We start from the raw sequence: 72,089 nt of genomic DNA, 5'->3' as shown, positions 1-72,089 counted from the left end.
GTGTAATAACATCGTTTACAAACTGTCTTTTAAAGTATTACAATTTATTGCAAGAGTGATGTGTACTTTAGGTTTTTAATGTGATGACACTGACTATTTGTGTGTACTTCAGGTTTTAATGTGATGACACTGACTATTTGTGTGTACTTCAGGTTTTAATGTGATGACACTGACTATTTGTGTGTACTTCAGGTTTTAATGTGATGACACTGACTATTTGTGTGTACTTCAGGGTTTATCTTGCTGGTTTGGTTGGCTTGCTGCTCATCTTGACTGCTGAAGCTAGAGTTGGGTAAGGAAGGTACACTTCTGCTATTTCCTCTCACATCATAACCACACAACTCAGAAATCATACGCTGTTTATATATTGAATCAACGCTGGCCGTGCGAAATCAAATGCTATTGTTCCTTATTGATTTGTTTTCCACTGACCCCTGTATAGGAACTCCTCTGTCTAGCTTCTGTACCGAGACAAAGGAATGTCTGCTCTACGATCTGGTTTGCAAGAATGATGATTATGAGGGGAGTCAATTGTAAGGCACAAATTAACGGCACATAGCAGCTAAAACTCAGTCAGGAGTTTGTTTCTCCACCTTTTCTTTACACTTTTAGTTTTAGGTCAGGGTAGCAGATACAATACAATAGCATTTTCATCACAATAAAGTTGATCATAATGTTCCATACAATTGTGAAAACAAAAAATATACGTACCTGTATGCGTAAAAACAGGAGCTTCCCCCTACCCAGCTACCAAGCTTCCATCCACCCGACAACCCCAGCCCCAGAAACCAGGATTCCCACCCCTTCCCACCCACCGTGTCTAGAAACCAAAGTTGCTTGTCCACCGCCCCCCTTTACCCACCCTCAACCACTTGGCAGCTCCCGAACCCCCACACCCTCCACCCATGGACTGCCCCTTCCCCCGCACCCACAATGTCAATTGTTTCACCACATTGGGGAATGAACAGCGAAACAGCACAGCAAGTAAGTGAAAGAAATTGGTTTTGATTATGTTTTACTGGTAATGGGGACATACGTAAATGTCAACAAAATACATTTTTGGTCAGTGTGTGTGTGTGTGTGTGTGTGTGTGTGTGTGTGTGTGTGTGTGTGTGTGTGTGTGTGTGTGTGTGTGTGTGTGTGTGTGTGTGTGTGTGTGTGTGTGTGTGTTTCAACTATTTAACTGTACTAGAATGCTTAAAAGGTCGCTAAAATGGTAAATTACGGTTATCGGTATCGTTTTTTTTGGACAAGGAAAATATTGGATATCGGTATCGGCCAAAAATGTAATATCGGTGGATCCCTAATCTCAACACATGTCATGTATTTTTTTAAAGACGGCTGGCTAATGATCTGGATGCCATTGTGATCTCCCTGTGCAGGTGTACTTTACAGACATGTCAGATATGAAAGTGTACGTGAGGAGCTACTGCGGATGGATGATGTCTTTGACAGCCAGCATTAAAACCTCGTAAGGATCCACCGCTTTATTTCAATTTCTGCCTTAAATGACATACCCAAATCTAACTGCTTGTAACTTAGGCCCTGAAGCAAGGATATGCATATTCTTGGTACCATTTGAAAGACTTTGAAGTTTGTGGAAATGTGAAAGGAACGTAGTGGAATATAACACAACAGATCTGGTAAAAGACAATACAAAGAAAAAAATCTACAGTTTTTTTGTATTTCTTTTGTACCATCATCTTTGAAATGCAAGAAAAAGGCCATAATGTATTATTCCAGCCCGGGTGGCAGCTGTGTATGTGCAAAGTTTTAGACCGATCCAATGAACCATTGAATTTCTGTTTAAAAAAAATATAATTACCGCCCAAATGTGCCTAATTTGTTTATTGTTTATTATCAGCATCAGCCACATGTTCTACACATACTGAGACAGAGGGGCGCTGTTTCGCTCGCTCGGATGCTTTAAGTGAGATTGATGCCCGTCTTTCGGTTGGCGGGCTTCTCTGTCAAATATTTCAATATTTTATTTGGATGGGCAAGGAGGTACAGTAAGGCGGGCCAGGCCCCCAAGGCCCGAGCCATAACCCCGGCCCTGGGGTAGCCTACAGGAGCGCCTTTGAGTGTTTGACAATCAGATGAAAACATCATGACTGTTTGTGTTTATGCCACATTAAAAGGCATAAGCGGCGTGTCCATGAGGCTAGGACGAAGCTTTTGAATTGAATTAAATTGCCAAAATTATATAGCCTGATTAGTTTACTCCTGTCTATATATAAATAAATAAAATAATTGAAGTAGGCTACTACACCAGAAAGTATGATTTGGCCATGAAGGATCATAAGCTTTTTTTTAAAAAGCTGTGGATTGATTGTTTTAAATCGCATAGCCTACTATCGGAATGGCCCACAATTTGGGCAGCGCGTGCTGCAAATACCAAATAGAGAGTGTGAATATCCACTGTCTTTGTCATTGGGTCAGTGCCACTTCTGTTTGTTTTTGGACAATCATTTTTAGATGGAAGTCATATTGTATTTGTGTCTCCCCTTTTTGTAGGCCAATTATATGGATCAGACAAAATCGTTTTTATTGATCTGTTTGTCAGTGTCAGCAGAGTAGCCTACCCTGTAATTGTTTGTAGTATTATTTAAAAAATGCGCACGGGCACTTGGGTGTCCAGCAGTGGTAAGAAATTAAATCTACTTTCAGCCCAGATCACGTGACAGCGTCACAGGTACTGTAAAAGATTGAAGGTAGCCTTTTCTCATTAAACTTAGCATTGTTTTTGAAACTGAAAATGTTCTAATAAATAAAACATTGCCTCTTCTCACAGGTAGGCTGCAGTAGATACTTCCCATTCACAAAATGCAATGACGCACGTAATGTATGTCTGCAGGCAATAATTGTGTATGCAAAGATGCATTAACAGTGATATGGCAGGATTGATATAATCCTGATTGAACAGAACTCAATGGGTCTTATTTTAGCTGTACATTTTTTTTTTTTTTACAGTGCATTCGAAAAGTATTCAGACCCCTTGACTTTTTCCAGATTTTGTTACGTTACAGCCTTGTTCTAAATTTATGAAATAGTTTTTTTCCCTCATCAATCTACACACAATACCCCATAATGACAAAGCAAAAACAGGTATTTAGACATTTTTGCAAATGTATAAAAAAAAACAGAAAAATTACATTTACATAGTAAATCAAATAAAATCAAATCAAATGTTATTTGTCACATACACATGGTTAGCAGATGTTAATGCGAGTGTAGCGAAATGCTTGTGCTTCTAGTTCCGACAATGCAGTAATAACCAACAAGTAATCTAACCTAACAATTCCACAACTACTACCTTATACACACAAGTGTAAAGGGATAAAGAATATGTACATTAAGATATATGAATGAGTGATGGTACAGAACGGCATAGGCAAGATGCAGTAGATGGTATAGAGTACAGTATATACATATGAGATGAGTAATGTAGGGTATATAAACATAAAGTGGCATAGTTTAAAGTGGCTAGTGATACATGTATTACATAAAGATGGCAAGATGCAGTAGATGATATAGAGTACAGTATATACATATGAGATGAGTAATGTAGGGTATGTAAACATTATATTAAGTGGCATTGTTTAAAGTGGCTAGTGATACATTTTTACATAATTTCCATCAATTCCCATTATTAAAGTGGCTGGAGTTGAGTCAGTATGTTGGCAGTGGCCACTAAATGTTAGTGGTGGCTGTTTAACAGTCTGATGGCCTTGAGATAGAGGCTGTTTTTCAGTCTCTCGGTCCCTGCTTTGATGCACCTGTACTGACCTCGCCTTCTGGATGATAGCGGGGTGAACAGGCAGTGGCTCGGGTGGTTGTTGTCCTTGATGATCTTTTTGGCCTTCCTGTGACATCGGGTGGTGTAGGTGTCCTGGAGGGCAGGTAGTTTGCCCCCGGTGATGCGTTGTGCAGACCTCACTACCCTCTGGAGAGCCTTACGGTTGTGGGCAGAGCAGTTGCCGTACCAGGCGGTGATACAGCCCAACAGGATGCTCTCGATTGTGCATCTGTAGAAGTTTGTGAGTGCTTTTGGTGACAAGCCGAATTTCTTCAGCCTCCTGAGGTTGAAGAGGCGCTGCTGCGCCTTCTTCACAACGCTGTCTGTGTGGGTGGACCAATTCAGTTTGTCCATGATGTGTACACCGAGGAACTTAAAACTTTCCACCTTCTCCACTACTGTCCCGTCGATGTGGATAGGGGGGTGCTCCCTCTGCTGTTTCCTGAAGTCCACAATCATCTACTTTGTTTTGTTGACGTTGAGTGTGAGGTTATTTTCCTGACACCACACTAGTATTCAGACCCTTTACTCAGTACTTTGTTGAAGCACCTTTGGCAGCGATTACAGCCCCAAGTATTCTTGGGTATGACGCTATAAGCTTGGCACACCTGTATTTGAGGAGTTTCTCCCATTCTTCTCTGCTCTGTCAGGTTGGATGGGGAGCATCGCTGCACAGCTATTTTCAGGTCTCTCCAGAGATGTTCAATTGGGTTCAAGTCCGGGCTTTGGTTGGGCCACTCAAGGACATTCAGAGACTTGTCCCGAAGCCACTCTTGCGTTGTCTTGACTGTGTGCTTAGGGTCGATGTTCTGTTGGAAGGTGAACCTTCACCCCAGACTGAGGTCCAGAGTATTGTGTGTAGATTGATGAGGGATTTTTTTTTAAATAATACTGTTACATAACAAAAATGTGGAAAACGTCAAGGGGTCTGAATACTTTCCGAATGCACTGTTGCTCCATTCTACTGTATTTAATTTTTTCCCTCTTGTTTTATTTGTATTAATATTTTTAATTGCTGCATCATTGGGAAGGCCTCGTAAGCAAGCATTTCACGGTAACACCAATTCTATTTGGCTCATGTGACAAATAAAATTTGATTTGATTCATGTAAAACTGTGAGTGAGTACTTCATGGCTAAAAATGATACATGACCCTGAAGAAAATCCTTTAGGGTCAGCTGGATGATAGAGAGGGCTGGGTTCCCAGGCAGAACTGCAATCTTCTTAAGAGAAGTTCTCCACAGCTGATCAGCCACTGTCTAAGTTGAGGCAAGGTGATAGTTGACGTAAGGTGATAGTTGAGGCAAGGTGATAGTTGAGGCAAGGTGATAGTTGAGGCAAGGTGATAGTTGAGGCAAGGTGATAGTTGAGGCAAGGTGATAGTTGAGGCAAGGTGATAGTTGAGGCAAGGTGATAGATGAGGCAAGGTGATAGTTGAGGCAAGGTGATAGTTGAGGCAAGGTGATAGTTGAGGCAAGGTGATAGTTGAGGCAAGGTGATAGATGAGGCAATGTGATAGATGAGGCAAGGTGATAGATGAGGCAAGGTGATAGTTGAGGCAAGGTGATAGTTGAGGCAAGGTGATAGTTGAGGCAAGGTGATAGATGAGGCAAGGTGATAGATGAGGCAAGGTGATAGTTGAGGCAAGGTGATAGTTGAGGCAAGGTGATAGTTGAGGCAAGGTGATAGATGAGGCAAGGTGATAGATGAGGCAAGGTGATAGTTGAGGCAAGGTGATAGTTGAGGCAAGGTGATAGTTGAGGCAAGGTGATAGATGAGGCAAGGTGATAGATGAGGCAAGGTGATAGTTGAGGCAAGGTGATAGTTGAGGCAAGGTGATAGTTGAGGCAAGGTGATAGATGAGGCAAGGTGATAGATGAGGCAAGGTGATAGTTGAGGCAAGGTGATAGTTGAGGCAAGGTGATAGTTGAGGCAAGGTGATAGATGAGGCAAGGTGATAGATGAGGCAAGGTGATAGATGAGGCAAGGTGATAGTTGAAAAAAGTAGAACCACACTCATGGTCCATCATTTTTATTTTCATTGTATTTTTCTGTAAATAGCCCTATAAATACAGGTAAAAGGGGAAAAATATATCGCCCATTGGCTTTTAAAAATGTGGAAAAGCAGGTTACTCTAGGGATACAGTATGTTCCCCTCTTCCAGTGAGGCTTATGGGCCAATAGAGATGTGGACCAACAGTTCTGGGGCTGGTGGGTCAGGACACAGTCAGCACCCCAGGTGGTGTTTGCATCAGGTGCCAGTCATGCTGAAGTCCTGAGTCCACTGGGGTGGAGGGGGTCCCATTGAGAGGGAGGATCAGTACCACCTGATGATAATGTTATTATATCATGATGCATGATGATGATGCTGTAAATAGTGCATGATGTGCAGCACTTATTCTTTGATGTGGTATGACATGAGCTGACAATAGTTGTGGCTACACCTCTTTCTGACATCATAGCCTATAACAGAATACCCTATTACACCATATAATTAAATATATAATGGTAAGCACATCCTGTCTGTGACCACAACAACCAATAGCGTTGAAGCGTGAGGATCAACTTCTCCACTGTTTTGGTGCCCTGGCTACCACACTGTGAACAGTGTGAAGCGAACCCGTGCACATGCGCCAACACTGTGTGTGACCGTGTGAGAGAAAAGTGTTGCATCTCGCTCATCTCAATATCTGCAGTGCTGTTCGTGGCAACATCATTTAGCTGAGTCCACCTTTTTAAAACATGTCTTAAGACCTCTCAAGACGTGATGGCTGGGTATGTTATACTTTTTTTTTTTCACTGTTTCTGTTTACTCGCCAACTCTTTATGGAATTGTTATGCCAAACTGTAGTGAATTCCCACTCCCAGTGGTGCTGTCCCTCTGTTATCACATCTCAGACCTCACGCTACCCATCCCCGACAGTGCCAGAGTAAAAACAATATAAAAAATCCCAGTGACCTCTGTGACCAGGGCACTGATAGGTTGCTAAGGGGGCGGACACCTGACAGCACTTCTGCCTGCTCAGATCCGAGACTCCTCAGTCTCTCTCCAGGTGGACATGTGTGATGGTGTGCGTGGACAGAAGTGGGTGTGACTATTGTAACTTGTTGTGTACTTAAACTTGTTATTGGTTGTAGTTATTATGGCTAGTTGTCATGATGGTTTTGTTGTAAACATGCTCAGGAAGCATTCTCATATTCATACAGTCCTTGGATATAAGAGCAACGTCAACTTACCAACATTACGACCAGGAATACGACTTTCCCGAAGCGGATCCTCTGTTTGGACCACCACCCAGGACAATGGATCGGATCCCAGTAGGTGACCCAAAACAACGGTGCCGCAGAAGGGACAGACGGAGCAGTCTTCTGGTCAGGCTCTGTAGACGGGCACATCGCTCACCGCTCCCGAGTATACTACTCGCCAATGTTCAGTCTCTTGACAACAAGTTAGACAAAATTCGAGCAAGGGTTGCATGCCAGAGAGACATCAGAGATGTAACATTCTCTGTTTCACGGAAACATGGCTCACTCGGGATACGTTATCAGAGTCGGTACAGCCACCCGGTTTGTTCACGCATCGCGCCGACAGAAACAAACTACTCTCTGGTAAGAAGAAGGGCGGGGGTGTATGCCTTATGATTAATGAGTCGTGGTGTGATCATAACAACATACAGGAACTCAAGTCCTTCTGTTCACCTGACCTAGAATTCCTTACAATCAAATGCCGACCGCATTATCTACCAAGAGAATTCTCTTCGATTATAATCACAGCCGTGTATATCCCCCCCAAGCAGACACCTCAACGGCCCTGAAATAACTTAATTGGACTCTGTGTAAACTGGAAACCACATATTCTGAGGCTGCATTTATTGTAGCTGGGGATTTTAACAAAGCTAATCTGAAAACAAGGCTCCCTAAATTTTATCAGCATATCGAATGCGCGACCCGGGCTGGCAGCATTCTGAATCATTGCTACTCTAACTTCCGCGACACATACAAAGCCCTCCCTCGCCCTCCTTTCGGCAAATCTGACCACGACTCCATTTTGTTGCTCCCAGCCTATAGACAGAAACTAAAACAGGAAACGCCTGTGCTCAGGTCTGTTCAACGCTGGTCCGACCAATCTGATTCCACGCTTCAAGATTGCTTCGATCACGTGGACTGGGATATGTTCTGGATAGCCTCAGAAGGCAACATTGATGTATATGCTGATTCGGTGATCGAGTTTATTAGCAAGTGCATCGTTTATGTTGTACCCACGGTGACTATTAAAACCTTCCCCAACCAGAAACCGTGGATTGATGGCAGCATTCGCGCAAAACTGAAAGCGCGAACCGCTGCTTTTAATCATGGCAAGGCGACCGGAACATGACCGAATACAAACAGTGTACCTATTCTCTCCGCAAGGCAATCAAACAAGCTAAGTGTCAGTATAGAGACAAAGTAGATTCGCAGTTCAACGGCTGAGACACGAGACGTATGTGGCAGGGTCTACAGTCAATCACGGATTACAAAAAGAAAACCATCCCCGTCACGGACAACGACGTCTTGCTCCCAGACAGACTAAACAACTTCTTTGCTCACTTTGAGGACAATAAAGTGCCACTGACACGGCCCGCTACCAAAACCTGCGGGCTCTCCTTCACCACAGCCAACGTGAATAAAACATTTAAACCTGTTAACCCTCGCAAGGCTGCCGGCCCAGACGGCATCCCTAGCCGCGTCCTCAGAGCATGCGCAAACCAGCTGGCTGGTGTGTTTACGGACATATTCAATCAATCCCTATCCCAGTCTGCTGTTCTCACATGCTTCAAGAGGGCTACCATTGTTCCTGTTCCCAAGAAAGCTAAGGGAACTGAGCTAAATGACTATCGCCCCGTAGCACTCACTTCTGTCATCATGAAGTGCTTTGAGAGACTAGTCAACTATCAGATCCACTCCAATTTGCTTACCGCCCCAATAGGTCCACAGACGATGCAATCGCAATCACACTGCACACTACCCTAACCCATCTGGACAAGAGGAATACCTATAAAATAATGCTGTTCATCGATTACAGCTCAGCATTTAACACCATAGTACCCTCCAAACTCATCATTAAGCTCGAGACCCTGGGTCTCGACCCCGCCCTGTGGAACTGGGTCCTGGACTTTCTGACGGGCCGCCCCAGGTGGTGAGGGAATGAAACAACATCTCCACCCCGCTGACCCTCAACACTGGGGCACTATAAGGGTGCGTTCTCAGCCCTCTCCTGTACTCCCTGTTCACCCATGACTGCGTGGCGATGCACGCCTCCAACTCTATCATCAAGTTTGCAGACGACACTACAGTGGTAGGCTTGATTATCAACAATGCCAAGACAGCCTACAGGGAGGAAGTGAGGGCCCTCGGAGTGTGGTGTCAGGAAAATAACCTCACACTCAACGTCAACAAAACAAAGGAGATGATCGTGGACTTCAGGAAACAGCAGAGGGAGCACCCCCTTATCCACATCGAGGGGACAGTAGTGAAGAAGGTGGAAAGTTTTAAGTTCCTCGGTGTACACATCACAGACAAACTGAAACGGTCCACCCACACAGACAGCGTGGTGAAGAAGGCGCAACAGTGCTTCTTCAACCTCAGGAGGATGAAGAAATTTGGCGTGTCACCGAAAACACTCACAAACTTTTACAGATGCACAATTGAGAGCATCCTGTTGGGCTGTATCACCGCCTGGTACGGCAACTGCTCCGCCCACAACCGTAAGGCTCTCCAGAGTGTAGTGAGGTCTGCACAACGCATCACTGGGGGCAAACTACCTGCCCTCCAGGACACCTACACCACCCGATGTCACAGGAAGGCCAAAAAGATCATCAAGGACAACAACCACCCGAGCCACTGCCTGTTCACTATCATCCAGAATGCGAGGTCAGTACAGGTGCATCAAAGCTGGGACCGAGACACTGAAAAACAGCTTATATCTCAAGGCCATCAGACTGTTAAACACCCACCACTAACATTGAGTGGCTGCTGCCAACATACTGACTCAAATCTCTAGCCACTTTAATAATTAAAAATTGGATGTAATAAATGTATCACTAGTCACTTTTAACAATGCCACTTTATATAATGTTTACATACCCTACATTACTCATCTCATAAGTATGTACTGTACTCTATACCATCAACTGCATCTTTCCTATGCCGCACGGCCATCGCTCATCCATATATTTATATGTACATATTCTTATTCATTACTTTAAACTTGTGTGTATAAGGTAGTTGTTGTGAAATTGTTAGATTACTTGTTAGATATTACTGCACGGTCGGAACTAGAAGCACAAGCATTTCGCTACACTCGCATTAACATCTGCTAACCATGTGTATGTGACCAATCAAATTTGATTTGATATACAGTGGGGCAAAAAAGTATTTAGTCAGCCACCAATTGTGCAAGTTCTCCCTCTTAAAAAGATGAGAGAGGCCTGTAATTTTCATCATAGGTACACTTCATCTATGACAGACAAAATGAGATTTTTTTTCTCCAGAAAATCACATTGTAGGATTTTTAATGAATTTATTTGCAAATTATGGTGGAAAATAAGTATTTGGTCAATAACAAAAGTTTATCTCAATACTTTGTTATATACCCTTTGTTGGCAATGACAGAGGTCAAACGTTTTCTGTAAGTCTTCACAAGGTACATGTCCAAAATTACAGGCCTCTCTCATCTTTTTAAGTGGGAGAACTTGCACAATTGGTGGCTGACTAAATACTTTTTTGCCCCACTGTAGATTGCTCTAGTTTGCTATTCACTGTTAAATTCCCCATTACATTGTATTGCTACTGTATCTGTTTGAACAGTATTCATTCATATCGCTCTTTGTACAGAACCACGTCCATCTCATATTTCCTCTGGAAATAAAGATAATTCTTGTGTGTAACTTCGGTGTAATTCCTCTGACCAGCAAAGGTCGCACCGGATTTGTGACTTATTGGCACCACTATGGCAGCCTACAGAGAGTTCACAGTGGATTTGCCCTCCAGACCTCCGCGGAGTAAACGCAGCTTCCGGTTGTAGGTAGTTAGACACACGGCTTCTCCAGGAATTTATGAAGTCCTGCTGCCTGTTTAGGCAGCAACGGTGTAGACTCAAAGCCTCATGCCGTCGGGATGGATTGACAATGATGGAGCAATGGAGTTGGAAAGAACATAAACGGATTTGGGACCAGGCTACAGAATACTGGAATTTGGGGGGGAATATTTACACAGTGTTTGTGCATCTTTCAACTAGAAACTGACAGACCTCAGATTTAGTCCGCAGATTGTCTAACACTGTGTGTGTGTGTGTGCGCGTAACAAATCCACAATAAATATTTTTTCATATTAACAAACATATAGTCCTTCTCTGTAAGATATATGCCTCTCAATAATCAAATACACATAAAAAAAATCATTAAACACCTGTATTTAAGTTAAACACTATTATACTATCGAACAAAAAATAGATTACAACTTAGCATTTGATAAGACTGAATAACATTTATTTTGAAAACATTCGGCAAATGAATCCATTTTAGGAACACTTTCTCCTCTGAGAGAGGAGCAGATAATAAAGTTATCTTTCATTGTTAGGAATGCTTTTGAATCAACCTTTCAAGCCCAGTCCATCTACAATGACGCTGAATTTACCAATTGTCTAGGTACTGCTCTGTTTCAGCTGTCGTAGGCAGCCAAGCTGTTTAGAGCTGTACCCTTGAGTGACATGCATACAGGGACCTTTGGAATGTTTGGATCCTTTTTTTGTACATTTGATTGGTGGATTCAAATAAAGTATTTAAAATGTGTGTGTGTGTGTGTGAGAGAGAGAGAGAGACTGTGTATGACTGTGTGTGTCTTCAGTGCACTCTGCACCTTTCTGTCTAGATTTGACGCACTTTGGGTTTTTTGGAGCAGTGGACCAGGGGTAAGGACTCGGCCTGTAGAATTATGAATCTGGCTTTTCCACCACAATGGCTGTGAGATGCATTAAACTTATGGAGTTGCTTATTTCTGTCTCGTGGTTTGCCTCCCTGCTCCACTCTGCTGATCCTATTCTAGAGACCAATAAGAGGTTCACACTTTGATTAAGATCCATGCTATTATGCAACTGGCAAAAACTGTAATGCACCTTGGAATATTGCTTAAATTTTTTTAAACGCTTTTGTTGGTGGACCCACGCTTTGATATGCAAGTATGTAATACATTAACAGAATAAACGATTTGTATTGAGCTCTAAATTCAGACTCAATATCTGTGACTTCCTGCACTCACACGCACACACACATACAAAGAAACAGACTTGGAGTGGTATAGCTGTCTCATCTGGGCCGCTGGCCATTTGTCTCGTACTTAATTACATTACAGGGCTGCATATTTTACGACACGGCTTGTCAGCTGAAGCTGAAAATTAGGCAAGTGACTTCCCTATCATTATACTGTATTGTAAGATATATTTGTTTGTTTGTTATGGATTCAACAGGTATGTGTGCGTTTTAGTGCGATAACATAGACACAATCCTGTGTGTGAACAATACATGGGATGGAAAAATGTGTTGCACTAGCTGTTGCAGTGTAAAAGGTAACAGTTGTTGACATGGGATGTGTGTGTGAGTGTCTCTGGCCAGGTTCCTGGTCTGCAGCTATCAAGGAGGACAAACTTTCTCCCCAGGCAGGAGAAGAACTCACACTCAGTCTCTCTTCTTTCCTTCTCTCTTCTTTTGTGGGTTTTCTCTGCACTCCGTGGGGTCTGTTAATACTACAGAATTATTCATGCTGTAACCCTTATCAAAGAGAGACTGCAAAAATTAAGAATGCAGGTGTGAATACTCTCTGTACTCTCCCATGTGTATTAACTCTCCCATCTGGTCTGGGACCCAAGGAATACCAAGCACACAATGCTTTGACCTCAGGGTCAAAGAGTTGTTATAATAAAATCACTTGGGAGCATGAACAGCAGGGTGCAGCGTTTTCCTTTTAGTTTTCCATGAATTCACCTACAACTCCAGCACCTACAAAAAGTACCTGGATGTGCATATGTTCAGCTTTTAAACAGAAAAAAAGATCCCCGAAAATGTCCATACGCACAAAAAGCTGATTTCTCTCCATTTTTGTGCACACAGTTGTTGACATCTCTGTTAGTGAGCATTTCTCCTTTGTCAAGATAACCCATCCACCTGACAGGTGTGGCATATCAAGAAGCTGATTAAACAGCATGATCATTACACAGGTGCCCCTTGTGCTAGGGACAATAAAAGGCCACTCTAAAATGTTTTGTCACACAACACAATGCCACAGATGTCTCATGTTTTAAGGGAGTTTGCTATTGGCATGCTGACTGCAGGAATATCCACCAGAGCTGTTGCCAGAAAATGTTGTGTTCATTTCTCTACCATAAGCCGCCTCCAACGTCATTTCAGAGAATTTGGCAGTACGTCCAACAGGCCTCACAACCCAGACCCTGTGTAACCACACCAGCCCAGGACCTCCACATCTGGCTTCTTCACATGCAGGATTGCCTGAGACCAGCCACCCGGACAGGTGATGAAACTGTGAGTTTGTTTGCATAACCAAAGAAGTTCTGCACAAACGGTCAGAAACCGTCTCAGGGACGCTCTTCTACGTGTTCGTCGTCCTCACCAGGGTCTTGACCTGACAGCAGTTCGGCGTCGTAACTGACTTCAGTGAGCAAAGGCTCACCTTCGATGGCCACTTGCACGCTGGAGAAGTGCGCTCTTCATGGATGAATCCTGGTTTCAACTGTACCAGGCAAATGGTAGACAGCGTGTTTGGGATCGTGTGGACAAGCAGTTTGCTGATGTCAACGTTGTGAACAGAGTGCCCCATGGTGGTGGTGAGGTTATGGTATGGACGGGCATAAGATACGGACAACGAACACAGTTGCATTTTATTGATGGCAATTTTCATGCGCAGAGATTTTTATATATTTTTTTGATTTAACCTCTATTTATCTAGGCAAGTCAGTTTAGAACAAATTCTTATTTACAATACCCTGGCGAGATCTGGAGGCCCATGTGCCATTCATCCGCCACCATCACCTCATGTTTCAGCATGATAATGCATGGCCCCATGTCACAAGGATCTGTACACAATTCCTGAAAGCTAAAAATGTCCCCAGTTCTTCCATGGCCTGCATAATAACCAGACATGTCACCCATTGAGCATGTTTGGGATGCTCTGGATCGATGTGTACGACAGCGTGTTCCAGTTCCAGTCAATATCCAGCAACTTCGAACAGCCATTGAAGAGGAGTGGGATAACATTCCACAGGCCACAATCAACAGCCTGATCAATTCTATACGAAGGAGATGTGTCGCACTGCATGAGGCAAATTGTGGTTACACCAGATACTGACTGTTTTTTAAAATCCACGCTCCTTTTTTAAGGTATGTGTGACCAAGAGATGCATATCTATATTCCCAGTCATGTGAAATCCATATATAGGGCCTAATGAATGTATTTCAATTGACCAATTTCCTTATATGAACTGTAACTCAGTACAATCTTTGAAATTGTTGCATATTGCCTTTATATTTTTGTCCAGTGTAAATTGGTCATCACTAGTTACCACATTCACAGTTATAAACAGATAAAATCTGATTTTAAACCTCACCTCACCTCAACCCTAACCTTAACCACACTGCTAACCGTATGACCAACCCTAACCTTCAATTAAGACCAAAAAAATAATTTTGGTTTTCATGAGTTTGTATGATATAACCAATTTGGACTTTGTGACTATGGTAACTAGTGCCACAACCGTATTACATGTGAATATATTTGACTGTGAGTGAGACAATTACTGGACAAATGCAATGGCTTCTTTGGCACAAATGTGATAATGAAAGTGCCTTTTCAGTAATTTTGAAACCGACCCTCTGAGTACTGTGGAAAGCGTGATTCCAGAGCTGAACCCTGTCCCCCTGGTGGGGAGTGACAACTTGGAGCAAGGACATGGAGAAAAGAGCGATACATAAATATGTCAATTTAAAAAAAAAAAGTGCTGTTGCGTAGCGGGCGCGCAAGAGCGTATGAAACGTCATCCTCTCTTGCGGTTGTCAAACTGTGTTTTATGCCGCTGTGTCTCACCGACTACACATATCAAGACTCATAACCTACGTAGACTGTAGTCAATTAACATTCATATCGATAATCGATAACTTTCCAGAACAGATTCCCACTGTGGAGCCAACAAGAGAAGTTATCATCACTTGGCCATATTGAAGTTTCATATTTGCCTCTAGTCGGACAGCTGTCGGATTTGTGTCAGGACTCCCAGTTTATTTGTCTTTCCCACGGTCCACCTACAATCCATCTTGGGTGGCCCGTCAGTCTTGTAGGGCGAAAGTGGAGCGATGAGCGACGCCATGCGCTCGGTTCCGAAGCGCATCTCGTGTCCGTTCCAGGACCCGAACTGCACGTGCATCGTGGAGACGCTCTCCTCCTGGAACGACACGGGGGTCAATGAGTCCCGGATGGCGGACCTGCCATCTGTTACCACCTCTGTAAGTGTTTGACCTGTTTATTATTCGATCCCAGGTTGAAGTAGCCTGATCATTCATGTAGGACCTGCGTTTGGTTTCATTGTGATTGTAAGACTTTGCTATGTTTGTAATGATAACTGATTGCTCTTCCTCATGTCAAAATATGTATTTCAATGACTGATGCAGCTATAATTTCTGAATGACATTGCCTTGTCTTGTTCAGAAATAATAAATTATTCAGATTGACATCCACAACAAAAGTAATAATGTGATAGGCAGATTGCAGAGAATCTGCTCAGCTAAAAAGTTCTCTCTTGACAGCTGTCCTGAAATGCATGAATAACCTTATTCTCTTGGGGCACATCTGAATGATCAAAAATGCTTATTCATTCACCCTGCAATACAGAGTGTTCTGTTCTACAGTGCAGATCTGACTTTAGAGAATGGAAAGTAAGAAAGATGTGCATTACATTTACAGTCATATAGTATGTGCATCAAACATCCACTGTACATCACAGCAACGATTCAGATGGACTCCCTTACTTCAGCCTATTGATTTGGCACCTACTTGCAAATCCTTTATTGATAACCCATTTCAATGCTCCTGGCTTTTGCATTTACTCACTGTTTGTGGGTTAAAATGTATTTATTAAAGAATTAGCAGCAAAGGGGTACCTTTTAAAGGGTAACAAATTGGTTAACGCTCCATTCCGATTGTGCTGTTCAACTGAAGCCACTTTAAGATGCTGGTTATTGGTTATTTGCGACTGAGTGACTACCTTCATCTCTCTCTCTCTCTCTCAATTCAATTCAATTAAATTCAAGGGCTTAATTGGCATGGGAAACATATGTTAACATTGCCAAAGCAGGTGAAGTAGATAATAAACAAAAGTGAAATAAACATAAAAAAGTAACAATAAACATTACACTCACAGAAGTTCCAAAAGAATAAAGACATATCAAATGTCATATTATGTATATATACAGTGTTGTAACGATGTGCAAATAGTTAAAGTACAAAAGGAAAAATAAATACACATAAATATGGGTTGTATTTACAATGGTGTTTGTTCTTTATTGTTTGCCCTTTTCTTGTAGCAACAGGTCACAAATCTTGCTGCTGTGATGGTACACTGTGGTATTTCACCCAGTAGATATGGGAGTTTAACAAAATTCGGTTTGTTTTTGAATTATGTGTGGATCTGTGTAATCTGAGGGAAATATGTGTCTCTAAAATATGGTCATACATTTGGCAGGAGGTTAGGAAGTGCAGCTCAGTTTCCACCTCATTTTGTGGGCAGTGTGCACATAGCCTGTCTTCTCTTGAGAGCCAGGTCTGCCTACGGCGGCCTTTCTCAATAGCAAGGCTATGCTCACTGAATCTGTACATAGTCAAAGCTTTCCTTAAGTCTGGGCCAGTCACAGTGGTCAGGTATTCTGCCACTGTGTACTCTCTCTTTAGGGCCAAATAGCATTCTAGTTTGCTCTGTTTTTTTGTTAGTTCTTTCCAATGTGTCAAGTAAATATATTTTAGTTTTCTCTTGATTTGGTTTGGTTTAATTGTGTTGCTGTCCTGGGGCTCTATGAGGTCTGTTTGTGTTTGTGAACAGAGCCCCAGGACCAGCTTGCTTAGGGGACTCTTCTCCATGCTCATCTCTCTGTAGGTGATGGCTTTGTTATGGAAGGTTTGGGAATCGCTTCCTTTTAGGTGGTTGTAGAATTTAATGGCTCTTTTCTGGATTTTGATCATTAGCGGGTATCGGCCTAATTCTGCTCTGCATGCGTTATTTGGTGTTTTACGGTGTAAAAGGAGGATCTTTTTTGCAGAATTCTGCATGCAGAGCCTCAATTTGGTGTTTGTCCCATTTTGTGAATTCTTGGTTGGTGAGCGGACCCTCTCTCTCTGTCTCTCTCTGTGTGCCTGTCCCTCTGGCTGTGTCTGTCTCTCTCTGTGTGCCTGTCCCTCTGGCTGTGTCTGTCTCTCTCTGTGTGCCTGTCCCTCTGGCTGTGTCTGTCTCTCTCTGTGTGCCTGTCCCTCTGGCTGTGTCTGTCTCGCTCTGCATGTGTGTGTTTATGTCTGTCATACTTATTTTAGTGGTATTTAAGGTACATGTCTAGCTTACATTCTCACCTGTCTTACTAAATGGTCTTACAGAATGTTACCCACAGTGTAAATATTAATGCTGTTTTTTTTAACCAAAGGGACAATGAGGTGCAGAGCCCTTTCAGTGGGTAAATATCACCTGCCACCTTTGATGAAATATCAAGTACATTCTGATGGCATTTCCATGTTGTTAGTCTGTCCCAGTCCCTGAGATGACACAGCTGTGAATGATTGCAATCAGAAAAAGGTTGCCTGAGAATCACAATTAGACTGCACAACTTCCGTCAGAACCGTCCTGTCAGATGGCTGACTCATTTTAGCCGCCCCCTCCAGATTTCCCTCCGACACACAATATTTCATCTGGGTTATTGTTATCTTAGCTCAACATACATAACTCCATAAAATCCACTCTAAATATTATAAAAATGCAGATTCCTGCATTTCCAGATTTTGTTTGTTTGTCTGTTCTTCTGGGGTTTATGGTTTTGATTTTGGGCACACACTCAAACTGCCGCTGTCCCCTTTCCAGAGATATCTCTCCTTGGCATGCACAGGCAGGTGCTGAGTTGCTCGGGCATTACTATACATGATTGGCTTTTGCATAGAAAGTGCACTTCATTGATGTTGTGGAACAATAGCAGGACTCCCTCATCGAAAAACAGGCTTCTGGTAAACAGTTGTGGCAAATCTTTGGCAAATTTTCCGCAAGATCATATTTTCACATGCAAATTTGTTTTGTGGCAAACTGTTGAAGCAAATTTGCTGCGACTTGTGAACTTCTGGCAAACAATTCTGGGAAACTTGTGGCGAACATTGTACTGTTTGCTGCAAATTATATCGGCGTGTTGGTTACTTTGTGTATTAACAACATTGAAATGTCGTATCTATGTAAACCAAATCACATATAACTTTAAATGAACTTGCTTCTCACAAAGAAAAGTAAACTAAACATATTAAAAGTATTAAATATACTAAACAACGTGTATTAAATGTCTTACAAGTAAGATAAAAATGAATCCAATTCAACTTCACATCATCAGCATGCTAATGACGAAAAGAGCAAAGACTTTATTTCATATTTTTATGTAGCTTCAACATTTAACATCAAATCAAAATGTATTGGTCAAAGATTTGCAGATTTTATTGCAGGTGCAGCAATATGCTTATGTTTGTAGCTCCAACAGTGCAGTCATATCTAGAAACAATACAATAACCAATTTATGACCATTTTTATTTTAAAGAAATACCAGAACGAGCAATATCAGAACCAGTAATGTCAGACTCCGGAATATATATATGGTGCCAGCGATGCACATTTGTGTGGGAACCTGAAAGCCTATCACATCTTAGCCTTAGAACGTAGTCTGTGGTAGTCATTCAGTAGGGGATATGTATGAAACATCATTACTCTTTCCATGACATAGACTGACCAGGTGAAAGCTGTGATCCCCCTTATTGATGTAACTTGTTAAATCCACTTCAATCAGTGTAGATTAAGGGGATGAGAAAGGTTAAATAAGGAGGTGTAAGCCTTAAGACAATTGAGACAATGGATTGTGTATATGTGCCATTCAAGAATGGTCCACCACCCAAAACACATCCAGCCAACTTGCCACAACTGTGGGAAACATTGGAGTCAACACGGGCCAGCACGGGCCAGCATCCCAGATTTTTTGGAACCAAAAATCTCAAATTTGGACTCATCAGACCAAAGGACAGATTTCAACTGCTCTAATGTCCATTGCTTGTGTTTCTTGGCCCAAGCAAGTCTTTTTTTCTTATTAGTGTCCTTTAGTAGTGGTTTCTTTGCAGCAATTCGACCATGAAGGCCTGATTCATGCAGTCTCCTCTAAACAGTTCATGTTGAGATGTGTCTGTTACTTGAACTCTGTAGCATTTATTTGGGCTGCAATTTCTGAGGCTGGTAACTCTAATGAACTTATCCTCTGAAGCAGATGTAACTCTGGGTCTTCCTTTTCTGTGGCGGTCCTCATGAGAACCAGTCTCATCATATTGCTTGATGGTTTTTGCGACGGCACTTGAAGAAACTTTAAAAGGTCTTGAAATGTTCCGCATTGACTGACCTTCATGTCTTCAAGTAATGGACTGTCATTTCTCTTTGCTTATTTGAGCTGTTCTTGCCATAATATGGACTTAATATTTACCAAATAGGGCTATCTTTTGTATACCACGACTACCTTGTCACAACACAAGTGATTGGCTCAAACGCATTAAGAAGGAAAGAAATTCCACAAATTAACTTTTAACAAGGCACACCTGTTAATTGAAATGCATTCCAGGTGACGACCTCATGAAGCTGATTGAGAGAATGCCAAGAGTGTGCAAAGCTGTCATCAAGGCAAAGGGTGGCTACTTTGAAGAATCTCAAATATATAATATATTTTGATTTGTTTAACACTTTTTTGGTTACTACATGATTCCATATAAAATTAAATCAAATTTTAGTTGTTACATGCGTCGAATACAACATGTGTAGACCTTACAGTGAAATGCTTACTTACAACCCCTTAACCAACAATGCAGTTTTAAGAAAAATAAGTGTTAAGAAAGTATTTACTAAAATCAACTGAAGTGAAAATAATTAAAGAGCAACAATAAAAAATAATAGCGAGGCTATATACAGGGGGTACCAGTACAGTCAATGTGCAGGGGCACTGGTTAGTCGAGGTAATTGAGGTAATATGTACATGTAGGTAGAGGTAAAGTGACTATACAAAGATAATAAACAGAGAGTAGCAGCAGCGTAAAAATGGGGGTGGGGGTCAATGCAAATTGTACGGGTAGCTATTTGATTAGCTGTTCAGGAGATTTATGGCTTTGGGGTAGAAGCTGTTAAGAAGCCTTTTGGATCTAGACTTGGCGCTTCGGTACCGCTTGCTTGCTATGCGGTAGCTGAGAGAACAGTCTATGACTAGGGTGGCTGGAGTCTTTGGCAATTTTTATGGCCTTCCTCTGACACCGCCTGGTATAGTGGTCCTGGATGGCAGGAAGCTTGGCCCCAGTGATGTACTGGGCCGTACGCACTACCCTCTGTAGTGTCTTGCGGTCGGAGGTTGAGCAGTTGCCATACCAGGCGCTGATGCAACCAGTCAGGATGGTGCAGCTGGATAACTTTTTGAGGATCTGAGGACCCATGCCAAATCTGTTCAGTCTCCTGAGGGGGAATAGGTTTTGTCGTGCCCTCTTCATGACTATCTTGATTCGTTTGGACCATGCTAGTTCGTTGGCGATGTGGACACCAAGTAACTAGAAGCTCTCAACCTGCTCCACTACAGCCCCGTCAATGAGAATGGGGACGTGTTCGGCCCTCCTTTTCCTGTAGTCCACAATCATCTCCTTTGTCTTGATCACGTTGAGGGAGAGGTTGTTATCCTGGCACCACACTGCCAGGTCTCTGACCTCGTCCTTATAGTCTGTCTCGACGTTGTCCGTGATCAGGCCTAACACTGTTGTGTCGTCGACAAACTTAATGATGATGTTGGAGTCATGCCTGGCCATGCAGTCATGAGTGAACAGGGAGTACAGCAAGGGACTGAGCACACACCCCTGAGGGGCCCCTGTGTTGAGGATCAGCGTGGCAGATGTGTTGTTACCTACCCTTACCACCTGGTGGCGGCCTGTCAGGAAGTCCAGGATCCAGTTGAAGAGGGATGTGTTTTGTCCAAAGGTGTCACGCCCTGACCATAGTTTGCTTTGTATGTTTCTATGTTTTGTTTGGTCAGGGTGTGATCTGAGTGGGCATTCTATGTTGTATGTCTAGTTTGTCTATTTCTATATGTTTGGCCTGATATGGTCCTCAATCAGAGGCAGGTGTTAGTCGTTGTCTCTGATTGGGAACCATATTTAGGTAGCCTGTTTTGTGGGTTGTGGGTGATTGTTCCTGTTTCTGTGTCTTTTTGTATGTCACCATACGGGACAGTTGCGTTTTCGTTCGTTTGTCCGTTTATTGTTTTGTTCTTTGTTTTCAAGTTTTCTAATTTAAATGGATAATCATCACGCTGCATTTTGGTCCTCTGATCCTTCTTACTACTCCTCCTCAGATGAGGAGGACGAAGGTCCTTAGCTTAGTGCTGATCTTTGAGGGCACTATGGTGTTGAACACTAAGCTGTAGTCAATGAATAGCATTCTCACGTAGGTGTTCCTTTTGTCCAGGTGGGAAAGGGCAGTGTGGAGTGCAATAGAGATTGCGTCATCTGTGGATCTGTTGGGGCGGTATGCAAATTGGAGTGGGTCTAGGGTTTCTGGGATAATGGTGTTGATATGAGCCTTTCAAAGCACTTCATGGCCATAGACATGAGTGCTACGGGTAAGTAGTCATTTAGGCAGGTTACCTTGGTGTTCTTGGGCACAGGGACTATGGTTGTCTGCTTGAAACATGTTGGTATTACAGACTCGGTCAGGGCCAGTTGGTCAGCGTATGCTCGGCGTACACGTCCTGGTAATCCGTCTGGGCCTGCGACCTCGTGAATTTTGACCTGTTTAAAGGTCTTACTCGCATCGGCTACAGAGAGCGTGATCACACAGTCGTCCATAGTCCCTAGTGCCCCCATCCATGCTTCAGTGTTGCTTGCCTCGAAGCGAGCATAGAAGTAATTTAGCTCGTCTGGTAGGCTTGTGTCACTGGGCAGCTCGTGGCTGTGCTTCCCTTTGTAGTCCGTAATAGTTTGCAAGCCCTGCCACATCCGACGAGCATCGGAGCCCGTGTAGTACGATTCAATCTTAGGCCTGTATTGACGCTTTGCCTGTTTGATGGTTCGTCGGAGGGCATAGCGGGATTTCAAATCAAATCAAATTGTATTGGTCACATACACATGGTTAGCAGATGTTAATGCGAGTGTAGCGAAATGCTTGTGCTTCTAGTTCCGACCGTGCATTAATATCTAACAAGTAATCTAACAATTTCACAACAACTACCTTATACACACAAGTTTCAAGTAATGAATAAGAATATGTATGCCGAACGGCATAGGCAAGATGCAGTAGATGGTATAGAGTACAGTATATACATATAAGATGAGTAATGTAGGGTATGTAAATGTGTTCAATCTTGAATGTGTTCAATCTTGGTTTCATCAGACCAGAGAATCTTCTTTCTCATGATCAGAGTCCTTTAGGTGCCTTTTGGCAAACTCCAAGCCGACTGTCATGTGCCTTTTACTGAGGAGTGGCTTCCGTCTGGCAACTCTACCATAAAGGCCTGATTGGTGGAGTGCTGCAAAGATTGTTGTCTTTCTGGAAGCTTCTCCCATCTCCACAGAGGAACTCTGGAGCAGAGGAACTCTCTCCGTTCTCAGCCTGTCTGCTCCTCCCCCCTCTTCTCCTAGCAGAGCAGGCAGGCCTGTTGCCCTACAGACTCCAGACTCCACACAGACACAGCATGTACACAGGCTGCTTTGGCGCCAGTGCTGTTCTTCCTTCAGACAAGTGGAGCCTATGATTTCTTTATCCAGCCCTGGTTCCAGAGTAAAGCTTGGAAGATCCTCTGGTTTTAGTGTCGAAGTGGGTAATTCAGTCAGCTACCTTGGGTGTGAATTGGATAGGTACTTGACTGGTGAGACTATGGCTCTGAAAGTTTTAACAAAGAAAACCAAAAAATGCAATTTCTACAGTAGCTCGGACCTCAAAATATCTTGATAGTGACACCTAAAGACTCTGGCAGGTGCGCTAGTTCAATGTCACTTTGATTATGGCTGCACATCATGGTTCACCAGCTGGCCCAAACATCAAAATAATAAGCTACATGCCAGCCAAAACAAGCTGGTGAGAATTGTACTTAAACTCCCCCCTCTTACTCATTTTAAGCAGCTAGGCTGGCTCTCTGTAGAGAAAAATGTAATATTAATTAACTCTGTCTGGTCCACAGAATATTTACTGACTCATCCCCCAGGCACATTTTTTTTTAAATCACTAATATTAGAGATGTCCACCAATGCAACACCATGGCCAGAGACTCTGATATTGCCGGTTTTAAATTTAAGATTCTATCTGGTAAGAACACCTTTTCATACTAGCGCTGTGGAGTGGAACAGACTACCACAGCAACTCAAAGATATGCCAACCATAACTTAATGTTTTTACACCATGGAATTTAGGGACCACAATATAAATGTCTCTGACTTTTTTGTGATATCCCTGTCACGTTTTAAAAATGTATGTACTGTGAGTATGTTTGTTTTTTTAACTGGCAAATAAAATCAATCCATCAAAACTTGTTTTCCATTTTCCAACAGATTTTTCTTCTCCCCTGACTGGTCTTCAACGGTTACTGGTCTTGGAACTCATATGATCACCAGAAACGGCTTCTGGTAAACTGTTTGCCACTACTGGCAATACATATCGTTGCCACAGATTCAAATAAAATCTTGAGAGAATTGTTTGCCACAAAAAAACCTATGGCGAACTGTTTGCCACTAGTGGCAATACATATTATTGTGCCTAAGGTTTGTTGCAGATTTACCACTAGAGGAAAAACCTTTGCAAACTTCGGGCAACATTTTTGTAGGACACTATTTAGTTTGCAGCAAATTTGCCACAAACTTAGGGAAGTTTGCTGTAACAAATAATTTTTTTGTAAGGGAACTGTCAGTTTGTGATAAGATGTGCTCATGGGAAATGTACCCATCCCTCTTTATTTCTGAAGGAAATCAGGCACTGAATGCAGGAGGTTGATGATATGTGCAATAAAAAGACATGACATGTATATTAATAGACTGAAATACTATCCTTACACCCCATAGGCACTTGACAGGTCTGATTTTTTGTGGCACTTCTGCATCTGTAGTCAGACATAATGATATCGCCGGAGGCTGGTGAAAAATGGGTTAGTGGCACTCGAGAATCACCGTGTCTATCGTGTCTCATTCATATAAACATGAATAAAAAAATATGAATCCACTAACACTTGTAAAAACAGGCCTTCCAGAGATTAAAACTAGAATCCTTGGTAGCTACAATTTTTTTTTTACTTATTAATTAATGACAGTGGCGACCCACATTTTTATCTAAAAATGTTGCAGGGCTTCCTGTTTTCATGTTATTTTGGCATTGATACATTTCACATATCAGTTTGCAAACAATGTAAAAAAAAATATATGTACCATTGAGTTAATAAAGCCACATACAAACATGGTCTCTTTTTTGTTTTCTTGAGTAAGGCAGCTCCAAAATGCAGGTGTTTCAGCCTACTGTAGCTCAGTGCTTTCTGTGATGGTGGGGCATCCAGCGGAAAATACGGAGCGTGCACCATGATTGGCTCAGTGTTCTTTCACTCATGGGGACACTATGTCACCGCCAAGTCTAAGGGTAGAGCAAAACAATTCCAGCCCCTTGGGTGCTGCCATAGAGTTACATTAGAAGTGCCCATCCAAGAAGGCTCAAGGTCATTGGCCACAGATAAAATTATGTCAAATCACGTTATATCGACAGTAGCTTTGATTGGACTGATCATGTCAACATCATACTTTCAAAATCTTAGCTAGCAGCCATCATCATGAATCAAGTTGGCAGTCTACTGGCAAACCCTTTTTAATCCTTGTCATCCTTTTTAATCCTTGTCATATGAAGAGAAATAATAAAGAGAAATTATAGATAAAATGTAGCGGTGCTCATCAGCCATTAGACATAAACATTACACAACAAGTTGGAAATCGCAAATTTAACAATGAGTGGTTTGGAAGGAATCAGTGGCTAACTGCAAGCACTGCAAAGCAATCACTAGCCTGCTATTCAGTGGAGAGGCTGTGTGGTCCCAAGTCTAGGATTAATGGTGTATTTTCCAATCTTAAAATGATAAACATTCAACATTGGCCATTCTGTCAATGAAGGATGATTTGCTCAAAACAACTGTTAACTCGGAACTGCAAAATCTGACTAGTGAGATCAATACAACTGGTAACTAGGGAAAGAATTTGCTACGACTGGGAAAATACGTTTTGAACGGTCATCCAATTCGGAATTGTAAATCCGGAACTTGGGCCTCTTTCTAGAGCTACAATCTGAAGATCACTGATGTCATCATGAATCGACCTAGTTTTTTTCCGAGTTCCCAGTTGTCTTGAAAACACCATCAATCCAGAGAATGACAGACTTTGATGACAAAGTTTGATGACAAAATTTGCCCACGAAGGACCTTCCTGTTCAAGTGAGCACAGCACAACAAGGTGAGTCCAAAAATATATTGTATGCTGCTGCATAAATTATGTAATATGCCAGGGAGATATGTACTCTATACTGTAGCTAAGAAGGTAATACTAAATGCATGTTGTGTAGTAAGCTGTTAGTAGCCCATGTGCCTCACCCTAATAATACATTTTGCCTATTGTTCTGACTTGGTGGTGCACATGTAGCCTATAACCTGCTTCAGAGAAATGAAATAATCAAATATTCTAAGAGCTTTCATTGTCTGCTTATATGCCCCCTTTATTTATCATACGGTTCTGACTTGGTGTACAGGGAGAACACTGTAAGAAAGGTCCATGTTCTGAATTCTGTCGCTGTAGGCTACATTTCAAATAGTTATATTGACTATGTCCGTCCTAGCTCGCTAATTAATGTCTTAATCGAAATTACGGATTACTTCTTATCCTCTTGTCGTTCCCTTATGGCATAGTTTGTACATCTCCATTGTCAGCAGAAACCACATTTGTTTAAGCAAGTCAGCTATATCAGCTATGTTTTTTTAAGGCAGTAAATGAGGCTGAATGAACTGTTTCACTGCCAGACAAGGCTCCGCTGATAGCCAGGTGTAACAGTGGTAAGGTGTTGGGACTGCTGTTGGGACTCTGCTGTTGAGACAGCTTTGTGTGGGCCCTAACAGTTTGTGGGCACCGTTTGTCACCGTTATAGTGCAATTAATCTATTGTTTAGTGTTGTGTTGTGTTGTGTTGTGTAGTGGCTTTGCTGGCATACATCCCCAGTTTTTTTGCTTTTGCCCAACCAAGATTTACATGCTAAAATCACCACTGATTATTGATATACACTGAGTGTACAAAACATTTAGAAACATTATAACTTTCCATGACATAGACTGACAAGGTGAAAGCTATCGCTTATTGAAGTCACTTGTTAAATCCACTTCAATCAGTGTAGATGAAAAGGAGGAGACAGGGTAAAAAAATATTTTTAAGCCTTGAAACAATTGAGACATGGATTGTGTATGTGTGCCATTTAGATGGTGAATGGGCAAGACAAAAGATTTTAGTGCCTTTGAACGGGATATTGTAGTAGGTGTCAGGCGCACCAGTTTGTGCAACGTTGCTGGGTTTTTCACGCTCACACTTTCCCATGTGTATCAAGAATGGTCCACCACCCAAAGGACATCCAGCCAAATTGACACAACTGTGGAAAGCATTGGAGTCAAAATGGGTCAGCATCCCTGTGAATGTCCATGCCCCCGACAAAACGAGGCTGTTCTGAGGGCAAACATTGACTTTGTTTGTAAACAAAGTCAATGTAAACAAACACTGTATAGCCTCAAAACATGGTTAAAACTATCATTTTGATGTCATAGATGGTCAGACCTTGCATACATAGCTCTCGCTTTGAATTTGAGAGTAATTACAGACCCATCCTTCAGCTTTTTACCAAAATACAGGCGGGGTGACTGCTTTGTTATTGTTTCAATTCAATTCCAGCTTTAATTAAGCCAGTTTAATGCCAACCTCTGGGATGCCATATCCCAATCCTCTTAGTCACCTTGTGTCGAACAGTACTGTATTATAATGACACAGCTGAAGCTGCAGGGTGCGCACGGCCTCCTGAGATTGGCTGATGGTCACTGACCTCCAGATTACTGACATGTGGCCTTTCCTCAAACCTTACTCTCTTAATACTTGATAGCATCTCTATTTTTAAGAGTTGACAGGTAATAACTGTACCAGAGTTGATCACTGGACTGTGAAATGGACTCATTAATGTTCATGATCACTAATGATGAGGAAATCGCTTGGCTGATTGAAGAATATCACTGTGGCTGCTTCTTTGAATCGAAAGCCCTTAATATCTTTCTATATGAGTCTCACGTGCCTTCTTCACACTCTAAATACTCAATTAGTAAATGAATTGATTTTCAAGGTCAAAGTCATGTTTTAATTGTTTTAAACTTTAACCTTTAACCTCTGTTTTAGTAATTAATTTAACCACGACGCAAAACCACACCCAGTTTTGAAAGACGATGATGACATGAGGAGCGCTCCAAATAACGGCCTTAAATCCCCATATCAACAGATCTTCCCACGGAGGAGGCATTGTGACTGGGTTCAGCACATGAGTTAGTCTGATGCTGGGGTGTTGTCTTTACACGCAGGTGATGGATGAGCGTCTCGCCTGTCTGAATCGATTCTCCCCCACTGAGCTGTAGACACACGACAGACAAACAAACACACCCAGCTAACCCAGCCAGAGTCCTTCAGCATGATCGAGAGAAAAATGAGAGAAATTCAGAAAATAATCTCCCCAAGTTTACTGTCAATCGTTATATTATGCTTCGAATTTAGGCTTGGAGAGTGAGAGATAAATTCAGAAAACAGGATAGAAAGTTCACTAGAGTCATGGTTGTCTCATCCTCAGCCATGTGTACCCTGTAATACTATAAACCTGGCAAGCAAAGTCAGGCTCTCACTCACTGAGATTCTTATTTCTACCCCACCATAACCATTTCAAATGGTGGTTTTCCAATTCAAATATCCAGATTAGAAGCTTGGAGGTCCATTGAGAAAATGGATTGTGAAGAACCACAGACACACTGTTTCCACAAAGTATCCTTGTCCTATAATAGATGATAAGCCTGTCAGTCTGTGTGCCGTACATTCTCAGCATGAAAGGTTATGTGTGTTAGCATACACAGTGCTTTTGGAAAGGATTCAGAGCCCTTCACTTTTCCACGTTTTGTTATGTTAAAGCCTTATTCTAAAATTGATGACATATGTTTTCTTCTAATCAATCTACACTCAATACCACATAATGACAAAGTGAAAAATAGGTTTTTAGAATGTTTTACAAATGTATTAAAAATATAAACAGAAATACCTTATTTACATAAGTATTCAGACCATTTGCTATGAGACTTGAAATTGACCTCAGCTGCATCCTGTTTCCATTGATCATCCTTGAGATGTTTATACAAATTCATTGGAGTCTAGCTGTGGTAAATTCAATCGATTGGATATGATTTGGAAAGGCACACACCTGTCTATATAAGGTCCCACAGTTGACAGTACATGTCAGAGCGAAAACCAAGCCATGAGGTTGAAGGACTTGTCCGTAGTGCTCAGAGACAGGATTGTGTCGAGGCACAGATCTGGGGAAGGGTAGCAAAACATTTCTGCAGCATTGATGGTCCCTAAGAACACAGTAGCCTCCATCATTCTTAAATGGAAGAAGTTTGGAACCACCAAGACTCTTTCTAGAGCTGGCTGCCCGGCCAAACTGAGCAATCGTGGGGAGAAGGGCCTTGGTCAGGGAGGTGACCAAGAACCCGATGGTCACTCTGACAGAGCTCCAGAGGTCCTCTGTGGCGATGTGAGGACCTTTGAGAAGGACAACCATCTCTACAGCATTCCACCAATCAGGCCTTTATGGTAGAGTGGCCGTACTAGGAGCACGCTTGTCACCATCCCTACGGTGAAGCATGGGGGTGGCAGCATCATGCTGTGGGGATGATTTTCAGCGGCAGGGACTGGGAGACTAGTCAGGATCGAGGGAAAGATGAACGGAGCAAAGTATAGAGAGATCCTTGATGAAAACCTGCTCCAGAGCGCTCAGGACCTCAGACTTGGGCGAAGGTTTACCTTCCAACAGGACAACGACCCTAAGCACACAGCCAAGACAATGCTGGAGTGGCTTTGGGACAACTCTCTGAATTTCCTTGAGTGGCCCAGCCAGAGCCTGGACTTGAACCCGATCGAACATCTCTGGAGAGTCCTGAAAATAGCTGTGCAGCGACGCTCCTCATCCAACTTGACAGAGTTTGAGAGAATCTGCAGAGAAGAATGGGAGAAACTTCCCAAATACATGAGTGCCAAGCTTGTAGCGTCATACCCAAGATGACTCGAGGCTGTAATCGAATACATAAACCTGTTTTTGCTTTGTCATTATGGGATATTGTGTGTAGATAGATGAGGGGGAAAAAACGATTTAATCAATTTCCCTATCTCAGCAGACTCTGTCATCCTCTGATGTTGGCTCTCTGCCCTCGTATCATATGTGCTCTGTAACTGATCGCAACTCAGCTATATTAGGATTATCAAATAAAGTGTCCCTTAGCGTCTTAACAATGTGCAAACTCATTTGCCTGAAATCCTCAGTGTGCGAAGGGAATATTAGAGCAGCCTGATATGATATCGCTATTCAGTTTGTTATTCTCTCCTTTTCTAATTTGCAAGAGATTTAGCCTCAACAATATGCCGATGGGAGGGTATGTACTGTATGGATTGATCACTGTGTTCCTTTTCACTCGCCTCACGGAAATTGAAGCGTTGTGAAAAAATGCACCCCAGAAGGACAACAATATGCTGAAAATATCAAGCACAGGCTCTTCCAAAAGGAGTAGGAATGTTTCAGATTAGTGAGTTGGATGACTAGCGTACTGTTAGCATGACTGGCCAACACGGCGGTATCTCTTAACAGAGAGTCACAGTCCCAATCTCACAGGCCAGGGAGAGGGCCAGGAAAAAGTGTCCACAGATAACTGAAATAGTGAAGCTCCAGCAGTAGTCTTCCTCCTGTATGTATCTGATTGTCTTGATTTACTTATTTTTATGTGGCTCTTATATTAAGTTGATAAAAATCCTACTAATGCTGTGCGGATTGCATCTCAGTGGGACTGCACCACGGTGGCTGTGTAATAATGGTGTGATAACTGTGTATTAACTGTGGGTTAGACTGTCTAAGGGGATAGGGACACTGTATGTCAGGCAAAAGTCAAAGGGAAAACAATTGCTGCCTTGGTAGATGGATAGAGTAGTGTTTGCAACAGACAATGTATTGTTCTGGAAATAGACAAGACAAACATCTTCTTAACCATCTGTAGCCTACACACAATACTGGGTAAATACGTCATACAGAGGAAATACAACATAGGTGATCTACAGTGTTGACGTTAGAAACTTCTTGACATTCTCTTGGTCATTGCAAAATCTCTCACTTTATTTGCATTGATAATAATTAGGCCTGCAGAAAAACAAGAAGAGAAATGGAATAGAAAATTGTCGCCATACCTCCCACATGATTTTTAGCTGACTACTGTAGCATGACTACTGTAGCATGTCCTCAGACAAATAAAGATATTGCTCCTTTTGGATGTCAGCTTCATATATGAATTCATAGGAGCTCATATTTGTCAAATAAAATCTAATTGTATTGGTCACATTTACGTGTTTAGCAGATGTTATTGCAGGTGTAGCGAAATGCTTGTGTTTCTAGCTCCAACAGTGCAGTAATATCTAACAAGCAACGTCTAACAATTTAACAACAATTACATTTAACATTTTACTACTTTAATATACATAAGTGAATTTGTCCCAATACTTTCTGTCACCTAAAGTGCTTCTAAACGGTTCACCCAATATGGACGAAAATACCCTCAAATGAAAGCTGACAGTGGCACTTTAACCTCAGTCATTGTATCATTTCAAATCTAAAGTGCTGGAGTATAGAGCCAAAACAACCAAAACATTGACACTGTCCCAATACTTTAGAAACTCATGGATGTACTGTAGTAAGCAAGCCACATGTCATATCTGAAGCATGTTCATTAGCCAGAATGTAAAAAAATATTTTGCGATTTCCACTGTGATCCTTTGAACACTTCCCAATCGATATGCTCATTTGAATGGTGTACACTTTTTGTTCGGAAATGCCAGCCCTGGTTTGGGGATAATGACCAGTGCTCTGATCTCTTCGCAACCCATTAGCACCAGATTGTATTGTGCTGTGTATTGGTACCTAATGGTCTAATAGCTGACCTGCATGCATACCAAAATATGGGCAGAGAGATTTTAAAAAAATGTATAGCTCAGAAAGCAAAGCTAGAAACAGGTGCCTTTTCAAAAACCATGTTGGGTATTATCTTCAATGTTTTTTTCAAGCTTGATGTATCATTGCTTATTTGTTATTTGAAAGTGCAAAGCTTTCAAGAGAATGACCTTTTTGTTCATCCACTCTTGTGATCCAGCGCCTTTGATAATATTCGGACTACTACCCACATTGATTTAACCTCATGGCTGGCCCAAACACATTTTTGTTGAATCAGGGTGTCTTCTATAGAAAAAGATTTCAAACAAATGTGCAGCCAGAGACAAAGTTAATATCATAAGAGTCATCTATCACATAGAATAATATGAATGATGGAAACTGTCCCAGCTAAATGAAATAAAAGGAAATAGAGAAATAAAGTGGTTCCCAGATGTGTATTGTTCCAAATATTTCCCTTTTATATTAAGGTACCGCAGGTGATATGTCTGAAGTTGTGCAATTGGATTGTTATTAAGTATCTTATTGGCTGCCCACGTCTCATCCAATACCATGGTCATAATGGGGGAAAAAGTCTTAATACCCCATAGTAATCACTCCAGGTAAAATCATTCCAGTGGACTTCTCCAAGGTATCAATGGATCAAATAGATGGTGTGATAGTGACAGAATAAGATTGACTGCCATAAAAGTTGAGATCTTCAGCTTAACATTGGCCCAGAGAGTTGGACGTGGAACCCATTGTTTTCTTTGAAAGTTGTCAGTTCCCTGGAGAAGCCCAAACTATCCCAGACATACAGTGCCTTCAGAAAGTATTCAGACCCTTTGACTTTTTCCACATTTTGTTACGTTACAGCCTTATTCTATAATTCATTTTTTAAATAATTCCAAATTCCATCAATCTCCACGCAAAACCCCATAATGATAAAGCAGAAACTGTTTTTTTAGACATTGTTCTTAATTTATAAAAAATCTAAACTGAAATATCACATTTACATAAGTATTCAGACCCTTTACTCAGTACTTTGTTGAAGCATTTGGTAGCGACTACAGCATTGAGTCTTCTTGGGTATGACGCTACGAGCCTGGTACATCTGTATCTTGGGAGTTTCTCCCCTTCTTCCTGCAGATCCCCTCGAGCTCTGTCAGGTTGGATGGGGAGTGTTGCAGCACAGCTATTTTCAGGTCTCTCCAGTGATGTTTGATCGGATTCAGGTCCGGGATCTGGCTGGGCCACTCAAGGACATGCAGAGATTTGTTCCAAAGCCACTCCTACGTTGTCTTGGCTGTGTGCTTAGGGTTGTTGTCCTGTTGGAAGTTGTACCTTCGCCCGAGTCTGAGGTGCTGAACTCTCTGGAGCAGTTTTTCATTAAGGATCTTTCTGTACTTTGCTCTGTTCATCTTTGCCTCAATTCTTACTAGCCTCCCAGTCCCTGCTGCTGAAAATCATCCCTACAGCATGATGCTGCCACCCCCATGCTTCACCATAGGGATGGTGCCAGGTTTCCTCCAGACGTGACGCTAGGCATTCAGGCCAAAGAGTTCAATCTTGGTTTCATCAGACCAGAGAATCTTGTTTCTTATGGTCTGAGAGTCTTTAGGTGGCTTTTGGTAAACTCCAAGTGGGCTGTCATGTGCCTTTTACTGAGGAGTAGCTTCTGTCTGGCCACTCTACCATGAATGCCTGATTGGTGAAGTGCTACAGAGATGGATGTCCTTCTGGAAGGTTCTCCTATTTCCACAGAGGAACTCTAGAGCTCTGTCAGAGTGACCATGGGGTTCTTGGTCACCTCCCCGACCAAGGCCCTTCCTCCCCGATTGCTCAGTTTGGCCGGGCAGCCAGCTCTAGGAAGAGTCTTGGTGGTTCCAAACTTTTTCCATTTAAGAATGATGGAGGCCAACTTGTTCTTAGGGACCTTCAATGCTGCAGAAATGTTTTGGTACCCTTCCCCAGATCTGTGCCTCGGCACAATCCTGTCTCGGAGCTCTACGGAAAAATGGCTTGGTTATTGCTCTGACATGCACTGTCAACTGTGGGTCCTTATATAGACAGGTGTGTGCCGTTCCAAATCATGTCCAATCAATTGAATTTATCACAGGTGGACTCAAATTGTAGAAATGTCTCAAGGATGATCAATGGAAACAGGATGCGCCTGAACTAAATTTCGAGTTTCATAGCAATGGGTCTGAATACTTATGTAAATAAGGTATTTATGTTTTTGTTTTTTAATACATTTGCAAACATTTCTAAAAACCTTTATTCGCTTTGTCATTATTGGGAATTGTGTGTAGATTTCTGAGGATGTTGTTTAATTTAATCCACTTTAGAATAAGGCTGTAACGTAACAAAATGTGGAAAAAGTAATGGAGTCTGAATACTTTCCAAAGGCACTAGACTAGACTAGAACAGTCCTCACCAACATTTTCCTAGTCGAGATCACTGTCAGAGTCAAAATGCAAGCTGAACGAAGGTAATTGAGGTAACTGAACTAAATGACTATTGCCCCGTAGCACTTACTTCTGTCATCATAAAGTGGTTTGAGAGGCTATTTAAGGATCATGTCACCTCCACCTTAACCAACACCCACTACAATTTGCATACCACCCCAGCAGATCCACCAATGATGCAATCGCCATCGCACTGCACACTGCCCTATCCCATCTGGACAACAGGAATACTGACACTACATGACCAAAAGTACATGGACACCTGCTCGTCGAACATCTCATTCTAAAATCATGGCATTAATATGGAGTTGGTCCCCGTTTGCTGCTAAACTGTAACAGCCTCCACTCTTCTGGGAAGGCTTTCCACTAGATGTTGGAACATTGCTGCGGCGACTTGCTTCCATTCAGCCACAAGATCATTAGTGAGGTCGGGCACTGATGTTGGGCGATTAGGCCTGGCTCGCAGTCAGCATTCCTATTCATCCCAAAGGTGTTCGATGGGGTTGAGGTTAGGGCTCTGTGCAGGCCAGTCAAGTTCTTCCACACCGATCTCGAGAAACTATTTCTATATGGACCTCGCTTTGTGCACGGGGAATTGTCATGCTGGAAGGGCCTTCCCCAAACTGTTGCCACAAAGTTGGAAGCACAATCGTCTAGAATGTCATTGTATGCTGTAGCGTTAAGATTTCCCTTCACTGGAACTAAGGGGCCTAGCCCGAACCATAAAAAAACAGCCTCAGACCATTATTCCTCCTCCACCAAACTTTACAGTTGGCACTATGCATTGGGGCAGGTAGCATTCTCTTGGCATCCGCCGAACCCAGATTCGTCCATCGGACTGCCAGATGGTGAAGCGTGATTCATCACTCCAGAGAACGTGTTTCCACTGCTCCAAACGCTTGGCATTGCACATGGTGATCTTAGGCTTGTGTGCAGCTGCTTCACCATGGAAACTCATTTCATGAAGCTCCCAACGAACAGTTCTTGTGCTGACGTTGCTTCCATAGGCAGTTTGGAACTCGGTAGTGAGTGTTACAACTGAGGACAAAGATTTTTACTCGCTACACGCTTCAGCACTCGGCAGTCCTGTTCTGTGAGCTTGTGTGGCCCACCACTTCGCGGCTGAGCCGCTGTTGCTCCTAGAGGTTTCCACTTCACAAAAACAACACTTACAGTTGACCGGGGAAGCTATAACAGGGCAGAAACTGAAATGACTTGTTGGAAAGGTGACATCCTATGACAGTGCCACGTTGAAAGTCACTGAGCTCTTCAGTAATGTCATTCTACTGCCAATGTTTGTCTACGGAGATTGCATGGCTTTTATACACCTCTCAGCAACGGGTCTGGCTGAAATAGCCGAATCCACAAATTTGAAGGAGTGTCAAAATACTATTGTATATATAGTGTGCATATACAGTACCAGTCAAAAGTTTGGACACATACACTCATTTCAAGGGGTTTTCTTTATTTTAAAAATGTTCTACATTGTAGAATAATAGTGAATGAAATAACAAATATGGAATCATGTTGTAACCAAAAAGTGTTAAATAAAATATATTTTAGATTCTTCAAAGTAGTCACTCTTTGGCTTGATGACACTCTTGGCATGCTCTCACCCAGCTTCACCTGGAATGCTTTTCCAATGGTCTTGAGGACATCCCACATATGCTGAGCACTTGTTGGCTGCTTTTCCTTCACTCTGCGGTCCAACTAATGCCAAACCATCTCAATTGGGTTGAGGTCAGGTGATTGTGGAGGTCAGGTCATCTGATGCAGCACTCCATCACTCTCCTTCTTGGTCAAATAGCCCTTACACAGCCTGGAGGTGTGTTGGGTCATTGTCCTGTTGAAAAACAAATGATAGTCCCACTAAGCGCAAACCAGATGGGATGGCGTATCGCTGCAGAATACTGAGGTAGCCATGCTGGTTAAGTGTGCCTTGAAATCTAAATAAATCACAGACCGTGTCACCAGCAAAGCACCGCCACACCATCACACCTCCTTCTCCTTCATGCTTCACGTGGGAACCACACATGCAGAGAGCATCGTTTATCTACTCTGCGTCTCACAAAGACACTGCGGTTGGAACCAAAAACCTCAAATTTGGACTCATCAGGCCAAAGGACAGATTTCCACCAGTCTAATCACGCAGTTGATGTTGAGATGTGTCTGTTACATGAACTCTGAAGCATTTATTTAGGCTGCAATTTCTGAGTCTGGTATCTCTAATGAACTTATCCTCTGTAGCAAAGGTAACTCTGGGTCTTCCTTTCCTGTGGCGATCCTCATGAGAGACAGTTTCATCATAGCGCTTGATAGTTTTTCCGACTGCACTTGAAGAAACTTCCAAAGTTCTTGAAATGTTTTGGATGACTGAACTTCATGTCTTAAAGTAATGATGGACTGTCGTTTCTCTTTGCTTATTTGAGCTGTTCTTGCCATAATATGGACTTGGTCTTTTACCAAATAGGGCTATCTTCTGTATACCACCCCTTCTACTACTGATTGGCTCAAACGCATTTGAGTCGGAACTAGAAGCACAAGCATTTCGCTACACTCGCATTAACATCTGCTAACCATGTGTATGTGACAAATACATTTTGATTTGATGTGATTTGTGTGTCCCCCTTCATCTACACTGATTGAATTGGACATCAATATGGGATCATAGCTTTCAGCTGGATTCCCCTGGTCAGTCTGTCATGGTCATCTAGGTGAGAGTCATTCACGGCAGGCCTTTTTAGATCACTGGGAAAGAAGAGAACCTATTTTCAGATGTCTAGTGGAGATTGTTCCTATTGAGTCTTGTTAGCTCCCAGAGATACTGCTGTACGTGATCTTGAGGTGCACAGGCAACCCAGGTTCAATGTCTGTGTTCGGTAACTATTGTGTAGGGTCTCCTACAGCTCAGTAAGTCCTCTATGTGAAAAGTTCCGACTTTGAGAATCCCTAAGTCACGCCTTACAACCTTTGTCCGGTAAATTGTAGAAAAGATGTCCACGGGACCCATAATGGCCGTAGAATGATATCTGACAGACAAGGTGAGGTGGAACAATTAAAACAGATCTCAGATAATAGCTTCTTGACAAGGGCTTTTGGGTGATCTTAGAAGTTTGAACATGTATTTTCTCTCTGCTCTTATTGAGGAAGTTGGGATTTTACCCTATGAGAAAAATATATATAGAAAAATGTAAATCATTAACTCATTCCACAACAATCCAACGATGAAAAGGGGATGCTGAGAACTGGCGCCAAAAGCCCATAGGACACAGTCATAAGCCGCTGTTACCAACTTGATCAATTTACTGGGAGCAAAGGTACAACTGTGAAACAGATGAAACTGACATTTCTCTTCCCACCATGTTTCATTTTCATGCACATTATATATATATATATATATATAACATTCAGGAGATGATCCCATTTCATTACAATTCACAGGATGGATGCATTCATATTCACATCATAATAAGAGGGAGAGTTTCTTTCAGTTTTTTTTATCTAGACGATGGCCCTAGTGCAAGCTAGGTTTCCGCTCTTGCCATTTTAAATTAGCGGTTAACTTCGTTTTGGGCAGTCAGTGACATTAATTCATCAACTAGGCTTCAGGGGAAAATAAAAACCAGCAGGACTGTGACTAGACTACTGGATTTAGACCATATGATGCTGTTTTCAACCTTTTCCTTTCTCTAACAGGCTGGAAACAGATAGAAAGATGAAGTGATTATCCAACCTTAAAGCACTAAGCACACGAACTCTGCTAATAATCATCTGGAGTCGCACATTTAAATGAACTTCTCTGAGCTTCAATATGAATGAAGACCCATTTGCATCCAAAGGCTTGAAGCCAGTTTCCCCATTAACTCACACCGGTTAAAATCAACACACAAACATCAGACTTTGTTTTTGAATCACTCTCCATCTGTCATATTGTTCTGGAGTCTCTCCGGAATGTATTTAATGAAGAGAGCATTTGTTTGAGTTAGTAACTCGGGGCACGCAGGGCCAATTCCCTGCTCGACTGCTCTGAAGCCGCCGCAGGAGAACACAAATCAACAGGGATAAGCGTCCCCACCAACAAAGGCGTGATGGAATAAATAAGACCAGGCGAAATCTCCCTCTGTCATTTAAAATCTCAGTAATTTCAGACTGAGTGGAATGTACATATGGTTGTCTCACACTACCCCTGCTACAACTCAACTCTCCGTGAAGCAAAATAGGTATGGACTCTAGGTGCGAGAAAGGATGACAAAAGGCAGAATTGACCGCTTACTAGGATTTATTTCCTTACACGGTAATATGGGGAAAAGGGGCTGGACAGAATCAAAGCAAAGAAAGTAAATATCAAAGCTCCCCCTCCTATCTAACCTGCCTACCCACTACTTACCTAACTTAACACGACCTGGTGCCCTAACCAAAATACAAGGGGGTGGTCCGCCCAGGTCTTACCTAGTGTGCCTAGACAGTGAATATACTACGGGTATATGTATGCCCGCGGGCCTCTTACCTAAGTACTCCCTAGGTGCCTTCCCCTTCCCCCCTGGGAACAAATGAAACAGAATATTAAACAATCCACTTCACAACAAAACTGAGAAAACTAACTCAGGCCACTAAAGAAGCTCTGACAAAGCACAAACACAGAACATACCAAAGCTGCTGCTGCTACCAACAACAACTAACATAATACATATTTACAATCAACATGCTATACCACTCAGCCATCAACCGTCTCTCTCAGCAATGATCTAAGCCTGCCTATCTCTCTCTCTGAACAGAACACTGGCTTTTATAGCTTCAGGTGGCAATGGTAATTAGAGACAGCTGTATCTTGACGAGGGGGCGGGGTCAGCTCTCCAATTATCAATTGGGGCCGATCAATCAGCTGCCTGGGGAGAACTTCAGGAAGCCATCTCCTGAAACACACACACTCAAATACAAACTACAACACAGAAACTGGGGAACGTAACACTACCTCACTCTAACATAGTCTAACAGAGATAGCTAAAGCAGGTTTAGTGAAGGTAAGAACATGGTGAAATACAATGATGGGGAGGAAGAGGAGGAGAAGGCGGAGAAGTAGGAGAATGAGCAGATGGAGGACAATTATGAGGAGGAAATGGAGAAGGTAAAAGAAGTGGAAGAAAAAGAAGTGGACAATTGTGAGGAAGCTGAGGAGGAAAAAGGAGAGGGCAATTATGAGGACAATGATGGTGATAATGGCACCCACTCTCACTGCACCCACACAAATACACCCAGACAAATAGTCCAAGGCCAATATCTCTGTAGACAAAGACCTTGAATTCCTCTGATAACTTCAAAAAAAAAACAGACCTGTCTGTGATGCATCCCCTAGATGGAAGTGTTTGACAGCACTAGGAGGATGGTGTGAATGGGCTTAGACTAAAGCACACACTACAGAACAAACAGGAAGAAGAGTCAAAGGTGCTACATCATACAGACAGGGTGAATAATGGAAAAGATATGTCCTGGACAGAATACCAGCATATCATATGTCAGGGGTGTTAAGGGAGATACAGTGCCTTCGGAAAGTATTCAGACCCCTTGACTTTTTCCACATTTTGTTACGTTACAGCCTTATTCTAAAATTGATTAAATAAAAAAATAACTCTAGAAAGAGACCCGAGTTCCCGATTTACAATTCCGAGTTGGATGACCATTCAAAACGTATTTTCCCAGTCGGAGTTTGTTTTTGAGTTCCCAGTTGTCTTGAACTCACTGAAGTCAAATTTCGCAGTTCCGAGTTAACAGTTGTTTTGAGCACGGCACAAATCATGCTTCATTGACATCATGGCCAATGTTGAATGTTTATAATTTTAAGCTTGGAAAAGAGACCCTTAATCTCAGACTTGGGACCACACAGCCTCTCCACTGAATAGCAGGCTAGTGATTGCTTTGCAATACTTGCAGTTAGACACCGGTTCCTTCCAAACCATTCATTGTTAAATTTGCGATTTCCAACTTGTTGTTTAATGTTTATGTCCAATGGCCGATGAGCCCCGATACGTTTTTTCTATAATTTCTCTTCGTTATTTCTCTTCATATGACAAGGATAAAAAAGGATTTGCTAGTAGATTGTCGACTTGATTCATGATGATAACTGCTAGCTAAGATTTTGAAAGTAAGATGTTGACATGATCAGTCCAATCAAAGCTACTGTCGATATAACGTGACGTAATTTTATCTGTGGCCAATGACCTTGAGCCTTCTTGGATGAGCACTTCTAATGTAACTCTATGGCAGCACCCACGGGGCTTGAATTTCCAAGCTCTACTCTTAGACATGGCGGTGACGTAGTGTCCCCATGTGTTACAAAACACTGAGCCAATCATGGAGCAACTAGAGAACAGTACCAACCCCTATGCTCTGTATTTTTCTCTGGCTGCCCCACCACCACAGAGGTCACTGAGCTAGGCTGAAACACCTGCTTTTTGGAGCTGCCTTACTCAAGAAAACGGCTTTATTAACTCAATTATATATATATTTTTTACATTATTTGCAAAATGATATGTGAAGTGTATTAATGCCAAATAACATGCTATTTAAGAAACAATGTTGGGCTCAAAACAGGTGGGGCTCTTCCCCACCTGCCCTGAATGACAGATCGTCGCTGTGCTGTGGGGATGTTTTTCAGCGGCAGGGACTGGGAGCCTAGTCAGGATCGAGGCAAAGATGAACGGAGCAAAGTACAGAGAGATCCTTGATAAAACCTGCTCCTGAGTGCTCAGCATCTCAGACTGGGGCAAAGGTTCACCTTCCAACAGGACAACGAATGTCCTTGAGTGGCCCAGCCAGAGCCCAGACTTGAACCCAATCGAACATCTCTGGAGAGACCTGACAATAGCTGTGCAGTGACGCTCCCCATCCAACCTGACAGAGCTTGAGAGGATCTGCAGAGAAGAATAGGAGAAACTCCCCAAATAAAGGTGTGCCAAGCTCGTAGCGTCGTACCCAAGATGACTCGAGGCTGTAACTGCTGCCAAAGGTGCTTCAACAAAGGATTGAGTAAAGGGTCTGAATACTTATGCAAATATGATATTTTAGTTTTTGTTTGTAAGAAATTACACCATTTTTGAAAAACCTGTTTTTCCTTTGTCATTATGGGGTATTGTGTGTAGATTGATGATGGATTTGTTTTTTAATCAATTTTTGAATAACGCTGTAACCTAACTACATTTGTAAAAAGTCAAGGGGTCTGAATAGTTCCCAAAGGCACTGTAGGCTACAATATGCCCTATTGTTATGTGTATTAGCATATTTTTGTAATTTATGTTTCCAATGTGATGGTGTTTAACCCTTTTCTGACTTTCATTTATCTGCATGTCCAGCACTTGTTTTTCCCCATGTTCTTTTCAGGACAACCATTTCTACAAGTTAAACATCAAACTGTTTGACATAAACAGTTGCATTCATGAGTTTTATTGACAAATGTCGATAAAAAAATAAGGTCAGCGAAAGTAAAAACATTATATGAATGCTGTAAGTACAGAAATTGTTTGCTCAGTGGGAAATTCATATCCAACTAGTCGGTGACAACAGTGTGGAGTTTGGCGTCTGTGACAGCAACTATGTGAGTTTATTTCAGTAGGATAGACACTTGTTGTGTGCAACCGATTACACTAGGGTATAGGGTAGGCTTTTACGATCATTTAATGATGATTTGAGTCCCACCAAAAAATTTGCCAGCCCTGCCATCAACAGATTTTTGCCTACGCCACTGGTCATTGGTCCCTGTGTTTTCTCAGAGACAGTCACCAGCGGAGTATTGATTGCTTATATTGAGCCCCCCGTTTATTATGGTGTGTTGAATACCCATGCTTGTATCATAACAAACCAATGTGTACATTATGTTCATTGAAATAATAATTATAGAGAAAAGATACAATTAGTTTAACAGAACAGTTGATCACTTTATGTCCAATCAACCAGCTCATGAACTTGATCATTGAATCAGCGAAACATGAACTTAATGAATTGATCCTATGAAAAAGATTGGCTTGATTCATAACTTGATATCGAATCCCAGAGCTGACAAGGTAAAAATCTGTCGTTCTGCCCCTGAACAAGGCAGTGAACGCACTGTTCCCCGGTAGGGCCGTCATTGTAAATAAGAATTTGTTCTTAACTGACGTGCCTAGTTAAATAAAGGTTAAAGAAATAACATTTTAAAAAATATCCTCCATGTGGCTTCTGATGGTCTTTCGGTAAAATTAACGTTTAAGTAGACTCATGCAAATCTCAAATGAGGATTCTGGTCTCAGTCCAGTCATGTGTTGAATGTGTACAGCTTCCCCCCAGTTGTTTGGCCCCCTGGGATCACATTTCCTGGGTACATCCTATCCTAATGACTATCAAATAGGCTCATGCAAGTGTGCAGGCCAGCATTTTACAATTGCTCTATCCTGCATAAGGATTCCGGGGGCAGGTTTCAAGAACAAAAATAAGAAACTAAATCCTTGTTTTAAAATAATTCAAACCAGAGGGGAAACAAGTTTACTGGTTAGATTATTTTTGAAAAGCCAACATGAATCAAAGGGTTAAGAATTAGAATGAGACAGGATGCATTGCTTGATCCTTCACAAAGGACTTGATTTAAAAAACAATTATTTGTGAAAGATACTTTTGCAACATGTCAGTTTGAAGAGAGATTTGTAACATATTGCACAAATTGGATTCTTAACATATCACACGAATTGCAAAATTCATATATCATACAAATTGCTAAATTCGTAACATATCACAGGAAATGGATGACTAAAAGAGGGACGGTTTTGGCTCGTGAGCACCACTTTCAAAACTCCTGGCTGAAATTATATAAAAAGTTTGAGGGTGTGTCTTTGTGCTGATAAGAGTTTGTGGATTGGAATGATGACCGAAGTTGTTCTGTAATTATTCAGGTCTAAAGAGTTGCCATATTTATGAGTAGGTTTCCCTCCTGCACATTTCCATATAGACAGCCTTTCCCCAATGGACAGTAATAACTGTATTGCAATACTGTACAGTAATTTGCAAACATTGCTGAGAAATATATGTCTGCCTATTACTTACAACCTACCAGAATTTTAGGGTATGCTATGAATTTCTCTTCCTACATTAACAAGTGGATACGGTTAATTAATCACAATTTAGTAATGCCAACTGAGGCTGTTGCACAGGTTCCTGTTTAAATGCAGTTATTTTGGTTTACCTGTAGGTGGCCATGGTGCACGAGGCCCCTCGTCACCCCTTCCCCACTGCGGATGTACCTGACCACGCCCATTACACTATAGGGGCCGTCATCCTGGCTATCGGCATCACCGGCATGGTGGGCAACTTCCTGGTTATCTATGCCTTCAGCAGGTAAGGGACAGTTGCTCCCTATGGTAGTGTAACTCTCTCTCTCTCCACCTTAGAAGAGCAGGTAATCTGATCAGTTAAAATGTGATTGGAGTTTCTTGCAGCAAGAATATGTACAGTTAATGCTGAGGTTTATCTCGTCTCACTATCCCTCCACCTGTCACACGTGGCTCTGTAGTCTCAGTTGTTAATCAGTGTGTCTCAGTTGATGAGCATCGTGAGTGGAGAGATCAGGCTGTTCATCCTCCCTCCTGAGCCCAAACATGATGTACTGTAACTAGCGTCCATGCCGTGCTTCACTTTCAATGCTTTGTGAGGTGCCATTTCTCTCCCACTATGATGACTCATTCTGAAAATAGACAGGCATACACACACACACACAATCATATGCAGATATAAGTGGTACGTGTTGGACAAATTGATGGCACAAGCTCTATCCATAGCTAAATAGTTGTCGACAATAATAAATCCTTCACCATAAAAAGAGGGGAACTACTGTACCCAATTACAGAACAATAACCATTTGATTACACTGAGCTACCATTTGAGGGAATGTTACAGAATTATGGTGGTGTTTAAGTGTGTGTATCAAATTGAATCCCTGTGCTGTATGTGTTGTGTTCAACAGGAGTAGGTCACTGAGGACTCCAGCCAACATGTTCATCATTAACCTGGCCATCACTGACTTCATGATGTGCCTCACACAGGCACCCATCTTCTTCACCACCTCCATGCACAGGAGATGGATCTTCGGAGAGAAAGGTACTCAACACCCATCTCCGAACACGTCTGAGGCCAATATTTTCCACTCAGACCACCCCGATTTTTGTTTATGAGCATGGAAGATAGTTTTTGTCTCATTGAATTACAGACCTTTTGACATCATGAGGAATTATATTGAACCTACTCCATTTTTATAAGTCATAGCGATCTTCAGATCATATATCCCTAACAACCCCAACCCCACCTACCCTCCTACCTTATTGTTGTCGTCCAAATTAACTGGAGAAAAAAAAGAAACTGGAAATTGTGTTCAAGTGTATTTCCTGTGTCCTGGTGGGCAGCACTCATATACAACTCAATACCTGAAATTTAGGTGATTACAGATGGCTCAATCTTGATATTGTAAATCATTGTGCCAAATCTGCTTCTTTATTGATATATTCAAGAGTATTAATATCTTTATCTATTTTTGCTCAGTTGAAATAGCCAGAACTGGAGCTGTACTGTCTATTCCCAGTTCTGCCAATGGTAAACCCAATTTACTCCAGTAAGTTAAGGTGTCAAATCTTCCCTGGCATCACCCACCATTGAGGGTGTGTAACAGCCTTAGGCTACTGCCATACCACGCTAACACAAGGTATTACCCCAGGCAAGACATCACCCCTGGAGTGTGTGATTTGTATTAACACAGCTATGGAGTGGTCTATCATGACATATATACAAACAGAATGTTGCACAATATCTATATTTTGCGAGACATTGAGGTTTTGATTGAGGTACAGTACCAGTCAAAAGTTTGGACACACCTACTCATTCAAGGGTTTTCCTATATTTTTTACTATTTTCTACATTGTAGAATAATAGTGAAGACATCAAAAACGATGAAATAACACACATGGAATCATGTAGTAACCAAAAAAGTGTTAACAAATCAAAATATATTTTAGATTTTAGATTCTTCAAAGTAGCCACCCTTTGCCTTGATGACAGCTTTGCACACTCTTGGCATTCTCTCAACCAGCTTCATGAGGAATGCTTTTCCAACAGTCTTAAAGGAGTTTGCACATTAGCTGAGCACTTGTTGGCTGCTTTTCCTTCACTCTGCGGTCCAACTCATCCCAAACCTTCTCAATTGGGTTTAGGTCGGGTGATTTTGGAGGCCAGGTCATCTGATGGAGCACTCCATCACTCTCCTTCTTGGTCAAATAGTCCTTACACAGCCTGGAGGTGTGTTGGGTCATTGTTCTGTTGAAAAACAAATTATAGTCACACTAAGTGCAAACCAGATGGGACGGCGTATCTCTGCAGAATGCTGTGGTAGCAATGCTGGTTAAGTGTGCCTTGAATTCTAAATAATCAGACAGAGTCACCAGCAAAGCTCCCCTACACATCATACCTCCTCCTCCATGCTTCACGGTGGGAACCACACATGCAGAGATCAGCCATTTACCTACTCTGCGTCTCACAAAGACACTGCGGTTGGAACCAAAAACCAAAAATTTGGTCTCATCAGACCAAAGGACAGATTTCCACCGGTCTAATGTCCATTGCTTGTGTTTCTTGGCCCAAGCAAGTCTCTTTTTCTTAGTGTCCTTTAGTAGGGGTTGCGTTGCAACAATTTGACCATGAAGGCCCGATTCACACAGTCTCCTCTGAACAGTTTACATTGAGATGTGTCTGTTGAACTCTGAAGCATTTATTTGGGCTGCAATTTCTGAGGCTGATAACTCTAATGAACATATCCTCTGCAGCAGAGGTAACTCCGGGTCTTCCTTTCCTGTGGCGGTCCTCATGAGAGCCAGTTTCATCATAGCACTTGATGGTTTTTGCGACTGCACTTGAAGAAACTTTCAAAGTTCTTGAAATGTTCCGAAATGATTGACCAAGGCAAAGGGTGGCTACTTTGAAGCATCTCAAATATAACTGTCACGATCGTTAGAATAACTGGACCAAAGCGCAGCGTGATCTGGGTTCCACATCTTTTTATTTCTCGGTGAAAGTCACAGCAAAACAAAAACAATACATCTCAAAACGAAACGTGAAGCTAACAATAGTGCTAATAGGCAACTATCCATAGTCAAGATCCCACAAAGCACAAAGGGGAAATGGCTGCCTAAATATGATCCCCAATCAGAGACAACGACAAACAGCTGCCTCTGATTGGGAACCATACCTGGCCAACATAGAAACATAATCCCCTAGATGACCCACCTTAGTCACACCCCGACCTAACCAACATAGAGAATAAAAAGCTCTCTATGGTCAGGGCGTGCCAATAACATACATTTTGATTTGTTTCACACTTTTTTTGGTTACTACATGATTCCATATGTGTTATTTAAAAGTTTTGATGTCTTCACCATTATTCTACAATTTAGAAAATAATACAAATAAAGAAAAACCCTAGAATGAGTACTGTAGGTGTGTCCAAACTTTGGACTGGTACGGTATATGTTCCGGTCCCTGCAGAGTGCAGGTGGATGGGTGTCACATCAGGGTGAGTGTTGGGTGTGAATCTGAGATGGGGTCAGTCAGTATTACCTCCTGCTAGGCCCACTCTCTCTGCAGGCTGGCCCTCTGTTTGACCTGGTTCTCTGCTGATCATTATCCAGGCTATGGAGTGACTATCACCCACAGGGGGCATTACAACACACCAATCGACATATCTCTTTCTCTCTCTCTCTTTCACCCTCTCTTTCTTGCTCACCCTTTCTGTTTCCTTCTGGGGTTTTTAATACTTTTCTCTCAGTAATTAACAGTACTCTGACTCTCTATCATTCTATGTTTCTTTCCTATTCCCACCTTTTATCTCAGTAGTTAACTGTACTCTCTCCGTCTCTGTGTCTTCTAGGCTGTGAGCTGTATGCATTCTGCGGGGCTCTATTTGGGATCTGCTCTATGATCACTCTGATGGTGATAGCAGTGGACCGCTACTTTGTGATCACGCGTCCGTTGGCCTCCATTGGGGTGCTCTCCAAGAAACGAGCCCTGCTCGTCCTCATGGCTGCCTGGGCCTACTCACTGGGGTGGAGCCTGCCCCCTTTCTTCGGCTGGAGTAAGTCCACACATACATGATCATCACACACGCGTGCAAGCGCACATACACACATACACACATTTTGGATGAGATTTAGTATGCCAGGGCTGTATACACTGTACGGAAGAGTCGTGGTTGTGTCAGTATATGCATGTGTTAGAAAGAGCTCAAAAGACAGCAAGATAGAAAGACAGCGAGACAAGTGCTCCCTCTGGCTCTGTGTTCTCTCTTTGAACTCCAGTTAGCAGTAGCTTAGTTTAGGAATGAGGATTTAGGCATTGGATCAGGTGTTCTGAGCTGCCAGAGATCTTTCAGTGATAAGGAATTAAATTAAACTAGTGGGCGAACTGGTTGGAATGGGCCCCTCATAAGCCTCACATGGGCCTTACAGTATACTGTCCTCAGAATTACTCACACCCCATCATTGTGTGTATCTCTGGCAAATAACAAATGTATCCAGCCCGATTCTGTCCAGCACGTTAATGGGTGATATGCTGGAAAGGACCTTGGGGTGACACTAACTCAGACAATGTGGAGGGTGGAGGGGGTTTGGGGAGAGGGATAGGAGATCATGGACTGGCTACCCCTTGCAGCAGTCTGGGGCTGGGCTCTGCATGCAGGCGTGCCACCCCAGACATGGTTCCGCAACACGCATGTCCTATCTGAAAACACGAAGGGCGTCTGTCTCCTTAAACCCATCTGACGTCCCCATCTTTGCCCCGTCTCCGCAGATTACCACATAATTTCACGCCCTCTGGGGAAAAAACATTAATAACATGAAAGCAAAACAAAACTGCGCCGTTATACACTTTGAGGCTTTGATCGTCCAGAGCATTTAGTTCATCAGGAGTGCTCCCCTGATCCAAGCTTTGGTTTTCTTGTGTCTTCCTATTGATGCGAATGTTCTTAGCTTTCCCTGACTGCTTGTTTTACCATAGCAGGGCTTCAATGGATGATGCATGACAAACAACTTGTAGATTACTTTGAAGTGGTGTTGAAGAAAGAGCATTGTCTCTCTCCTTATATTTTCCCCTTTTCCCTTTCTCTATCCCCTCTCCCTCCCTCCTTCCCTCCTTTCCCTATCCCCTTGTCTCTCCTTCCCTTTTCCTCTCCCCTCTCCCTTACCCCTCTCCCTCCCTCCTTTCTCTATCCCCTTGTCTCTTCTTTCCCTTTCCTCTCCCTTACCCCTCTCCCTCCCTCCTTTCCTCCTTTCTCTATCCCCTTGTCTCTCCTTCCCCTTTCCTCTCCCCTCTCCCTCACTCCTTTCTCTATCCCCTTGTCTCTCCTTCCCCTTTCCTCTCCCCTCTCCCTTACCCCCCTACCCCTCTCCCTCCCTCCTTTCTCTATCCCCTTGTCTCTCCTTTCCCTCCCTCCCTACCCCTCTTCCTCCCTCCCCAAGGTGCCTATGTTCCAGAGGGTCTGTTGACCTCCTGTACATGGGACTATGTGACCTTTACCCCGTCAGTGCGTGCCTACACCATGCTGCTCTTCACCTTTGTCTTCTTCATCCCCCTGATCGTCATCATGTACTGCTACTTCTTCATCTTCAGAGCCATACGTACAACGAACAAGTGAGTGGATTTGATACCAGAGAGCTGGTCTAGAGATGTCACTGGAAGTGTCAAATCAAGTTACTGCATTGGATTCTCTGAAGCATTTCTAATTTCTCGCATTGAAAAAAAAAAACTGTGTGTGTGTGTGTCATAGGGCTGTAACCATGATCAACGGCACTGGGAGTACCAGAGACTCCATTAGGAGTTTCAATCGGCTGAAGAATGAGTGGAAGATGGCTAAGATCGCTCTTATTGTCATCCTCCTCTACGTCATCTCTTGGTCCCCCTACTCCGCTGTTGCCCTGACCGCATTTGCAGGGTGAGTGGTTTTGATATACTATACTACCCTATATAGACACAATACACACCCACTTCTAAAAGCATTGCCGCAGACACAACATTCATACCTTGACCATTCAGGTACAATATATATTGTGTAATTCTACCTTCAAGCCTAACAGCCTTCTCTCTCTGCCCTTTTCATGTGCCCTGTAGGTATACAGATTTTCTGACCCCCTACATGAACTCAGTGCCTGCTGTGATCGCCAAGGCTTCAGCCATTCACAACCCCATCATCTATGCCATCACCCACCCCAAGTACAGGTACTGTAGTCTTGCTGCCATCCCAAGTACAGGTACTGTAGTCTTGCTGCCACCCCAAGTACAGGTACTGTAGTCTTGCTGCCACACCAAGTACAGGTACTGTAGTCTTGCTGCCACCCCAAGTACAGGTACTGTAGTCTTGCTGCCACACCAAGTACAGGTACTGTAGTCTTGCTGCCACCCCAAGTACAGGGGGTGGCCACAAAATAAAATGGTTTCTATTGTTGCATTATGGGTCAAATCTGCTTACGCAACCCAACCCCATTTGGAAATTCCGCTAAGCAACAAAGTCAAAGGGCTATTCTGTTGTTGTTTTTAATTTCACTAATCTGATACTAGCCAAGTGAACCATTCCATTCCATCTTATAAGAATCGATCAAATCTGAGAGACAGGAAGGGTATAGCCCCTGTCAGCTAGCGATCAGACTAATGTTGTCACGATACCAGAATGTTTACTTTGATACCGATACCAGGTTTAGTATCACGGTACTCAATACTAAAACAATACCACAGCAAAAAAAGAGGAGAGGACACATTTTATTTAATCTGTTCTTAGTTGCAAACAATTCTTACATCAGGAGATCACTTTTGAGGTCTGGGAAAAATCTAAGAAATGTTGATATTTGGGTGTAGTTACCCTTTAATTCAAAGTGCTCATGCACCTAGTTAGCACTGTTGTTTGGTTAGCGGTGATTCTGTTGCGTACGAGTTGGGAGTTTGCAGAATAAATGCACACGGGATTGCAACAAATAATCATAATTCTGCCCAGGAGGCATACTGTACAGTAGGTTACTTTGTACTTTGTACTTGGCTAGAATCTGCAGTTGAAACAATAACAAAACGTTCACCCGCCTTCCCACTGGACACAGACGTCATTTAAACATCTAGTTTTGATTTACATTTGGTTGAGTTGTCAACTCACGTGAAATCAATGTGAAAAACTGTCCCCATGTCATTGGATTTACTGTAGGTTAAAAGTTGGTTTGAAGAAAATGGTCACTTCCCTTACTTTAATGACTTTTTGCAAATCCAATCAGTTTCCCACGTTGATTCAAAGGCATCACATATGTTTTGGTTGAAATGACGTGGAAACAACGTTGATTCAATCAGATTTTGTTTTGGTAAAAAGCTGTGGGATGGGCCTGGAGAAATGTAACTCTCAAATTCAGACAGAACTATGGATGCAAGGACTGAACATCCATGGTATCAAAATTATAGTTGTAATCATGTTTTGTGGCTAAACAGTGTTTGCTTACATTTTGGGTATATAACATTAGTGAGGCCTTAGTGAGGCCTTTTAAAAACCATTCAAATTTTTTGCTTACTTCAGTTTTTTTCCCAAATTCCATTTTCTCAGTTTTGTTTTCCAGGTTTCGATTTCCCCCATTTTTTCAGGTTTTCCCCAATTATTTTCAAACTTTTTTAGTAGAAAAACAACAACATTTGACTCTGTGTTCACAACAATGCTTGAACCACATCGGGGATTACTTTTGAGGTCTGTGAAAAATCTACGAAACTTACAATGCCAGTCAAAAGTTTGGACGTACCTACTCATTCAACAGTTTTTCTTTACTTGTATTATTTTCTACATTGTAGAATAATGGTGAAGACATCAACACTATGAAATAACAAATATGGAATCATATAGTTACCAAAAAAGTGTTAAAATAATCCAAATATATTTTAGATTCTTTCAAGTAGCCACCCTTTGCCTTGATGATAGCTTTGCACACTCTTGGCATTCTCTCGACCAACTTCATGAGGAATGCTTTTCCAACAGTCTTGAAGGAGTTCCCACATATGCTGAGCACTTGTTGGCTGCTTTTCCTTCACTCTGCGGTCCAACTCATCCCAAACCATCTCAATTGGGTTGAGGTCGGGTGATTGTGGAGGCCAGGTCATCTGATGGAGCACTCCATCACTCTCCTTCTTGGTCAAATAGCCCTTACACAGCCTGGAGGTGTTTTGGGTCATTGTCCTGTTGAAAAACAAATGATAGTCCCACTAAGCGCAAACCAGATAGGATGGCGTATCCCTGCAGAATGCTGTGGTAGCCATGCTGGTTAAGTGTGCCTTGAATTCTAAATAAATCACTGAGTGTCACCAGCAAAGTACCCCCACACCATCATACCTCCTCCTCCATGCTTCACGGTGGGAACCACACATGCAGAGATCTTCTGTTTATCTACTCTGCGTCTCTCAAAGACACGGTGGTTGGAATCACAAATCTCAAATTTGGACTCTTCAGACCAAAGGACAGATTTCCACTGGTCTAATGTCCATTGCTTGTGTTTCTTGGCCCAAGCAAGTCTCTTCTTCTTAGTGGTGTCCTTTAGTAGTGGTTTCTTTGCAGCAATTCGACCATGAAGGCCTGATTCATGCAGTCTCCTCTGAACAGTTGATGTTGAGATGTGTCTGTTACTTGAACTCTGTGAAGCATGTATTTGGGCTGCAATCTGAGGTGCAGTTAACACTAATTAACTTATCCTCTGCAGCAGAGGTAACTCTGGGTCTTTCTTTCATCATAGCGCTTCGTGGTTTTTGCGACTGCACTTGAAGAAACTTCCGGATTGACTGACCTTCATATCTTAAACTAATGATGGACTGTCGTTTCTCTTTGCTTATTTGAGCTGTCCGTGTCATAATATGGACTTGGTCTTTTACCAAATAGGGCTATCTTCTGTATACCAACCCTACCTTGTCACAACACAACTGATTGGTTCAAACGCATTAAGAATAAATAAATTCTACAAATTAACTTTTAACAAGGCACACCTGTTAATTGAAATGCCTTCCAGGTGACTACCTTATGAAACTGGTTGAGAGAATGAAGGAAAAGCAGCCAACAAGTGCTCAGCATGTGTGGGAACTCCTTCAAGACTGTTGAAAAAAGATTCCAGGTGAAGCTGACTGAGAGAATTCAAAGAGTGTGAAAAGCTGTCATCAAGGCAACGGGTGGCTACTGTACTTTGAAGAATCTAAAATATATTTTGATTTGTTCAACACTTTTCTGCCAGCTCAGGCTACACTATTCACATTCCTGTGTAATCAAATAAAAATGCCCCGAATACAACAGGTATTCCTTACCGTGAAATGCTTACTTACAAGCCCTTAAACAATGGTGAAGTTAAAAAAATTAAGTTAAGAAGGGGCTTGATTACAACCTGTTACAATGGTGCCAACGTCGTCCCCCAGGCTATTGCACACACAACACATAGAAGCCTGGGATATCAACTATCCAAAGTTGGCCTACAGTAGGTGGGAGTGACCATAGAATTCTAAAGGAGTGACCTTACGGAGTAAAGAATTTGTCATCGTCACTAGTTAACACAGTAAAAAAGTCCTAATTATGGCAAAAATTTGACTTTAAAGCTAACCCTAACTAATGAAGGCCAAGTTTGATGCATTGGTCCACCAGGCCTTTAGCACATTTGGGCGGAAGTGTCTTGGAACGAGATTAGGTGTAATGTGACTACCATGACTTCACTTTAGAGCGTATTCCAATCCTTCTACCCAACATGTCACCCTTTATAAAGCACGTTTAGATCATATTCGACATAGTGGGTGTCGTGGACATTCTTACACAGGGATACTCGAAGTCAATCTTAAATTAATCATCCTTTATTTGTCAGCACGCTGGAAAGGTTCCAACCAACTCACTGCACCAATATACACATGTCAATCAGGAGCTCTGCCAAGGCAGACCCAGCAGTTGTCTTATATAACTTATATTTGCATGATTTACTGTAATAAATTATTAATTACCGTTTTAATCATTACCGACCAATACTGGTTCGTAACATGTCACAGACCAATACCCCACGAGGCTTCTCCTCTCTAACCTGAGACCTTGAAACTGAGATATCTTTTGTTCTCGTTCTCAAAACAAGGTCCAGGTGTACTGCCAAATTGCAGCTACTGATAGTGAGGATTCGCTCAGTCAGCCACTTGCATGAACACAGACATTGGTTTATAGAACAGCACATGAATAGAACACAGAAATTAGTTATCAGAAAAGCACAAAATGGGTTATGTCACATTTGACATTGGTGGTTATGTCACACAGTTATGGCACATTTATGAACCCTTTTTAAAGCATGACATACGGTTATAGATACTTATGTAGTGCTTATGAAGGCATTATGAAGGCTTGATGAGGCCTTTATAAGCTGAACGTCATTTAAATCAGAACCATAAACTTCATACATTTTCGAATAAATTCAATCCATTAAGTTGATTTCAAAATCTGAGACACATTTGGTAGAAGATCCGAAAGTAACAAATTATAATACTGGACCATTTTTTCATGTTCTAGTATTTAAAAACGACCATTGTTTTCATTCACCGTGCAACTCTAGATCAGACTAAACGTTCCTCTCTACAATCACTCATTAACCTGGATGTTAATACAACTGGACATTATTTTATTCTCACCACACAGGAAGGATGCCAAGGGTTAATAAACTGTATAGGGCACCTAGATTGTTTCTTCTGACATGATACATCAGGCCAAGTCCCTGCCATGTTCTGTCCCATCAGACTGCCTATGGTGTAGCCTTGTACTGTATGGTACTTTGCCTTTCTGTCTTATGCTAGAGGAAATATATCAGTTAGCTTCTGGACCTACATCTCCTAAATTTGCCCCCTGCACTCTCGGTCTTCAGGATGGCCATAGCCAAGTACATCCCATGCCTGGGGTTTTTGCTGTGTGTACGTAGACGCGACCTGCGATCCACCAACAGCAGCTTCGTGTCCACCCGACGATCCACTGTCACCAGCCAGACCTCCGACATCGGCGACCGCTTACACCGCACCAGCACTGTCAAGTCCCGCCTCTCTTCCGCCTCCGACAGCGAATCGGTATAAATAAATATGTCCTGATATAAAATCATGAGATGGGTGTGTGTGTGTGTGTGTGTGCCTGCGTGCATGTGCATGTACCTGTGTGTGTCTGTCTGACGTTTATGTAATGGTTCCATCCCCCCAGGGCTGGACAGATACGGAGGCTGACCTCTCCAGTATGGGCTCCTGGCCGGCTAGCCGCCAGGTGTCCTGTGATATCAGTAAGAACACAGCCGAGCTCCCACACTTCAAGCCCTCCAGCTCCAAGTCCAAGATGAAGAGCCACGACTCTGGCATCTTTGAGAAGGTAACTAACACATCCAGGCAAGGTCAGGTCAAGCCTGCTCCCTGTCCTCTTTCACATGTGTGACAATGTACCAAATGTGTGGAGGATATTTTGGGCTCTAGAGGCAGAACAGTGTGAATGCGTGTCTAACACAGTAGACACAGTAGACAAGGTCAATAAGTAAGCCAATTTAGGGTTTAAAAAAAAATCCCACTTGCACTTATGTGCTCATCTCCCAACATCAATACACATTAATGCCACCAATGGTACCTAACATTCAGTGCCTCTACTTGAGAAGCACCTAATCAAACAGTAACACACTTGCTGTACTGTAATGCAACAAGATTCGTAGGAGAATTAGGCAAGAACTAAGTACATATTTCCATCATAAAGGATTCTTCTGTGTAGTCCGCCACAAATCTATTAAACCAACTTTTGGCCTGGAAAGCACCCCTGGATTTGTGTCAGCCAATCACATGGCTCCTAAATTAATCTGGCACATTGTTACAGACAGGATGGTAAGATGAATCCACAGCAGAGGGGTCACTCCAGGGAGGAAGCTTTAGGAGGGCTTTGCTGTACCATAGACGTCTAATCCAATTTTGACATTTTTGAAACGTGTTCATCTTTACGGCGTCTTTCAGTGTTACTATTTAAAATGTGATGTCACCTGCTAAAGCAATGTTTTATTAACTGATTTATTAACTGCCCCCATGAGAACACAAGCTAGCTCTATGGAGCATAGTACTTGTAGAGGCAATCTGTATCGAAGGATAAGAATCTATTTTTAAAATGTATGAGCAATCGTATAGGGGTCAGCAGACATATTTCTGTAAAGCGGATATATAGAGATAGCTGATGGGTGTTATCAGGGTTCATTACAAATAAAAATTGTCTTTTCAATGTGTCTTAAATCTCTTTACAACATATTGTGATACAATTATAATCTTTATTGAGAGGTTAGATTTCACAGTTAATTAAATGTCCCCCTTTGCACTCTAAAAAGAAAAGGTTCCTGGAGTATCCTTTAGGGGTTCTTTAAATGGAAACTGTGGGGGAACCCCTATTAGCTCTTCAAAGAACCCTTGAAAAAAGGTTATTTGAGGAACCTTGTGGGGGAACCCTTATTAGTTCTTCAAAGAACCCTTGAAAAAAGGTTATTTGAGGAACCTTGTGGGGGAACCCCTATAAGTTCTTTGAAAAAAACATTCTCATAGGTTATAATGGTTCCTCTAAGAATCTTTTGGGGCAATTTTTTTTTGCTCCCTGTCCACCCTCCCCCATTATACAAAAATATTTTTATAATAATGACAATAGTGATTTAAATAATTCATTGTTAATTTAGTGGCACCACAAATGTGAATGAACAATTACACAACAATTTACCAAACAAAACACATAAGAAACATTGCAACATTTCTGCAGACATGTCAGAACATAATAAATAATACATTTACTTTGTATAGTGCTTTTCACTCTCATGGTGAAAATATAAAATACAATAAAAACAACATACATTAAAAATGAATTAAGGTAAACTAACAAGATTGTAGATGCTTGATGCGAAATACAGATGGGATTTTTTTGCTTTAGTGTGTGTGTGTGTGTGTGTGTACGTGTGTGTGTGTGTGTGTGTGTGTGTGTACGTGTGTGTGTGTGTGTGTGTGTGTGTGTGTGTGTGTGTGTGTGTGTGTGCGTGTGTACGTGTGTGTGTGTGTGTGTGTGTGTGTGTGTGTGTGTCCAACAACCACTTGCCAAACAACCACTTATTTATGTTAGTAAGTTTGCCATCTTTATGACCAGCCCTGGTAACTTTACCCCAACTTATCTTATACCCAGAACACCGCAACTTAAGAACATAAATGTTTTTCTGACATTTTGGGGAAATTTAACTGAAAATAAAAAAATACGGCCCTAACAGAGCCCCAAGTCCCATAGAGATGTCCTCTAGGGCGTGGATGTTCTCCCCTCAAAGGTCAGCGTGATTTGACTCATGGTGAAATGGATTAATACACATACAATTAACAAAGAACATTACAAATGTTCAGCTGTAGTTTTATATAAGCATGCACACTTATGTTTATGAAGAAACAGATTATTTGTGCATAGACATACCTTGTCACGGACAAGGCCACTCGGGTCCTCATTGAAGCGTTAGGGCAAGAGCAGGATCGCTGCTGGGGTCTCGAGTCCTGGGGAAAAGTAAAGTAAAGCAATGATCTTACTACATTTGCGAGAAAAAAAAAATGTGTGTTACAATTCTATTACAAAAGACATATTTTGTATGTACTATGTACTGTATAGGCTACATTAGAGAAAGGGAAGGAATAAGAGCAATTGCCTCTTCTGTATTGTCCTTCAGGGCCTGTCGAAATAGCAGGATGATGTCCTCACCCATGCCTCGCCTCTCTACCTCTGCTATTATTTTGCCACTAGCCTTGCGGAGTCCTTGAATTATCTTTTTGTCTAATTAACTAATTATATGACTGTTACTTACTTGGTTCAAAAGTGGTGTAGCAGACAGGCCCCCAAGTAGCTCTACATCATGCGTGCCATTAGTCACCTATGACACATACACATATGTACAGGTAAAGGTCTTGATTTTTAAATTATGTTCCCACTTCATTGGATAGTCGCATATACTGTATGGTCCATATATACTCAAACTATTACCTGCAACTTTGTTGACAAGCAAACACTTGCTGGAACTAAGGTTAGGTTTAGGGGTAAGGTTAGCCATAAACCTTGGCTGCCTTTGATGCTGGGCCTGCATTCCCATCAGAACTCATTTTCTGTGTGAACTTAACTGATGATTGCAACCTCTTATTTGCAGACGAGAGGTTGCCTTTCTTTTTTTGAACTTCTTTTTTAATCATCCCATGCCATGAATTGAGATTGAGTTATTAGTAATGATCACACATTACTGTGAAAAGTGTACAAAAATGTAATAAAAATATCACTCACATATCCTTGTCCTGTACAGTCCCTTAGAAATGGGTACTTGGCCACCAATGATATCCAGATGTCGGTATATTGTCTGCTTGTAAGGCACCTTCGAAAAGTGTAAATCAATGTAGTGTTCCATTACAGCGTAACACATCCCATGACTACACACAAATCAAATGAAATCGTATTGGTCACGTACACATATTTAGCAGATGTCATTGCGGGTTTAGTGAAATGTTTGTGTTCCTAGCTCCAACAGTGCAGTAATATCTAAACCAACACACACGCCACACACAGAAACTCACATGATGTGCCAATTTATAAACTTACCAGGTATATGTGCACATGATATCAACTAAAACCTGGATGATTTGTCTCCTCCACTTGGACCAATCAGTGGGAAAGTTGGAACTCTTCACTCTGCTGGTTGAGTTTACACTGCAGGGCTGTGGGGAACTCAGGAAGGGTGAATATTGTGGGCCACAGTTTTGTGTTGGTTGGTGGATGCTGTTTATTGGTTGGTTGTTGGCTGGAAGCAAATTGTGGTGGGTTGGTCTTTTTGGAGTGGTACTGTGATTCCTAAGCATGTGTTCTTTGACTGCTCCCAGCATTGTCTCATCTGGCGTCTTTTGGCATGTGTGCAATGTTTTCGTAGTCACAGATGACATGTGCAATTCTCTTGAAGTACTGATGTTTGGCTTCAAAGCACATACACGCCAGATGGATAAGTGGTCCTTATGCCATCAGCAGTCGGGAGTAATGGTTCGGAAAGTGCATCTTGGGTGTTTGCTTGTTTGGGAAGACTTCTTGAAAAAGCATGAAATTCCATTATTTTCTCTTCCAGGTATGGTGCCCAAGACCTTTTGATAGTAGGTGCCATGATTGTCCCCAATTTATCTCAGTAACAGGCACACTTCCCATGCATCACTGCTGGCTATTTGCCACCCAATCATTAGCATTTCTCAGATGCACTCCCAACCAGATGCCCATTCTTCCTCAGGACGTGCTCGGATAGTGGTGTTTGTCTGGATGATCTGTCGTAGTTGCCATTCGGGAAGTCATCAATCTCGTCATTTAGCGGAGCCACAGTGATTTGTTTCGTCTTCACAAGCTCGTGTAACACCATCCTCAGTAGAGCAGGTATGATGCCCTCAAGGAAGTCATGCATCACATCAAGGGAAATAAATACATAAAGGGTAAAGGTGCATATGTCATCTCAGAGACGTAGCACGGACTTCTGACACCATAGACTCTGGCATTTTCTGGGTTTTCTTGGACTGCCTGCAGGTGGTAGCTGTAATTTGTTGAGTCGCGCATGGTGAGCTCTCGTCCTTGGTTGCTGTGCAAAAGCCGCAGGGCCAGACGGATTACCAGGATGTGTATTCCGAGCATGCGCTGACCAACTGGCAAGTGTCTTCACTGACATTTTCAACCTTTCCCTGTCTGAGTCTGTAATACCAACATGTTTCAAGCAGACCACCATAGTCCCTGTGCCCAAGAACACTAAGGCAACCTGCCTAAATGACTACCGACCCATAGCACTCAACATCTGTAGCCATGACGTGCATTGAAAGGCTGGTCATGGCTCACATCAACACCATCAACACCATTATCCCAGAAACCCTAGACCCACTCCAATTTGCATACCGCCCCAACAGATCCACAGATGATGCAATCTATATTGCACTCCACACTGCCCTTTCACACTTGGACAAAAAAAAAACACCTATGTGAGAATGCTATTCATTGACTACAGCTCAGCGTTCAACACCCTAGTGCCCTCAAAGCTTATCACTAAGCTAAGGACCCTGGGACTAAACACCTCCCTCCGCAACTGGATCCTGGACTTCGACGGGCCGCCCCCAGGTGGTAAAGGTAGGTAACAACGAGTGGCGCAGCGGTCTAAGGCACTGCATCTCAGTGCAAGAGGCGTCACTACAGTCCCTGGTTTGAATCCAGGCTATATCACATCCGGCCGTGATTGGAAGTCCCATAGAGCGGCGCACAATTGGCCCAGCGTCGCCTGGGTTAGGGGAGGGTTTGGCCGATGTAGGCCGTCATTGTAAATAATAATTTGTTCTTAACTGCCTTTCCTCCACTATACTGCTCTGCACAGTCACAGGAACACAATACTTCGCTCTGATCTTCAACATAAACAGGCAGAGGTTTCTCATAAGGCCTCTAACTAAGTCTTCAGTTTTGAAGTCCATTGACTCAATAACATTAGTTGCAGGTGCCCACACGAGATCAGAGTTATCATCATTCACATTTTCCTTAATGTAGTCAGGCACAGGGATTACAGAACCATTAGGCCTATTTGTCAGCAAATTATTGTGTTTTTTGCAGATATGTGTCCTATATGAATCAAAGCATTTGCATGAAAACATGTAACCTCCAAGTCGACATGTTAACAGGAACCCTTGATACAGACCAATGTGGCGAATCCGTTTTATGATTCCCCCAAAATTGCTTGTTGCATATTGGGCAGTCAGCAGGCATTTTGACTGGTGTTGACTGATAGGTAGCCTAGCATTTAAAGCATTCAAATTGTCCAGCAGACAAGGTGAAAAAAGCTGTAATTTGGTCCTTGAGCATAGCAGTTATAACACCCCCACAACAAGAGCTACCTGGTAGTTGGGTTAAAAGCAGAAGTCAAGTTTTGGTTGGACCTAGCATGCAATTGATGATTACATTTTTATTTTTATTTTATGTAAAACGTAAAACCTTGGAAAGGAGAGGTGTAATCCAACTTATTTTGCTGAAGCCACTGGCAGATATCCTCCACTGACCATCCAAATACTTCAGAATTTCTGAAAATAAACAACAGAATCAGGTTTCATGCCGGAGTCCAGTTAGGCTATGCAAAGGCACGACATACCCTGTCTCGGAATACGCATGAAATTACCCAAAGCCAACTCACTAAAGACACTTTGTTGTACCATTTGAATGCCATTTGTATGCTAATAGATTTCAGTTTGTATTGACTGCCATGTAGGTTAAATTCACACTTCAAATGCAGCTGTCCTGCAACATATCCTTACCTTCTTCTTGATCCCAATTGCATTGTGGGGGGGGGGTCATGTTTGCAGTAACAGCAAAAAGTTTGTGAAACCAAGGAAAAAGGCAGTAACTGCCATCACTAACCTCAGTTACTGCTTTTTACCTTGGTTTCACTGAGCTTTGGGCTGCTGGGTCAAAGGTTTACCTTGGTATTATGTATTGTTCTTCACTGATACAAGTATAAAACTATATGACACTGACAGCCACATACAAATAATTATATTAACACAAGTTTTTGTATATAGAAAAAATCGTATTCCAGTGGGTGTTCCATGCAAGAAGGCAGTAACTGCCGTCTAGGGTCAGGTCAGAGGTCAGGGTCAATATGAATAAAAAATAACCTCATGTAAGACAACAGAAACACATATCCAATGATCTGCCTACAAATCATTCGGCCGGACAATAATAAAAAAAACGTCATTTTTCTCAGTTTCAGAGTCGTTACTGCTATTTTGCTTGGTAGGGCAGACTATTGTGTTTTGGATTCTGAAGGGCATGCATATATGAAGAGGTAGTTTAGTCAGTATATTAATAACATTATGCATTTGAATCCCATCTATAGCTACCATCTAAGCTATTAATTTCCCTCCACAAGGGGGAATACATGTAACGTTTCCAAAATGGGATAGTATTGTACATGTAATGTTATGATGGTATTTAATGCTGTAGCAGGCAATATAAAGAGGAATCCCTCCATTGCCAGATTCAGTTCGTCGTGATAGCTAGCTAGTTAAAGTAAACGAAGCTAACTAACGGTGAGCTAGCTAGTTCATTCTCACAAAAGTGAGAACTGCTCTAGATTGGAAACTTACATTAACGAGTGTAAAGCCATGTTGGCTTTTTGGAAACTATATACAATATATGGGGCAGAATATTGTTCAGTAAATAATACAAACCTAGTTCTGTCTAGTTAGGACATAACGTTAACTAACGTTAGCTAGCTAACTACTGTAGCTCATACAACGATCAAACCAGGCTTTCTAACGTGTACGTTAATTAGTCTGAACTAAAGTAGCTAGTTAACGTCATGGAAGCTATTCACAGAAGACCACAATTAATATTATATACGAAGACAATTATTTCGATACATATTCAGAGCCAAACATCAACCCGACTTATCTTTTTAACTGTTGTCCCATTCAGACTTGGCACGAGCGTTTTCAGTTGTAATTGCCAAGTTCCCCAGATGAACCGCTGGGTTTATCAATGAACACCACCTAAGAAGTTCTTTGAATAACCTTTTGGGGCTGTTTTTCATTGCCAAGAACCCTAAGGTTCTTCGAGGATCTTTGAAGTATTCCAGTTGAACCCCTAATTTTTAGAGTGTGGTGTATTTGCCTTTGTTCACTCTGAAAAGCAAATAAACTTTAGCTGGCTTTCATCTGGGTTGGAGCCATAGTATAACATTATTCAGTGGTTTGACCCCCCAAAGCATTAGATAAATGAGAACAGTGGACCTCCTATTGATTCTAGATCAATATTTGGGTCAGATAGGATAGCATGCCTGATAGTCTCTTGACAAATCTACGGTGCTATGGACACCAAGTGCTAATGAGCAGCAGTAGTTCTGGTACTTGGGTTATTTGTAACTGGTTATTTGGATCATAAATATACAGTGCATTCTGAAAGTAATCAGACCCGTTGACTTTATCTACATTTTGTTACGCTACAGCCTTATTCAAAAAGTTATTCAATTGTTGTTATTCCTCATCAATCTACACACAATACCCCATAATGACAAAGCAAAAAAAGAATTTTTAAATTTTTTGCAAATAAATTTAAAATTAAATATCACATTTACATAAGTATTCAGACCCTTGACTCAGTACTTTGCGATTACAGCCTCAAGTCTTCTTGGGTATGATGCTACAAGCTTGGCACACCTGTACTTGAGGAGTTTCTCCCATTCTTCCTGCAGATCATCTCAAGCTCTGTCAGGTTGGATGGGGAGCATCGCTGCACAGCTATTTTCAGGTCTCTCCAGAGATGTTAGATCGGGTTCAAGTCAAGGCACTGGCTGGACCAGTCAAGGACATTCAGAGACTTGTCCCGAAGCCACTCCTGCGTTGTCTTGGCTGTTTGCTTAGGGTCGTTGTCCTGTTGGAAGGTGAACCTTTGCCCCTATCTGAGGTCCTAAGTGCTCTGGAGCAGGTTTTCATCAAGGATCTCTCTGTACTTTGCTCCGTTCATCTCTCTCTCGATCCTGACTAGTCTTCCAGTCCCTGCAGCTGAAAAACATCCCAAAAGCATTATGTTGCCACCACCATGCTTTACCGTAGAAATGGTGCCAGGTTTCCTCCAGATGTCCCTCTCGACATTCAGGCCAAAGAGTTTAATCTTGGTTCCATCAGACCAGAGAATATTGAGTCCTTTATGTGCCTTTTGGCAAACTCCAAGCGGGCTGTCATGTGCCTTTTACTGAGGAGTGGCTTCCGTCTGGCCACTCTACCATAAAGGCCTGATTGGTGGAGTGCTGCACAGATGGTTGTCCTTCTGGAAGGTTCTCTTATCTCCACAGAGGAACTCTGGAGCTCTGTTAGAGTGACCATCGTGTTCTTGGTCACCTCCCTGACAAGGTCCTTCTCCCCCGATTGCTCAGTTTGGCCGGGCGACCAGCTCTAGGAAGAGTCTTGGTGGGTCCAAACTTCTTACATTTAAGAATAGAGGCCACTGTGTTTTTGGGGACCTTCAATGCTGCAGAAATGTTTTGGTACCTTTCCCCAGAACTGTGCCTTGACCCAATCCTGTCTCTGAGCTCTACAGACAATTCCTTCAACCTCATGGCTTGGTTTTTGGTCTGACAAGCACTGTCAACTGTGGAACCTTATATAGACAGTTGTGTGCCTTTCCAAATCATGTCCAATCCATTGGTTCCAATCCAGTTGTAGAAACATCTTAAGGATGATCAATGGGAACAGGATGCACCTGAGATCAATTTTGAGTCTCATAGCAAAGGCTCTGAATACTTATGTAAATAAGGTATCTGTTTTTTATTTTCAATACATTTGCAAGAATTTCTAAAAACCTGTTTTCGCTTTTGTCGTTATGGGGTATTGTGTGTAGATTGATGAAGACTTTTTTATTTAATACATTTTAGTATAAGGCTGTAACGTAAACAAAATGTGGAAAAAGTCAACGGGTCTGAATACTTTCTTAATGCACTGTAGAATTGCTTGAAAATCAGAGACAGCTGTCCATCAACAATTCCAAACCAAATTTACTGAGCTTGAGCAATTTTGACAAAATAATGGATACAGTATATGTTGCCGTAAAAGTTGTGCCAAGTTTGTATAATCTTATTCAAAATGATTCACATTAACTCTGGGGTGTGAAGACATCTTCATTTTTTATAATTTGGAAAATTGTCTAATTAAAATGTTCTTTGAAAATGTGGAGTAGGTTGTATAGGTCTGTAGGGAAAAACATCTAATTGAATCAATTTAATTTAGATTACATTTTAAGCCAGCAAAATGTGAAGACTGTGCAAGGGGTATGTAACCTCACTATGGACTGTAACACTGACTTTTCAAGCCTGATTGTTGATGTCAATATTCGCCCATTCAAGATCAAATATTTTATGAAGGCTTAAAAAGTTATTCGGGCCGCGACCGGGAGGTCCGTGGGGCGACGCACAATTGGCCTAGCGTCGTCCGGGTTAGGGAGGGTTTGGCCGGTAGGGATATCCTTGTCTCATCGCGCACTAGCGACTCCTGTGGCGGGCCGGGCGCAGTGCACGCTGACCAGGTCGCTAGGTGTACTGTGTTTCCTCCGACACATTGGTGCGGCTTGCTTCCGGGTTGGATGTGCGCTGTGTTAAGATGCAGTGCGGCTTGGTTGGGTTGTGTTTCGGAGGACGCATGGCTCTCAACCTTCGTCTCTCCCGAGCCCGTACGGGAGTTGTAGCGATGAGACAAGATAGTAACTACTAACAATTGGATACCACGAAATTGGGGAGAAAAAGGGGGTAAAAAAATGTAATGTTCTTCGGGATCGGTGTTCCTTCCACGGGACGGTTGAGCTAACGTAGGCTAATGCGATTAGCATGAGGTTGTAAGTAACAAGAACATTTCCCAGGACATAGACATATCTAATATTGGCAAAAAGTTTAAGTTATTGTTAATCTAACTGCACTGTCCAATTTACAGTAGCTATTACAGTGAAAGAATGCCATGCTATTGTTTGAAGAGAGTGCACAATTTTTAACATAAAGTTATTAATAAACAAATTAGGCATATTTGGGCAGTCTTGATACAAAATGTTGAACAGAAATGCAATGGTTCATTGGATCAGTCTAAAACTTTGCACAGACACTGCTGCCATCTAGTGGTCAAATGTATATTGCACCTAGGTTGGAATAATACATTATGGCCTTTCTCTTGCATTTCAAAGATGGTACAAAAAAATACAAAAGAACGGTTGGTTTTTTCTTTGTATTATCTTTTACCAGATCTATTGTGTTTTATTCTCCTACATACCTTTCACATTTCCACAAACTTCAAAGTGTTTCCTTTCAAATGGTACCAAGAATATGCATATCCTTGCTTCAGGGACTGAGCTACAGGCAGTTAGATTTGAGTATGTGATTTCAGGCGAAAATTGAAAAAAAAGAGGGCGGATCCTTAAGACCCTTAATTGTTATGCGTCTCCTCTTAATATAAGGAGTGACCAATCCCTACAATTATTAGAACGTCTTTACTTACATGTGACCCAACAAATGTGTTTTGTGTGACTGGAATTGAATTTCACATTGAAATGACTCAGGGTTGTCACTTATTATAATAGCAGGAACCAACCTCTACGTCATGTATTTTGTATCTTCCAGAGCTCTTATGACGTGGACAACATCTCCATGACAGGCGTGGGCCACAGTGACCATGGCTTCCCTCCAGGTGTAAGTACCCATAATTAGTGTCAGTTAATTCCTCTTGTTGCTGTATCGTCTAGTGTGGCTTGCCATTAGCTACCTCCAATAAAAAACAAAGCAGCACTGGTGACCTATTTAACCTTCGCTCAGTCTGAAATATAACACAACATGTTTTCTACCCTCTTGATCCCATCTACGGAATATGGATCCCAGTTTCCCATATGGAGAAGGCTCTATAGCAGGGATCATCAACTAGATTCAGCCGTGGGCAGATTTTTTCTTGAGTGGATGGCCAGGTTCCCGGAATATAATTACAAATAATTTGTAGACTGCAAGAAGCCCAGATATAATAACTGACTAAAAGGTAACAATGTCAAACCTTGCTTACAATTGTGAACGATCACATATATATCTCTCGTTCATGCGTGGAAATAGTTTGGAACAGATTTTCAAAATAAAAATCATTTGGAGCTGAGTTGCTGGTGTTTTAACAGTCTTTTATGTCCAACAATAAAAAATAAAAAATATATTAAAAATCACCCGCGGGACAAATTCGGAGAACCGTTCTCTATGGTCTCTGCCTTAGCCAAATATGACTGATGTGAATGCGTTCCTGTGCAGTCTGGCAGGTATTGGCCATGAGCAGACAGCAGGCATGCAGATGGCACAGAACAAGTGGCCTTGATAAATCACTGCAGTTTAATCTTAATAAATGTCGCAGCGGACTAACAAGGTTTATGAATGAGAGACACAATTAACTGTCCTGCAACATGCCTGGTGGCAGGCTATGCCAACGGGGGAGAAATATTGCCACTTTCCCTTTCATTTGTAGTCAGTGCTGATAATGTCAGGGTAGAAACGGCAGTGGCTGATTATATTGACACTGATCTGTAGAGACAAAGGAAAATAAATCTAATCGTCTAGTTCAGGGATGGGCAACTCCCTTTTGTATGCCCCTCAGATCAATTTCCAAAGACAAAAATATATATATATTATTTTTTTGTGGTTACTCAGTCTGGCCTCAACTTACTGTATAGTAAAATACACAAGGTTTGGTTGTGCATCAGCAGTTTTTCTCTTGTTATGTCAGTCACTGACAGTGACTCAATTGGCCCATGTCAGCTAAAATGTTTTAGATTGGTAAATTAGTCTAGCGCCCTGCCAGGGGTTGGAACCAAAATCATTTCCCAATCGTTTTGTTCTGAACAGAGCCATACATTTTTTTCGTTCCACTGTTCTGACGAGCAAAATAAAGTTCTGAACCTGTTCCAACCCCAAAAAAGTACCGGTTTATATCATTCCTTTTTAAACCTTTGAAATCTATGGAGGAACTTTGAATGTCTTTGAACTTACAAGAGTTGGCTTACAGTTGGACCATAGCTTACGTTAGCTAGCTGGCTAACAAGTTTGTGTGTGCAGAGCGGCACCACAATTAAAAACACATCTTACCTTTTTGTAGTTAATAAATCCAAACCAAATTTTGCTTAGGGCCGCTGGTTCTGACCACATGTGGATATTGATATGGGTATGCAGACCCACAAGCCACCGCGGCCCCCCGATTTTTTTGTGGCCCCCACCGCCATTAAAGTTGACCATCCCAGGTCGAGATAGTCTTGTATTCTTCAAGGACTGTCTTTTAGTGAAAATAAATGTAAAACCATAAATCCGATCTTTGTCTTAAATTGAAATGTTGCATAGCTAGATAATTGGGTGCAAAAATCAATCATTTAGCATTTTATGTTCGCTGTTTCTCATCTCACCTTCTGTTTGACATCGATAGGCAGGCGATTCGTCAGAAGGCACCATAACTAGAGGAATGATTGGCCGGATCCCCAGCATCATCATCACCTCTGAAACCAGCCCCTTCTTACCTGTCCTTAAGGCCAGTTCCCATGGTTCCAGTACTAGGCCAGCCAGTGGCAGTGTAGATGTAGGGTCTGTAACTAAGGGGCCACGGGAGAGTGTCCAGCAGGGGATAACACTTCTCTCTAACAGTGATGGCTCTACACCACCACTCATTTGATCACAACCACCCAGTTTTTATGTACAGTACTTGATTATTTATAGTAAATGCCAGGGTCTGTACTCAACATGCAACTTTTCTAAAAGTCAAGTTAACCCCCATGTGAATGCTGTATGTTCTTTATTAAAACGTTTTTGTTTTGTTGCTTTGTTAATGTGCTAGCAGACAAAGTACAGAATTGCAGTTTGGCATCTACTGTAAGCAAATGGGATAGGTTGTGTTGTCTGCTAAACTTTCACCAGGTCATCTGAGTGAGCTACAATCATACAAGAAGCCCAGCCATTTCAAATCCCTTTCAAACATTTCCCCTAGCTCAGGTCCCCTCCTCTTAGATCTGCAAGAGGAAGATGGCTGAAACAGATGATATAGAACTGTTGTGTGTAGTAATGCATTTGTGACTGAAACAGGCAGCACTGATCTGAGCTGGAGATGGCCATCTGAGTGAGCTACACTATATATACAAAAGTATGTGGACACCCCTTCAAATTAATGGATTCGTCTATTTCAGCCACACCCATTGCTGACAGGCGTATAAAATCAAGGACACAGCCATGCAATTCGATAGGCAAACATTAGCAGTAGAATGGCCTTACAAACTGCCTCTGGAAGCAACGTCAGAACAAGAACTGTCGGGAGCTTCATGAATTGGGTTTCCATGGCCGAGCAGGAGAACAAAAGCCTAAGATCACCATGCTCAATGCCAAGCGTCGGCTGGAGTGGTGTAAAGCTCGCAACCATTGGACTCTGGAGCATTGGAAACACATTCTCTGGAGTGATGAATCACGCTTCACCACCTGGCAGTCCAACGGACGAATCTGGGTTTGGCGAATGCCAGGAGAACACTTCCTACCCAAATGCCTAGGGCCAACTGTAAAGTATGGTGGAGGAGGAATAATAGTCTGGGGCTGTTTTTCATGGTTCGGGCCCCTTAGTTCCAGATAAGGGAAATCTTAACGCTACAGCAAAGAATGATAATTCTGCGCTTCCAATTTTGTGGCAACAGTTTGGGGAAGGCCCTTCCTGTTTCAGCATGACAATGCCCCTGTGCACAAAGCGAGGTCCTTACAGAAATGGTTCGTCAAGATTTGTGTGGAAGAACACTGACCTAAACCCCATCAAACACCTTTGGGATGAATTGGAACGCCGACTGCAAGCCAGGCCTAATCGCCCAACATCAGTGCCCGACCTCACTAATGCTCTTGTGGAGGAATGGAAGCAAGTCCCCGCAGCAATGTTCCAACATCTAGTGGAAAGCCTTCCCAGAAGAGTGGAGGCTGTTATAGCAACAAAAGGGGGACCAACTACATACTAATGCCCATGATTTTGGAATGAGATGTTCAACGAGCAGGGCTCCACATACCTTTGGTCATGTAGAGCATCTTCGCTGGGAGAAATATCAGGCTGTTTGTGGATCAAGTCCTTATTGTGGATCCAGGCTGTAGTCAATTCAGATTCCGTCACACAGCCGTGGGCCTTGAGAAAGAGAGACTTAAATGTAATTGGCCATTAGAATGTGTAAGACGCTGAATTTGGTAGAACCTGCATTGTAATACAGTATTCGGTTGCTGTATTTATGCAGTATAGATTCAATCCGTATTGCAGAAGATTCACGTTATGGCGCGATTGAAATTTAAAGGCAATGTTCCCGCGTTCGGCTCAATCGGAAATTACCTTTACATTTGAACCTGGATCTGGATCGAATCCAGCCCTCTTTCGTTCTTTTAAAAAAATCACAGAACGGTTTTAGCTATTCTAGATGCATCCAGTTTACAGAATAATAAGTGGTTGGTCCATAGGCAGTAGCTTAGTCGGTAAACAAAGACACTGTGTAAACATTGTCTATGGCAGATTTGAATTCCAGCATCAAATCATATTTTATTGGTCACATATTACGAGTGTAGCGAAATGCTTATGCTTCTAGATTCACCAGAGCAGCAATACCTAACAGGTAATATCTAACAATTCCACAACAAAACCTAATACACACAATCTAGTAAAGGAATGGGATGAGAATATATATGGATGAGCAGTGACAGAGCGGCTAAGATGCAATAGATAGTGTAGGATACAGTATATACACATATGAGATGAGTAATGCAAGATAAGTAAACATTCTTAAAGTGGCGTTATTAAAGTGAATAGTGTTCCATTTATTAAAGTGGCCAATGATATCAAGTCTAAGTAGGCAGCCGCCTCTCTGTGCTAGTGATGGCTGTTTAACAATCTGATGGCCTTGAGATAGAAGCTGTTTTTCAATCTCTTGGTCCCAGCTTTGATGCACATGTACTGACCTCGCCTTCTGGATGGAAGCGGGGTGAACAGGCAGTGGCTCGGGTGGTTATTGTCCTTGATTATCTTTTTTTGCCTTCCTGTAACATTGGGTGTTGTAGGTGTTCTGGAGGGCAGGTAGTTTGCCCCCGTGATGCGTTGTGCAGACCGCACTACCCTCTGGAGAGCCCTGTGGTTGTGGGCGGTGCAGTTGCCGTACCAGGCGGTGATACAGCCTGACAGGATTCTCTCAATTGTGCACATGTAAAAGTTAGTGAGGGTTTTCGGTGACAAGCCACATTTCTACAGCCTCCTGAGGTGAATTTCATCAGTTTCCAGTGGCATGTATTCATGGAATAGAAAATTACTTTAATAGAAAATTATTGAAGTAAAAGTGAAAGTCACCCAGTAAAATACTACTTGAGTAAAAGTCTAAAAGTATTTGGTTTTAAATATATTTAAGTATCAAAATTAAATGTAATTAATAAAATGTACTTAATTATCAAAAGTAAAAGTATAAATCATTTCAAATTCCTTATATTAAGCAAACCAGATGTTCTAATTTACAGATAGCCAGGGGCACACTCCAACACTCAGACATAATTTACAAACAAAGCATTTGTGTTTAGTGAATCCGCCAGACAAGGTAGTAGGGATGACCAGGGATGTTCTCTTGATAAGTTTGTTGTACCATTTTCCTTGTCCTGCTAAACATTCCAAATGTAACTTTTGGGTGTCAGGGAAAATGTATGGAGTAAAAAGTACATTATTTTCTTTAGGAATGGAGTGAAGTAAAAGTTGTCAAAAATAAAAAATGGTAAAGTACAGATAACAAAATAAAACTACTTAAGTAGTACTTTAAAGTATTTCTACTAAAGTACTTTACACCACTGCTTAATATACTGAAAATATTTCCACACCAAGATAACCATAAGTATTTATTTTTATGTCCCATGGGGGTCTTTCTGATTGTAATTCACGGGAGAATCAGTATCCGACAATTCATTGTGGAGCTAAATGCTCTAATGGCATCAGGGTTAATGATAACTCCACTCCTGTGAAATCATACAATAATGTTATGTTCTGCCGAAGCTATGTTTTTTTTAAGTACATACTGTATATTTAAGTATTTTTTTTAACAGTTCTGATTCGCTTCTGTATATTTGTGTTGTATTGCTTATATTTTGTGATTCAAGCTTTTGGAAGTAACTATAAAGTGCATTGTACAGTACAGTTCTATGAGGAGTGTTGTAGAATGTGAATTCAATGTTCCCTGTGTTTGTATGGGTGGCAAAAAGGAACATTATTGTTGATTGTACCTCAGCTGTTATATAGCCTTCCCTAAATTGGGTCTATAGTGAGTTTCAATACAGAGCATCACTATAATATATGTGACTATAATGATATTATAGGGTATGAAAGACTGTATCATACTCTATAATAGGTCTGAAGATCAGAAACATTAAATATTGAGTAAAGTGCAACAAGTTGTTTTGTTGTCTAATTTGGAAAGTTAGAATACAACACATAAAATAACCTCACCCCAGTGTTTGCAATTTATCTACCTGTATGAGTAGACCAACTACACTTTTACAAAGCGGTCTCATTGCAGTACAGGATGTGTCTCACTGAGCCTTGTCCCTAGGAAGTGGAAAACACACTTCCTGTTGACTGATACATCAGAGTAAATTGACCATAAATTGCCCCTTGGCAATTGCATTGGCACTAAATCATGAAGACTGCCTGTTTGTCAGATCATGCTTGGTTATTATATCTTACTGGCAACTCAGTGGGTAGTGTCATCCATATAATGTTTTGGGAAAGGGAAACTGTGGGCCAATCGAGAATCGTCCCCTAAAACCTAAGCACTGAGAGGATTTGGTTTGGTGAAACGTCCACCTAGCCTATCAGAGGGCAAGGTGGTGCTATTACCAGATTGATTACCATGTGTCAAATCCTCTCGAACTACACAAGTGCATAGGGCGCAGGAGACAATTGTGCCCGTGTCACCATGCCCGTGATTATTTATGATTGAGACACACAGTGACATGTAAATAGTGTTCCCAATGTCTCATGGCGAGAGAGATTTGAGAGCTCTGCGTCATTTCAGATGGACTGAGATTGAAAGGTTGATTCAAAAGCATTCCTAACAATGAAAGATAACTTTATTCCCCCCTCCACTCTCAGAGGAGAAAGTGTTCCTAAAATGGATTAATTTGCCAAATGTTTTCAAAATTAATGTTATTCAGTCTTATCAAATGCTGAGTTGTAATCTATTTTGTTGTTCTGTAGTATAATAGTGTTTAAATTAAATACAGGTGTTTAATTCATTTGTTTATGCGTATTTGTATAATTGAGAGAGATCCATCTTACAGAAAAGGACTATGTGGTTGGAAATATGAAAAAGGATTTACTGAAAATGTGTTACTTAAAGTATGTCCAATCAGTGTTATTTATTTTTGTAAATAAATATATATTACTCAATGTATCCTCTACCTTGTGATGCTTCAGTATTTTTTAAGAATTGTCCAAACAAGAGGCAAATAAAAGATAGTAAAAGATCCAAAATGTGAGAGAGTGTAGGTCCACGTCGACATCATAATTACTATGATTGCAACTGTAAAATAGTTATCTAGTCTACACTTAGTCTACTAACACAGTACAGT

The 72,089-nt window shown here is 42.0% G+C and overlaps 1 protein-coding gene across 1 annotated transcript; it reads left to right on the top strand.

The window, feature by feature from the left end:
* The first annotated feature begins 14,920 nt into the window (after positions 1-14,920).
* LOC139562317 (melanopsin-A-like) lies at positions 14,921-71,824 on the top strand. Its single transcript, XM_071379917.1, has 11 exons — positions 14,921-15,344; positions 43,076-43,221; positions 43,847-43,980; positions 46,793-46,996; positions 48,378-48,549; positions 48,686-48,850; positions 49,027-49,134; positions 53,799-53,994; positions 54,122-54,283; positions 65,091-65,159; positions 66,913-71,824. The coding sequence occupies exons 1-11, from the start codon at positions 15,195-15,197 to the stop codon at positions 67,153-67,155; spliced, it is 1,749 nt and encodes a 582-aa protein (XP_071236018.1). The 5' UTR covers positions 14,921-15,194; the 3' UTR covers positions 67,156-71,824.
* Positions 71,825-72,089: the final 265 nt, after the last annotated feature.

The sequence above is a fragment of the Salvelinus alpinus genome, chromosome 32, assembly GCF_045679555.1.
Source record: "Salvelinus alpinus chromosome 32, SLU_Salpinus.1, whole genome shotgun sequence".
NCBI lineage: Eukaryota > Metazoa > Chordata > Actinopteri > Salmoniformes > Salmonidae > Salvelinus > Salvelinus alpinus.
The sequence above is the reverse complement of the archived record's forward strand: the minus strand, read 5'-3'. Positions and strand labels throughout refer to the sequence as shown.

Coding starts and splice junctions, on each gene's coding strand:
- LOC139562317 (XM_071379917.1), top strand. CDS start 15,195: ATGAGCGACGCCATGCGCTCGGTTCCGAAGCGCATCTCGTGTCCGTTC. Junction 49,135..53,798: donor ATCACCCACCCCAAGTACAG/GTACTGTAGTCT, acceptor CTCGGTCTTCAG/GATGGCCATAGCCAAGTACA. Junction 65,160..66,912: donor ACCATGGCTTCCCTCCAGGT/GTAAGTACCCAT, acceptor TGACATCGATAG/GCAGGCGATTCGTCAGAAGG.